General features: G+C 34.7%; 6 protein-coding genes across 7 annotated transcripts; 3 read left to right on the top strand and 3 right to left on the bottom strand.

The window, feature by feature from the left end:
- Window positions 1-4,154: 4,154 nt before the first annotated feature.
- On the top strand, window positions 4,155-9,462 carry LOC133308906 (alpha-mannosidase 2). The gene is made up of 4 exons (XM_061509643.1): window positions 4,155-4,869; window positions 5,424-5,573; window positions 5,932-5,964; window positions 6,140-9,462. Exons 1-4 carry the CDS (start codon window positions 4,327-4,329, stop codon window positions 8,873-8,875), a joined length of 3,462 nt encoding a protein of 1,153 aa, XP_061365627.1. The 5' UTR covers window positions 4,155-4,326; the 3' UTR covers window positions 8,876-9,462.
- An 882-nt stretch (window positions 9,463-10,344) lies between these two features.
- On the bottom strand, window positions 10,345-16,098 carry LOC133308910 (uncharacterized). Its single transcript, XM_061509648.1, has 15 exons — window positions 15,832-16,098; window positions 15,625-15,722; window positions 15,073-15,173; window positions 14,888-14,966; window positions 14,724-14,784; window positions 14,596-14,642; window positions 14,359-14,451; window positions 14,114-14,204; window positions 12,771-12,819; window positions 12,328-12,444; window positions 12,092-12,239; window positions 11,572-11,664; window positions 11,426-11,494; window positions 10,786-10,828; window positions 10,345-10,657 (listed from the first exon to the last, which is right to left on the bottom strand). The coding sequence occupies exons 1-15, from the start codon at window positions 15,884-15,886 to the stop codon at window positions 10,557-10,559; spliced, it is 1,245 nt and encodes a 414-aa protein (XP_061365632.1). The 5' UTR covers window positions 15,887-16,098; the 3' UTR covers window positions 10,345-10,556.
- Window positions 16,099-34,622: 18,524 nt separating this feature from the next.
- Window positions 34,623-35,612, bottom strand: LOC133308900 (uncharacterized mitochondrial protein AtMg00810-like). The gene has a single exon (XM_061509636.1). The coding sequence runs from the start codon at window positions 35,610-35,612 to the stop codon at window positions 34,623-34,625; it is 990 nt and encodes a 329-aa protein (XP_061365620.1).
- Window positions 35,613-36,585: 973 nt separating this feature from the next.
- Window positions 36,586-40,463, top strand: LOC133308909 (protein NRT1/ PTR FAMILY 5.8). 2 transcript variants are annotated; one of them, XM_061509647.1, is made up of 5 exons: window positions 36,613-36,723; window positions 36,807-36,890; window positions 37,107-37,324; window positions 38,927-39,441; window positions 39,534-40,463. In XM_061509647.1, the coding sequence occupies exons 2-5, from the start codon at window positions 36,836-36,838 to the stop codon at window positions 40,369-40,371; spliced, it is 1,626 nt and encodes a 541-aa protein (XP_061365631.1). In that variant the 5' UTR covers window positions 36,613-36,723; window positions 36,807-36,835; the 3' UTR covers window positions 40,372-40,463. The 2 variants fall into 2 exon arrangements, with proteins under 2 accessions (XP_061365630.1, XP_061365631.1); XM_061509646.1 differs by having other exon boundaries at window positions 36,586-36,890.
- A 1,344-nt stretch (window positions 40,464-41,807) lies between these two features.
- Window positions 41,808-45,829, top strand: LOC133308899 (GDSL esterase/lipase At3g27950-like). The gene is made up of 5 exons (XM_061509635.1): window positions 41,808-42,066; window positions 43,169-43,369; window positions 43,749-43,921; window positions 44,150-44,420; window positions 45,594-45,829. Exons 1-5 carry the CDS (start codon window positions 41,808-41,810, stop codon window positions 45,827-45,829), a joined length of 1,140 nt encoding a protein of 379 aa, XP_061365619.1.
- Window positions 45,830-57,567: 11,738 nt separating this feature from the next.
- LOC133308916 (uncharacterized) lies at window positions 57,568-58,682 on the bottom strand. Its single transcript, XM_061509653.1, has 2 exons — window positions 58,030-58,682; window positions 57,568-57,960 (listed from the first exon to the last, which is right to left on the bottom strand). The coding sequence occupies exons 1-2, from the start codon at window positions 58,212-58,214 to the stop codon at window positions 57,576-57,578; spliced, it is 570 nt and encodes a 189-aa protein (XP_061365637.1). The 5' UTR covers window positions 58,215-58,682; the 3' UTR covers window positions 57,568-57,575.
- Between the last annotated feature and the right edge of the window lie 13,407 nt (window positions 58,683-72,089).

Here is a 72,089-nt window from a genome sequence, read left to right as displayed (position 1 = left end):
AATAAACTACATCTATTTTTCTTCCACTTGAGTCACTGTCAAAACCTCTTCTAAAAGCTTCATTGTCACTAGCTCGTAACAGTAAACCAACATTTGCTTCCAAGAGTCCAACCCATGGTTGGATGAGTCGATGTAATTTGAGCACAAACTACATCATTCCATGATATAATACACAACTCATAAAGGGAATGCTCTTAGAGAAAGGTGATCTACAAGATACCTCAAAATGTAAAATGGTAGTAATTACATATAAATATTGCATATGGTGCAAGTTGTTAGTTACAATCTATGAAACACCGACACTTCAAAGACCTTGACGTGTCGTGTTCGACACTTTCTGACACTCTCTGACACTCCAACACGCATTGTAGAAACTCAAAAAATGATTCAAAGGTTGCATTGCGTTGCGTTTTTAGTTCCAACTATTAGATTCGTTGGATTACGATTATAATTTTATTGAGTTTAATATAAATATTTGAGATATCTTATGTTTCTTTGCAAAATTGATGGGTATGATAAGTTTAACTTCATTTTTTGTTAAATTATTGAATATTAAATATAATATACACTACATAAATAAAAAATATTATTTAATATCACAACGTGTCCTAACGTGTCAAAATCTAACATTTTTTAGAATTAACATGTCGAAGTGTAGTATCATTTTGTGTCACGTGTCCCGTGTCGGTATCGGTGCTACGTAGGTTACAATAAAGCAAAATTGCAATACCCCACTATGATGCTTAGTAAGGAGATAATGAAACTATTTATGGAAACTTGTCTTTAACTATTGATCTATCAAAATACTTGTCTCAGCAATGCCTAGTAATGGGCTTATATGTAGAGTACATTGGAGACATTTCTCCTTTCCGACAGTTTCATTGGACCGGGCGGCTATGGTGCTTGCTTCATGAAGCAAAAGTTTTTCACACACTTAGTGGATTGATCCACTAATTCAAAAAACAATGCATAGCCTTAATTCAAAAGGCTTTATGAAGACCTTTTGAATTTTGCCTCTATCTCTTTGTCCTAAGTTGGTGGAGTGTGTTTAAACAACCACCACATTTGAATTTGAAATTCAAATGTCTTTGTTGTTTCATAAAACTTCATCCAATCTTATTGAATAATGCTTCATATTTTACTATTAAATTAAAACTAGAGATAATTCTTAATTCAATTTGATATTAATGGATAATTAGAATTATCCATAACCTTATGGGTTTAGAGTTTCACTCGACCTATTTTACTCATAACCTTATCCAGGACCAATAACTCATTATTGACCCAAATGTGTTATATCATGCCATTAAAAACAATATTGGTGTGTGACTCATCAGACTCAATTAGTTACTGAAATATATAAACTTTGACTAATTAAACTTCTTTTATGAGTCTAATTTATTTAATGATCACATAAGACACTAGCAATGCTCTTGATCTCCAGAAATAATTGAGTTGATCAAGTGATCTATTTTTCTTGATTTGGATACCATGCCAACATTATCCCTCATACCATCGTTCATTTTTAGTCGAGAGCATTTATAGAGTATCATCTATCTTGTGTGATTAAATGAAGCTTTTCATAGAGTTAGGAGTCTTCTTCTATAAAACTCTAAGGCGGATCCATGACTCTTCATGTTTCCTTATTATACACAGATTCCCGAGTTCAATTGAAGTTATTTAAGCCCTATCAATCTTGTGAACGACTTATCCCTTGTAGGGAAATATGAGTCCTTTTAGCATGCTCATATATATTCATGCCTTCAAGTCATACCCAATAATACATTGTTCTCCATATTTCTAGGTGGACAGAGTCATACAGGCAAAGTATAACCTTAAGACATAGTGTTAGATGGCTTCCTCAAGTCAAGGACGATCCGCACTACAGAACGACGAGAGACATTACAAATCCAGTGATACTTTCTACAATGAATCCTTATAGAGTCACTTGACAGGTCAATTCACAGCCATATGTTCTCTAACAGATCCATCCATGACATCATTTAAGGCATCTCTGTACCTGCATTCCATAAGGTCTTTACCATGTATCTTCATACAAGTAGATAATGTCATGCTAGTCTTATTAAGACGACCAATGCTCTTTCTTGGTGACTCAAGACTTGGAACAAGTTTAAGGTAATAAATATATAGTGCACTTGAGTCCTCATGATCATGATCACACCGTAGATCCTCGAGTATGATAGGATTATGCTTCCATATTTAAAGGGAGTGAATTGAGTATTATAAACTTTTTGCAAAAGCCTTATTCTTATATCTAAATTAAAATCTATACAAACTTACATATAAAAAGTTAATCGATACATTCAAACAAATCATAATACACAATCTAATCTAATATAATCTATACTTGCACATATTAGACATTAAAGAAGCAATTAAAGTGCTAAAAATAAATAACGAGAGTTGAGAAAAATACAAATTCAATTTATCCTGATTTAGTCACCACTATTTTATGTCCTACGTCCAGCCTGCAAGTCAATCAATAATTCTTCAGTGTTAGTCAAGCTTAACAAATTCTTGATAAACTGCTACATCCTTAGGTGGTGTTTGGTTGGAAGATTTTTGTAGGATACATGGGGAAGTGAGGGTGGACATTCAATAATACCATGTTTGGTAGCACTTAAAAAAAAGAAATGATGGGGAAATTGTATTGATGGGGAAATTTTTTGTGAGTAATCTTAAACCAAATTCTCTTAAGGCCGTTTGGTACACGGATTTTTTCTGGATTTTCGGAAAACTGAAATTTTAAAAATTTTAAATTTTCACATATTATCGTAAACTGAATGTAAAAATCATATTTTTAAAAATTGAGATTCCCGGACAAATAAAAATTTCTCCTGTACCAAACGCCCCGTAAAGCTTTCGAGTGCTTAGAAACTTACAACCTAATGATAAGTCAACAAAACTTTTTATATTTTAACTTTGAGAAATATAAGAATCACGTTGCAGGAATAACACTGTTCATTCTTACAACAAGGATCCGGCAACATATCTTGAGGATACGTGCCGTATCCTGATTTTGGTTTGATTTTTTTTTTTAAGCGTGGGACCCACATTTGATTTGTGTGTACAAAAAAATAATCTTGTCATGTGACATGACCAAAATCGAACCTTTTAACTTTTCTTTGTATCGTTATATTTTAACTTTTTGATTAGCGTCTTTGGCACTCTAGAAAAATTTCATAATTAATTGGCTCTCCTTTAAACACGTTATTTATACGTTTTGAAAGGCATCAATTCAATTCTCCTATTTTTTTATTATTGTTTTTGGTTTTTTCAGTTAAAGAAATTAACTATCATATATTTATATAAAAAAAATAAAGAATATATTTTCAATTAAAGATTAAGGTAGTCCACCAATGGTTTCTTTTTTATCTAGTTAATTTTTCAGAAATATAGAATGATGACCAAATTTATTCACTTAAAGAACTAAAATAATAATAAAAAAGGAATATTTAATGAAACTTTTTTATGATTTAAGGTTAATGTGGTAAAGATTCCTTTTAAGAACTAATATAACAACACTTTAATTTTTAATATTTATTTTTATATAATGATAATTCTAAAATTGGAACCTATAACCTCATGCAATCTATATAAATATCTTTCCACTGAATCAATCATAATGGCTTAATATAAATCTTTTTAGAGTAAAGTATTTTTTGAGTCCTCAATAAATATCACGGAGTTCAATTTAATCTCTTAAAAAAGTCAACTTGTAATACTTTTAAATTCAAAATAGATTCATATTAATCCTCGTAAGGAACTAATATGAATCATTTTGAACCTTAGAAGGACTATAATCTTGACTAACTGGATTTATTTTAAATTTAAAAGAAACCATAAATCAATTTTTCTTTCTAAAAGATTAAAATTGGCTCTATAATTTTTATTACGGACCCAAAAATACTTTACTCAAAATTTAACAATCCTAATTCTTTGAATGAGAAATTGAGAATCCATAAAAAAACAAACAAACAAAATTGAGAAAAATTGGCTTTAGTACTTTTCCAAAGTCTTTGTTGCAAAGAGAGGTTCCCACTAAAAAAAACATTTGACAATTCCAAAGCCCCAAAGAAATATCATATCCCACACAATGTCCATGATCCATTGTTCTCTTTCCACCTTCAATATCAACCTCAAGACTTGATTTTGAAGACTCCACTTTGTGAACCTCACCAATCCCTATCTGGGTTTTGTTTTTCTTCTCTTTCCTTTACCATAGATCTTCACCATTTCATGTGAGTAACAAAAAGCTCACATTTTTAATCCCAATTTCACAGAGAAAGAGAGAGAAAGCCAAGCATGGCCTTCTCTTCTAGGCGTGGAGGAAACTGGGCACAATCGACCCTTCCATCCTCAAATCCAAAATCAAAGATACCCAGAAAGTCAAGAAAGAGAACATGGCTCAAAGATTTGATCTTTGCGAATTTCTTCACTTTTGGGCTCTTGTTCTCTCTCTTCTTGTTCCTCCTCATTCTTATCCGATTTGGGGTACCAAAACCCATCACTACACACTTCAGGAACCGTTCCTCTCGCTACAGGAAAACCCTCAGCAGAAAACCCTTCTCTGTTGGTGGTAGTGGGAACTACACCATGCTGAGTGCCACTGTTGACATCACCACCAAGATGTTGTATGACAAGGTTGAGTTCTTGGATGTTGATGGTGGGGCTTGGAAGCAAGGTTGGAGTGTCACTTACAGAGGGAATGAGTGGGATAATGAGAAGTTGAAGGTCTATGTGGTGCCCCATTCTCATAATGATCCTGGTTGGAAGCTCACTGTTGAGGAATACTATGATAGGCAATCTCGCCATATACTTGATACCATTGTTGAAACGCTAAGGAAGGTGAAGATTTCTGATCCTTCCCTTTTCTGGGTTTTGGAGGTTTTGTTTTGTTTTGATATTTTTTTTTTGTTCCTTCATGAAATTATGATTAATATTTTATGAGTAAGTTTATTGTTGGTTGATTACAGGCAAATTGTTGGTTAAATAAGTTTGATATTTGGTTAATGGGAAGTGATCTGAAGAGTGTGTGTATCCATTAGTACTGATTGAGTAAATTTATGTTTCTGGGTTGTGACTTGTAAGTGAAAAATGGTAAAGGTTAAGTGGTACAAATTTTTCTTGATTGAACTAGTTAACTTGCTGCTTCAAAGCTGCAAAATTTATATTTGGGCACTGCATATGATATCAAAGGTGGTACACCTTAAGGTAAATATTGTTTTATTAATTTAATAATATTTAAATGTTCATAGGAGACAAAAAAGATTGGCTGAAATGGAGAAAATATTGATTGTAGGCCTGTCAGTTCCATAGACAGCTCTTTCTTTTATTCTTTTTATTCATAAGTTTGAGAGCTATTTGAATTATGATATTGACCGGATAAGTGGGATATGTAGGATTCTCGCCGGAAGTTCATATGGGAAGAGATGTCATACTTAGAGAGATGGTGGAGGGATGCCTCAGATGTCATGAAGGAATCATTCATCAATTTGGTAAACAATGGGCAGTTGGAAATTGTTGGAGGTGGTTGGGTGATGAATGATGAGGTAATGTGATGTTGATCTAATGACTCTTATCTTACAGCAATGGCATTTGTATATATATTCTACAACTCCAGATATAGCTTTTTCCTTTTGAAGTACTTTTAACGATAATTTTCTGGAAGGTTGTTTCTGGGATACTTTTCATCATACTTGTTTTGATACAAGTTTTTTAAATTTAAGGAGCTCCCAATTTTCTCTCCTGTCAATGAAATGCATGCTCTAGAAACATACATGTCTATGGAATTATTATATCTAAATGAGAACCTCATCGAAGCTTTCCTGTTAGTGAAGTTTATTATTGGTGGCCTCTATGCTTTACTTTTGGAATTTTAACTTTTAAATTGTTTCATCCTTCATGCAGGCCAATTCTCATTATTTTTCTATAATTGAACAGGTATGCTGAAAGCTTTGTCTATTTTTTCTGCGTTTGCATTTATTATTATTTTTTTTAAAGGTTTTTTGGGCCTGTATTCTACATTTTCATGCTCTATCAAAATATAATCTTTTTGCTCTAGAGTTTTGTATATTATTTTGTGATGGTGCTTAATCATAGGACAATTATGTATCAGATAGCAGAAGGAAATATGTGGTTGAATGACACCATTGGGTTTGTTCCTAAAAATTCTTGGGCCATTGATCCATTTGGTTACTCATCTACCATGGCATATCTTCTACGTCGCATGGGTTTCGACAACATGCTTATTCAGAGGACCCATTATGAGCTGAAGAAGGAACTTGCTTGGCATAAGAATTTAGAATACATATGGCGTCAAAGCTGGGATGCACAGGAAACCACTGATATATTTGTCCATATGATGCCCTTTTATTCATATGATATACCTCATACATGTGGCCCAGAGCCTGCTGTTTGTTGTCAGTTTGACTTTGCACGCATGCAGGGTTTTGTTTATGAACAATGCCCATGGGGACAATATCCGGTGGAGACAACTCATGAAAATGTTCATGAAAGGGCACTTAAATTATTGGATCAATACAGGAAAAAATCTACTTTGTACCGAACAAATACTCTTCTTGTTCCTCTTGGAGATGATTTTCGCTATATTAATGTTGCTGAAGCAGAGGCCCAATTCAGAAATTACCAAATGCTGTTTGATTATATCAATTCAAACCCCAGTTTGAATACGGAGATGCAGTTTGGTACTTTGGAGGACTACTTTCAAACCCTGCGTGAGGAAGCAGAAAGAATAAATTACTCATCTCCTGGTGAAATAGGATCTGGCCTAGTTGAAGGATTTCCTTCTCTGTCTGGGGACTTTTTTACTTATGCTGATCGGCAACAAGACTACTGGAGTGGTTATTATGTTTCTCGTCCCTTCTTCAAGGCTGTTGATAGGGTATTAGAGCAGACACTTCGTGCCACGGAAATGATGGTGTCTCTATTACTTGGGTGCTGTCGGAGGTCACATTGTGAGAAATTTTCAATGGGGTTTTCCTATAAGTTGACTGCTGCTAGAAGGAACTTAGCTCTTTTTCAGCATCATGATGGGGTAACTGGTACTGCAAAGGATCATGTGGTTATGGACTATGGAACTCGAATGCATACTTCGTTACAGGACCTGCAGATTTTTATGTCCAAGGCAATTGAGGCACTTCTTGGAATCCGCTATGACAAATTAGATCACAGTCCTTCCCAGTTTGAGCCAGCAATAGCAAGATCTAAATATGATGCTCAGCCATTGCATAAAGTGATTAGTATTCGTGAGGGTACTTACCAAACAGTGGTCTTTTTTAATCCTTTGGAGCAAACCAGAGAGGAAGTTGTGATGGTGGTTGTTGACAGTCCTGACATTACTGTTGTTGACTCTAACTGGAGTTGTGTTCAAAGCCAAATTTCTCCTGAGTTGCAGTATCATAATAGCAAGATCTTTACTGGGAGGCATCGACTTTACTGGAAAGTTTCTGTTCATGCAATGGGGTTGGAAACATATTATATTGCCAATGATTTCGTTGGTTGTGAAAAGGCCAGGCCTTCAAAGTTGAAAATTTTCTCTAAATCTAGTTCAGTTGCCTGTCCTACACCATATTCTTGTGTAAAAATAGAAGCTGATGTGGCTGAAATTGAGAATGAGCATCAAAAACTAACTTTTGATGTAAGGCATGGTTTGTTGAAGGAGATAATCTTCAAATATAGTTCCCCAAATGTTATAAATGAGGAAATTGGTATGTACTCTAGTTCGGGTGGGGCGTACTTGTTTAAGCCCAATGGTGATGCCGAGCCTATTATTGAAGAAGGTGGGCAGTTGCTTATCTCAGAGGGAACTTTGATGCAGGAAGCATACTCTTATCCAAGGACAGCTTGGGAGAAAGCTCCCATTTCTCATAGCACTCGCATATATAATGGAGAGAGTACAGTCCAAGGGTTTGTCATTGAAAAGGAATATCATGTTGAGCTTCTTGGCCATGATTTCAATGATAGGGAGTTGATAGTTAGATATAAAACGGATATTGATAACAAAGGGATCTTTTATTCAGATTTAAATGGATTTCAGATGAGCCGAAGAGAAACTTATGATAAGATTCCTCTGCAAGGCAATTACTACCCCATGCCCTCTCTTGCATTCTTACAAGGATCTAATGGTCAGCGGTTTTCTGTCCATTCCCGGCAATCATTGGGTGTGGCAAGCCTTAAAAATGGATGGCTAGAGATAATGCTTGATCGCCGTTTGGTAAGAGATGACGGTCGTGGCCTCGGCCAAGGAGTGATGGATAACCGTGTGATGAATGTTGTCTTCCACATTACAGTGGAAACCAATATTTCTGCCATATCAAATTTGGTTTCCAGCTCTTTACCTTATAGCCCTTCTCTTTTCTCTCACCTTGTTGGTTCTCACTTGAACTATCCGTTACATGCATTCATTTCCAAGAAGCCACAGGAGTTGTCTGCGAAGCCACCACCTAGATCCTTTTCTCCACTTGCTGCTTCCTTGCCATGTGATTTGCACATAGTGAACTTCAAGGTTCCCAAGCCTTTGAAATTTTTGCAGCAACCACCTGAAGGTTCTAGATTTGCTCTGATCTTTCACAGGAGACATTGGGATTCTTCATACTGCCGGAAGGGAAGATCACACTGCACTAATCTGGCTGATGATCCTGTGAATCTGTTCAGCATGTTCAAGGATCTTACAGTCTTGAAGGCTAAAGCAACTTCATTGAACCTTATGCATGAAGACCCTGAAGTAATGGGATTCACAGAGCAGTTTGGAGATCTTGCACAAGAGGGGCATGTTGCCATATCTCCAATGGAAATTCAAGCTTACAAGTTGGAGTTACGGCCACTACAATAGAGTACACTCATTGGTGAATTGTTGCTGCTGATTTAAGCTGAACAAAATGTTTTTACTGCTCCATTAATGGTAGGGATGAATTCATGGACTGTTTTCTTTTCTAAACACTGAGTTTAAGGTGGTGCAGGTAAGAGGATATGTGAGGAAACACGTCCAAACAAAGAGTAGTAACCTTGGTTGAGTTGAGGAAGTGTGTAACACTGGACTTTTGTAGATTGCTGTTATAGAAACATGGATGAGGTTGTAGCATCTGCGGCTCCTTGTTTGTTTACTATGATGCTGCTGTAGCATTTGTTTACGTTTTCCCAGTCATGCAGTTCAAAGACTAGTTTTGCTTTATTGACTTACATGTTATTGTATAACACTTCTCTTAGAGGCTAGTGATACATGTACATATCTAATACCTCTATGATCCTGTGAATCTGTTCAGCCTGTTCAAGGATCTTACAGTCTTGAATTCACAAGTTCTATGCAAGGGATTGTATTCTTCTTTGGATGTTGGCTCAACAATTTGCCAAAATAATACTTATTCTGAACTATGAAAATAAATTTGCAAAGTTGGCATTAAAGTACAAGTTCTAGATACATGTTATTCATGTTAGTGGGATTCTTTTTATTTAATTTTTTCATCTAGGTCTTGCTTTTGATCTCATGTATTTATTTTATAAGAAAAATGTTTGTCCTTTTAAACGTCACATCTTGTGTTATCTTACTTTCACAAAAAAGTAGGATTTACACTTTTTTTTTGGTCCACTCTCTTTTCTCATGATTTATCTCTTTCTCTCATTTAAAATGATATTTACATCCTTGAAAATGACACATGTTTTTTTCCTTATTTTATTTAGGTTCGTTAACTATTAATTCCAACTAGTTTGGAGTCAAAATGATGTCAATATTGATCTAAGTCTTGTTTTATGCATGAAGTAGTTGGCATAAAATTGATGTTAATGTTGATCTAAATTGAGAAACACAACTACTACAGCTTTGGAAAATCTCACTGAGATTTTTTCTTAATTTTTCTAAGCTGAAAATTTTTATAGAATCATTAAATAGTTTTAACTTCAAAAGTAGCTTTTAAGTTAAAAAATAAATAAAATATTTACTTATTAGAATCGAAGCAATGGCGAGACTTATAAGTTCAACCATTTAAACTGATTGGTCAAATTATGTTTCATGAAAATAATTCATATACAATAACATGAAACATTAAAAAAATAGTTTTTTTTTGTTTTTTGTTTTTTTTTTAATTTCACGATTGGTCGGTTTAACTGTTTAAAGTGATGGATTCAACCAAATTTTGATTAGTCCAAAATGATATGATCGTAATTATGCTTAAGAGAGTAAACCATAACAGTGGGTAGAAGTAACAATTGGGTTCACCTAAACAAAATATTAGTTTTGATTTGCATTTTAATAATTGGTCTTATTGGTCCATTTGTGGACATTAAATTAAATACGAAGGATAGAGAAAAAATACATATTGAAATGTCCATATATAAGCCAAAAATTCCAGGCACTTCTTGCATGAGTAGGTATTTAAAGTGAATATTTCCTTGTTCCTGGAACTGAACTTTAATTTATCACACTCCTAGATGAAACAAATTCGAGATAGAAATGAGAAAACCAATGTGCTTCAAGCCTCTCCTTTTGATGAGTAACTAGTAAAACTCACTTCTTAGGATTATAATATGATTTCTTCTTGCACACTGACATTAAGAGTCTTATGGGGAAGAACAATGCTGTTGATCACCACCACCTCATCTTCAACTGTCACAGCTTCTCCTAAATTATTATTACAAGGGGAAAAAACAGGAACTAAGGTCAGTATTGGAAAATGCAATATGACATCAACTTTGAGAACCAGTGATATGAAATAAACAAAAGACAATCAAGTGGGCAGGGATGTGTACCTAGGATGGTTGTGCCAAGCTTTGCATTGTAGTCACCATCAGCCTGAAACATTCAATTCATTATTGGTCAGGCACACTAAGCTTGAGCAGTTAAAACCTATATTGCACCGACACCGACATGGAACACAACTTCAACACGTTAATTTTAAAAAATATTAGATTTCAACACGTTAGGATACATTTTGATATTAAATAATATTTTTAATTTATGCAGTGTATATTATATTTAATATTTAATAATTTAACAAAAAAATGAAACTAAACTTATAATACTCATCAATTTTGACAAGAAACATAATATGTAAATATTAGATATTTTTAAATTGAAAATCTCTTATACACTACAGTGAGATTTATTCGGTATTCATTTTAATTTTTATTATATCAATTTGATAAAACATTGATATATTTTTTCATGATATGTAATGAAATTTCAAATATTATAGATGTCGTAGCGTGTCAGAGTGTCGGGGAGTGTTGGACACGACGACACTTTAGATTTTTTGAAATGTCAGTACAACATAGGTTAAAACCACAAAGGGTTAAACAAGTTTTTCATCGGCAATTAAAATTGAAAATCTTTCTCCATATTTTTGCTTTATCCTCTTTAGCACTGGTTTTAAAAATGCACTGAACTTGCCTGAACCCGTGACCATCTTCCCATTGATGACTTCCATCCAACAATAGAATTTATAACTACAGCATTTTCCTGTCAGGAGGAAAAAAAAAAAAACATTTTGTTTATACATTGAAAATATCACACATCTTAGGCATCCAGTTCCTTACCTTAATTTCAACATCATCCAAGATGATACAACTGATTAACCTGACGCCAGCACTGACACGAACATTTGCTGAGATAGAAACATTTGGACCAATCTGTTCACGAAAGAAAAGAAAAAAATATTTTATATTTCATGCAAAATATTTAGATCCATATAACCATAAATATTGGTTTTCCCTACAACTTTGTTTTAGTTTACTTACAGCTAACATTTATAAATACAATATGCACTGTTCATCCAACCCTCAGGCTGAAAATTTGAATAAAAATCATGCCATCATCATCATTTCTCCATGAAACAGCCCACTTTTAGACTTGTATAATGGCATCAATGCACCCATATAGAACTATTTGGAAATATTGTATAATTCTAGTTAAGCCTTTTAATCTTTATTCAGCATTTCAGCAGGTTACTACCGTTCAGTCTTTAGTATTTTACAGTAGAAAATGTATCAATGAAATATGTCTCTTGTCTAAAAGAGGAAAGGATTTATAATCTTGTATAGGCAAGAATGGAACTACCTTTGCAGATGGATGAACTTTAGCAGATGGGTGGATAAATACATCACCAACAACTTTGGCATTTCTTTTACCATCTCCACTGGCCAAAAGATTGGGTGAAGTATTTCGGAACTGAGCAAGATACAACTCCGAGCATTTCAAAGATATTCTGTTCATGTCAAGTGTATACTATTAGTAAAACCCGATAACAGTCGAACATTAAAGCTTAAGGCAGTTAAGATACTATGAAACCCTACCCTGGAGTTTTAATTTGCTCCCAGAAATCCATTGTCTCATATGTATACAGTTGCTTCTTTCCAGCTAGAGGTGATAATATATCTTGATCCAGTCTTACAAAATCTACAGGAAGAGTCCTGAAGGAAAAATATCTCCATTAATCCTTGGCAATATTGCAGTTTTCAAAGGGAAAAAATCTGCAATGCTGAGGACGACTACATGACACTGTCTGGATTTTCATTGAATCATCAAGTACTCAAGTAGTATAGGAATAAAAAGCAATGGGGGTCAGATATTTAATCTCAAAACGGGAAAATTCAAGTAGTTAGGTGCAGAGACTCTTTCACATTTGACTCATATCTAAACCGATACATTGTTAGGGATGCGTTTCCATGCATGCCATCGAAAAAATAGTCTTGAATTTCGTTTGAATAATTCAAAATGTTAGAGGTATTAAATCAACCTTGTGGCTGATTGGAGTGCTTCAAAGCTGGAGAGACGACGTAGATTAGCTGCAGTGCAGTCAATAAAATCAAGTCAACTTACAATGATGAATATTTTTGTATTCTCTATGTAAAACGGCTAAGGATATGTGGTATATTTTGTAGGTAACTGAGAAGGAACTAGTGAAGTTAAAAGAGCTAGAATTAATATTCTCACTAGGGAATGTGAAAAACAAAATAAACTATGCTGATATAGTGAAAAACCTGAAAGCAAAAGCATGCAAATTTCCTAGTTCTAAGGCATGCACATGTTGTAGATACAACAATACACCAAATCTAATGCAACAGAGTTTTAAAAACAATTATTTGACAGCTTTACTATGCAGAGAACCTTCTTGTCATATTAAAATACGGAGCATCCTGTATTTTCTTCCTTGATTAACAATTAAGGGTTATTTACCTAAGAAAAAAAAAACAATTAAGAGTTCATTATGAAATTAGAGAAGGGCTACGTCCACATGTTTTTTCCAAATAGTATTTGTGTTAATTTCAATCATAACCAGTAATACAATAAATAGCTACATTTGATAAGACATTTGTCTACATGTTTGCTTGGCAAATGCGCTATTTGGGCTAGCCAATATATTTCTTTGGCATAAACGAAACAGATAAGACCACTTAAACCCCAGTGAGCCAAGAGAAATAATTGATTTGGATGCTTGGAATTTCAAAGGTAAATTGTGCATGGCCACCTTATACAAATACCAGTGAGACTCCAAATTTGTTTCGACAGAGATAGAAATTTGTGGAAAAACAGAATGATTAATATATCTGTGTATTAGGGATATTGTCAAATCCCTGATTTATGGGAATCAATCATGATAAATTAGGAATTTAGGATAGTTTCTTTTTCCTCTTAATTAGAATTGATTTAGTTTCCTTATTTCATTCACATGCAGTCTGTATATATGTTGTAACGTATCATTGTTGGAATTCAATTGAATAGAAAGAACCCTTTTTACAATTCTAAAAAGATAAGAAGATAGATAATAAAGGATAAAATAAAATGTAAATATTTGTTAGACCTATGTTCTTGTAAAAGAAAGAACTAAATAAGGAGTAGAAGAGGGGAAAAGCATGCATCATAATTTCGCGTGAGTGTGTGCTTGTTTGTGTGTTTGTGCTCTTGCAGATGAAAGGCAGCACCAAAACAAGAAGGAAACCATACTTGTTTTATGCAATACTTATTGTTTAAAATTCTAAAGGTTGAAGTCAAGTTATATCTTGTGCATCGGGAACCGATTCATTAGACACAACCCTTTTATGATTGACACTTTCTGAATTGTGATGGAAAGAGACCAACCTCTGCCTTCTCGGTTCATAGATACATCTTGGATGGCAGAAAAAATATCAGGTGTGAAAATGTAGACACCGCAATTTATCAAATCACTAACCTGCAGGTTATAAATTGGTTAGTCTTGTCGGGGCATGATCAGACGAAAAAGAAATGTAGCTTATACCAATCAAGCTCCAGCATTGGAATTTATTTTTTCTTGGAAAGAAAATCTTTTTAAAAAATGAAGAGAAAAAACCAAACTTAATACTCACAAATGTCTCAGGTTTCTCAGTATAATGCAGCAATTCATTAGTGGTTGGATCAGCAATCAACTCACCGAACTGGCTAGCAGATTCAGCTGAAACCTACACATGACATTCAGAACACCAGAAGGAGAATGAAAAAAGGGTTTTGCAATGAAACACAAGGATGCATCTACAGAGACATATCACCATCTGTATGTATTTAAATGCACAAGGATATGCATCCAATTTTTTCTATGTACCAACCTTGATAACCAACATTGTCCCCATCCCACCATATCTTTTATGGGCATCTGCAAAAGGAAACAAGAAATATTTCAGTAGCGCCATACTTTTGAAGAACAACAACTATGACTTAATAGCAACATACTTACCAAGCAAGGATGGTAGCGGAAAACTACAGCAAACATCACAATTTAGCAGAAAGATATGCGACTGCAATCAAAATGTACCCTATCCGTTAGAACTTAGACATTATGCATTCTAAATTTAATCCACAATATAATATAAAAGCAGTCATCAGAGCAGTGTTTTTAACTGGGTTGTCTTCCATGATAATATCTCTGAAGTAGTAAAGACCACCTGCTGAACCATGTGGTTTATCCTCCTTCAAGTATCTAGATTGATATTAGTCACACACCATGTCAGATCCAGCATTTAACAGAGCTTACAAGCATAATTATTATTATTTTAATTAAAGCTTCATATTAATGCTGTAGTCACCTTACTGGTAATTTCAGCTCATTTGAAATTGAAGAGACATATAGAGCGAATTCTCGCTCCTCATAGAACCCAAGAAGATATATTTGAGCCAAATTGGGTATCTGTAGAGTTCCAAACTAGTAAGTTAAGTAAAATACTCCACACCTTTTAAGTTATATATCATCCCTTCTCCTCTTCACCAGTTTCTAAGCTGAGATTCAATTTGAATTTTAGACTAATATTTACCACATATCATATATCAGTGACCAATTTTTACACAGACATAAAAAAGAGAGTATGCAAATCAACATTGAAAATGAAAGTTCCTTCTAGTTTTCTCAATTTGGTCAGGAACAAGGTAGTTAAAATCAAAATTTTAAGTAAAATCAAAATCGGAACGAGGATAAAAAATCTTAAAACGTAAAATCGTATAAACATAAGTTTGGAATATTGGTAAAATAGTTTTGATGAAAAAAAATAGTAAAATCGTAAAATTGTAATGATAAATCGAGATTTTAACTACAATAATCAGGAATAGTGTGAAGGGTAGTTGAAGAGAAAAAAGAAGCAAACCTTTTTACAAGCAGAAATAGGATGATGAACCATTGGCTGGCCAGCCAAAGGGAAAAGGGGTTTAGGAGTATTAAAGGAAAGAGGCCGAAATCTGGTTCCTGCAAATTAATAATTGAACAAAGACATATATAACAGATGAAACCCCAAAATCCAAAATGGAAAAAAGACTCAAATTTTGATCAGAAAACAAGTAAAGAATTCAAATACCTTTAGTGGGTCCACCCACCATAATCACAGCAACCACTTTCTCCGAGCTCTCCATGACCAAAGCACAGATCTTTAAGCTCAAAAACCAAAATGCTTGATTGAAAATTATGGGAATTGATACTCAACTCAACTCAGCTTTGCTCAAGTGAAAGTGTGGGTTCCAAGACAGAGAGGTTTGGTTAGCTTTTGGGTATCTTTGTGCGTTATGTTAGTGGCTCTAACTTTACAGTTTCCCACGGTTTGCACTGACAGCCAGATCAGATTCCTAGTATATGCCAATCCCATAAAACGATATAACATCGTATAGTAGTCGGTATTTAAATTTTGTTTCAGTTAAGGTTAAAGAGACAAAGCAGAGAAGGAAAAAAAAATAAGGAAAAGTTGAAAAAACTCGTGTAATATTGCTTTTAATCACTTACAAATTTTGTGATTTTTTTTTAATCACTGTGATTTTTTTCGTTCACAATTCTTTTTAATACTGTTCGAAAATTAACTAAGTGTACGGTTGTAAATATTAGTCATTTATTATTATTTGTTGTATTGGACCAAGTCCATTAGGTCAAGAATTAGGTCTTTTATTCTCTATAAATAGAGACATCTTTGTATCAAATTATTTACACAATTCAATAATATCAGAATACCCTTTTTCAAGTTGGTATCAGAGCTCTCGATTCTGAGGGCTCTGCTTCCGCAATTACCTCCGTTAAAACAGAAACCTTATTTCTCAGCCTCTCGCCGCCACCGAAAAAATTTTCGGTGGACCTTTTGGACCAAGAGGACCTGTTTTCAAATCCTTTTTCCTCTGATCTATCAGCTTACAGACGTGTTATAATCGTTTGACGACCGGATCTCCCCTAAACAACACAAGGCTGCTACTGTTCATCGCGTTTTGGACACTTTTTCGGCGACCTTTCAACTTCGACTGGCCACAGACAGGTTCGCGACCGACGGACGACCTCGCCGCAGAAAATTCAGCTCCGGCGGCCGTCGCACGCGCTCTCACGCGCCGCCACACTCCCGGCGAGTGAGGCCCACTCGCAGACACCTCCACCGGTGCGTGGAGGTGCGTGGCTCACTGTTTCCAGCTCCGACCAAAAGCGTTCTGATCGTCTCTTCATTCTCTTTCTGGATCTGTGCTTTTCTCTCAGATCGGACGTCGTTTGGTATTTTTTTCTGTATTTTTTGGCTTCTTGGAGCTTTTCTTTGACTAGTTTTTTGCAGTATGGCCTCCGACGCTGAAACTGAATCAACCCTTGCAAACACAACTACAAATTCTCCTGCACAATCTGTGGTGACCCCTCTTGGTCACAATGATCTTCCTGCTCTTCATCAGAATTATCGTCTGAATGGAAAGAATTATTTACAATGGTCCCAGGTCGTTCATACCATTCTCAAAGGACGCCGTAAAGTTGCTCATATTGAAGGACCTGTTCCTGCCAAAACAGCTCCAACATTTTTGCTGATTGGATGATGAAGACTCACTTATTATGACGTGGCTATGGAACTCTATGACTTCTGAGGTTAGTCAACACTGCATGTTTTTACCTACTGCTCTTGAGATCTGGAACGTTCTTAAGCAGACCTATTCAATGAAGCAAGATGCTGCCATTTGTTATGATCTGAGGAATCAGATCTTTTCTACCAAGCAAGGTTCTCTCTCTATAACTGAATATTATGGTATTATGAATAAGTCATGGACTGAGCTTGATCAGTATGAGAATTTGAAGATGGAATGTAGCAAGGATGCAGCCACTCTGACCACCTCCATTGAACGTCATAGGATTTATGATTTTCTTTGTGGTCTCAACTCAAAATATGACCCTATTCGAGTTCAAATTCTTGGTAAGGAAAAATTACCGTCTCTTTCTGAAGTTTTTCACATTGTCAGGGGTGAAGAAAGTCGCAGGGCTGTCATGATGGATACCAAACTGTCTGAAGGGTCCATTATGCTCTCATATAAAGTTATTACTCCAATTCCTGCTGATTCTAATCCCACTGATGGGTCTGCTATGATTTCAACAAAAAGGGACGGTTTTTCTCAAAGAAACTCCTTTACAAAATTTTCTGATGGTGCATCTTCTAGACCTAAGAAAGATGATCGCTGGTGTTCTTATTGTAAAAGAACGGGTCATATCAAGGATCTATGCTTTCGCCTCCATGGAAAACAAACGGTCTTAGAAAAGATGGCAAGGATGCGTGGTCAAGCACATTTTACTTCCTCTGAAATAGCTTCTGCACCTAATGAGACCCAACTTGCGTTTCGTCAAGATGAGTTGGAACGGCTCCGAACCATCCTTGATTCTCTGAGTAAGCCATCTGATACTAATGCTTTGGTTATGACTGGTATGAGCTCCAAAACTTATTCTTCTCTTTCTTCATGTACTGATTTTAAACATTCTTGGGTTGTTGATTCTGGTGCTACTGATCATATGGCTTGTTGTGCTGACTACTTTACTTCTTATCATCCTACCATTGAAACTCATACAATAGCCGTAGCTGATGGCTCACATACATCAATTGCGGGTTCTGGTAACATAAACTTACAACAGTCCTTACATCTTAAAGATGCTCTTCATGTTCCTAAACTCTCCACGAATCTTCTTTCTATTCATAAAATTACAAAAGATTTGAATTGTACTGTAACCTTCTTCCCTACCCATTGTGTTTTTCAGGATCTCGCCACGGGGAAGACGATTGGTAGTGCTAAAAAGCAAGGTGAGCTGTACTATCTGGTGTCACAATCTCTCGCAAATAAAGTAACATATCACATCTTGCTGTCTCATGGTCAATCAACTGCTGATTCTTTGATTTGGTTTCATTGTAAGCGCTTGGGACATCCTCCATTTAGTTTACTCAAGTCTTTATTTCCGTCATTGTTTTTGTTTAAGTCTGTTGAGTCTTTTCATTGTGATGTTTGTGAGTTTGCTAAGCATCATCGTGTGACTTTTTCTTCTAGTATTGCTAAGAGTGTTGAACCTTTTGATCTTATTTATTCTGATGTTTGGGGTCCTTCTAAGGTCCCTCATTCTTCTGGAAATAAATGGTTTGTTTCTTTTATTGATGATTGCACTCGTGTAACTTGGGTTTACTTATTGCGTGAAAAGTCTGAGGTACCACAACTGTTTTTTCAATTTTATAAAATGGTTGAAACCCAATTTGGTAAAAAAATCAAGAGACTAAGGACAGATAATGGTACTGAATATGTTAATCAAAGTTTTCCCAATTTATACGAAATAACAGTATGATTCATGAACTTATTTGTGTTGACACCCCTCAACAGAATGGGGTTCCTGAAAGAAAAAATCGTCACCTTCTTGAAGTGGCTCGTGCATTAATATTTCAGACACATGTACCCAAATACTATTGGGGAGATGCTATTCTTACTACAGCATTCTTGATCAACCGTTTACCTACTCGGGTACTTGACCATGTAAGTCCTATTCACTCTATAACTTCTTTTTTTCCTTCTATTCCAACTATGAGTCTTCCTCCACGAGTGTTTGGGTGTGTTGCTTTTGTTCATGTTCATAAACATCATCGCAGTAAGTTGGACCCTAGGGCTATTAAATGTGTCTTCCTTGGTTATGTTCCTGATAAGAAGGGATACAAGTGTTATCACCCTGGTAGTCGAATTTTTTTTGTTTCTATGGATGTTACATTTCAGGAATCTGAGTCCTTTTTCCAAGGTCCTCATCTTCAGGGGGAGAATAATTCACTAGAAAACTCATCACCTTCCTTCTTTGAGTCTGAATCTTCAGTGTCTACTCCTTTACCTGTGTCAGTGTCTCCTCCTCTTGTTCCTGTTCCTTCTATGTCTGATCCTCCTGTGACTGATACATCAAGTACACAAGAGATACGGAAGATTGTGACATCTGAGTTGGTATATCAAAGAAGGAAACAACCCACATTGCCTCACCAGCAACCCCAATCGTCTGAACCACTGGTAAGTCCTGAATCTCATATTTCTGATCATGATGTTAATACTTCTGATGACTTACCCATTACTACTGCTTCTGATGATTTACCCATTGCTCTAAGAAAAGGAAAAAGATCTTGTTCCAAGAAATCTTGTTCCTCCTGTCCCTCTTGTACTCAATACCCTATCTCCCATTTTGTTTTCTCTGCTAATCTTTCTGTGCAGCACAAAAGCTTTGTTTTAGCACTAGATTCTATTTCAATCCCAAAATCAGTACATGAAGCCTTGAAAGATGGGAATTGGGCTTAAGCCATGCAAGAGGAGATGAATGCGTTGGAGAAAAATAAAACATGGGAGGTTATTGATAGACCTAACGAAAAGAAAGCAGTAGGGTGCATATGGGTTTATGCCCTGAAATATAATTCTGATGGAACTCTTGAGAGATACAAGGCTCAATTATTCGCCAAAGGTTACACTCAAACATATGGCATTGATTATGAAGAAACCTTTGCTCCAGTTGCAAAGATGAATACAGTGAGAGTCTTGTTTAGGGTTGGCAAAAACGAGCCAACCCGTCATAAATGAGTCGGGTTGGGTTGGCCTAAACGAGCTGCCAACCCGATTCAACCCGGACCAAAACGAGCCAGCCCCCGAGTCAAACGGGCCAGCTCGCGGGTTGGGTATTTTTTTTTAATTAAAAAAATAATATCAAAACTACAAAACTGCCCCCTTTATCATTTCATCTCAGTCGCCGATGAAGTGCGTTTTTCGATTGTTCTGTCTAATGCAACTCCGTATAAAATTTTCATGGTAAATTTTCAAACTAGCTGCAAATGCTAACTTCTTTGACACATATATTTGGTGCTAATTTATAATATATGCTAATATGAACCAGGAATTAGTGCCCAACAATGTCCTTCCTGATGATTTTGTTCGTAGAATTAAGCACTCTGACTACAGTTCTGTAAGTTAATATACTACTTTTTTCTTAGTTTGTGTTTCTTCTTTAATACCCTCAATCTCTGCTATGTGTAACTAAACTAGAATAATAGGTAAGATTATAACATTTATAGACAACATGCTAATATTTTATTGTCTGCTAATGACGAATGCCTAGAATTCATCAATGGGAAAATAACATGTTCAGGAGGAAACTTCAATTTTTTTGAGTCAACCCGCGAACCAACCCTCGAGCCAACTCATTGGCAATATTTCGAGCTAACCAACCCGCGAGCCAACCCGTTGACATTATTTCGAGCTAACCCGCAAGCTTTTTTTGAGCCAACCCGCGAGCTTTTTCCCGAGCCAACCCGCAAGCTAATTATCGAGCCAACCCGCGAGCCAACCCACGAGCCAACCCTAACCCGACTCGGGTTGGGCTGGGTTGGATTTTCTGGCTCGTTTCTCTTTTCGGGCCAACCTTAACCCGACCCATTTTTTTCGGGTTGAATGCGGGTTAGGTCGGGTCGAGCCGGGTTGACCCGTTTTGCCAACCCTAGTCTTGTTATCCCTTGCTTCCCATTACAATTGGGATATAAATCAATTTGATGTGAAAATGCTTTCCTCAATGGTGAGTTAGAAGAAGAAGTCTACATGGAAATCCCGCCTGGTTTTGATTCTGTGAAGGGAGAAAATAAAGTTTGTAGACTAAAAAATGCCTTGTATAGATTGAAGCAGTCACCTCGTGCCTGGTTTGGAAGGTTTACTAAGGTTATGATGACCTTAGGATATAGACAGAGTCAAGGAGATCACACTCTTTTCTTCAAGCACTCCCAAAGTGGGAAGCTTACTGTGGTCCTTGTATATGTTGATGATATTATTATCACAGGTGATAATTTTGTGGAGAGACAGATTCTACAAACACGACTTTCCTCTGAGTTTGAAGTCAAAGACCTTGGGAAACTGAGATATTTTCTAGGGATAGAAGTAGCTCATTCAAGCAAAGGAATTTTTATCAGCCAGAGAAAATATGTTCTTAATCTTCTCAAAGAAGCAGGAAAGCTCGGGTGTAAACCCTCTAATACTCATATTGAGCAGAATCACAAGATAGGCTATGAAGAGGAAAGTCCTCCAGTTGATAAAGGACAATATCAATGGCTAGTTGGGAAATTGATATATCTGGCTCATACTAGACCAGACTTAGCTTATGCTGTTAGTGTTGTCAGTCAGTTTATGCACGATCCAAAGGAGAAACACATGCAGGCAGTAGAGAGAATTCTTCAATATCTTAAAGCTACTCCTGGTAAATGATTATTATTCCGACGTGATAGCAATCTCTCTTTAGAAGTATACATTGATGCTGATTATGCTGGATCCGTGACTGACCGTCGTTCTACCATTGGTTATTGCATGTTTCTTTGCGGTAACTTGGTGACATGGAGAAGTAAGAAACAAGATGTGGTTGACAGATCAAGAGCATAAGCTGAATTTCGAGCTATGGCTTAAGGCATTTGTGAGTTACTGTGGCTGAAAATTGTACTTGATGATCTCAAAATAAAGTGTGAGGGACCTATGAAGCTGCTATGTGACAATAAGTCCGTTATTTGTATAGCTCATAATCCGGTTCAACATGATCGGACTAAACATATTGAGGTCGACCGCCATTTCATCAAAGAGAAACTTGATAGCAGGTTGATTACCACTCCATACATTCCCACTGTGCGTCAATTAGCTGATCTATTGACAAAGGGACTTCCTTCAGACAGATTTTAAGAACTTACTAACAAGCTGAGAATGATAAATATCTATTCCTCAGCTTGAGGGGGAGTGTTATAAATATTAGTCATTTATTATTATTTGTTGTATTGGGCCAAGCCCATTAGGTCAAGAATTAGGTCTTTTATTCTCTATAAGTAGAGACCTCTTTATATCAGATTATTTACACTATTCAATAATATCAGAATACCCTTATTCAAGTTATACTTATTCTATCTATCTTAGAAGAAGAAACTAAAGTAATAAAGAAAAAAGAAAATAAGATCAAATATTATGAAAACTTATAATGCTTAATAAAAGACTAAAATAAAAAAATGTGTAAATACCCTTTTCGGTCCTCAGCAAATTTCACGATACCCGCTTTAGTCCCTAGCAAATAAAAAGGCTATTCGTGATCCTTAAGAAATTCAAAATAAACCCATTTTAGTCCTTTTGAGGGACTAATGTGGATTTTTTTTAATTTGCGAGGAATCACGATTTTAACTAAATGGGTCAATTTTGAATTTTTTAGGGACCACAAATAGCCTTTTTATTTACTAGGGACTAAAGCGGGCATCGTGAAATTTGCTAAGGACAAAAAGTGATATTTACTCTAAAAATATAGAAAAAAATCAAATGTGATATGTCTATATAAAAAAAATGTGTATAAAAAAATAGAATAAAAACACAAAAATAAAATCAAATATATTAAAAATTACAACAATGACAAAAAATGACTACAATTGAAAAAAAAATAAAAATAGTTCAAATAAAAAAAAATATTGAAGACATAAAATAGAAGAAAAATTTAAGATAAAAAATAAGAATGAAAAGAAATTACAGTTTCATTTTCGTCAATCCAATAATTATAATTTATTGAAATTAATAATTAATTAATAAATATGACCTAATAGATCATAACAGTTGGATTGAAGAAAATCAAGGGTGAAAAAAATAGGTTGTAAAACTCTTTTTTTTTTTTTGTAATGAAGGAAGGGCAAAGCCCCAAAGAAACAACTACAAAATAATAGATATTGTAAAACTTTTAGGTGGTAAGAATAATACTTCTCTTTCTAATATATTTGCTTTTTTTTTTCTATTGTTTTGTCCTTAGTATATTAATTCTTTTTATTTATATATTTTTAATTTTTTTATATCTCTATTTTATTTTCTCTCATTTTTTTAGAAGATGGTGTGATATAAGGCTAAAAGAAAACCCAGGAGAAAAACAGAATAAATAGATCAAAAATTGAAAAAATAAACATAAAAAAAACCAAACATATCTAAATAAAAAAGAATAAAAACGATCAAGGATACAAAAAAAAAGCTAAATATATTAAAAACTCATAACTGATTTCTTTTTATTTTATTTTTTATCTTAATTTTTTCATTTTTTCTTCTAGTTTTTTTGTCTTTAGTATATATATATATATATATATATATATATATATATATATATATATATATATTTATATATATTTTCATTTAGACTATTTTTTTTTTTAATTTAGTCTTTTATGTCATTGAAGTGATTTTTAATATATTTGATCTTATTTTCGCTTCTATTTTTTTTTCTTATTCTATTTTCTTTTTTTTATACATTTATTTCCTTTTTTTATTTTGACACATTTATTTTTTTTACTATTTTTTCTTTTAGACTTTTATGAAGAGTTCTAAGTTTTCATAATAGTGTTATGTTCTTCTTCTAAGAAGGGCAGAATATATATACTTACTTAATTTTTGAACAATGTTAAAGAGAGTGTGGATGAAAAAATCATAGGGGTTAAGTGATTATTAAAAAATATAAGGGTGTAAGTGATTCAAAACAATATCACATGGAAGGTGAACTTTTCCCAAAAAATAATTGCGAGAGAAATATTTGTAAAAGTTTATGATAAGTCAAAATCTATTTTGAATTTGAAAATTGTTGGAATCGACACAATCATATGCACTATCAAAAACGGAAAGAGAGAGAAGAAAAGTGAAGACAACAGTTTATTCTGGTTAACCTATGTCTTGCAACATATACTATATTCGTTACAAGTCATTCAATTTATAAGGAGAATATAAATAAGATTAGAAACATTAGGCAACAGTAGTTATTTATGAGCCCAAACCTAAATTACTAAGAAAAAAAATAAAATAAGTCAGAGGCTTATAATAGTATCATGCCTTTGTTGGCTTTCTTTCTGTGCACCAACAAGAGTTGTCATCTGAATACGAAGTATGAGCCATACCCAATAATAGTTGACATATAAATTTTGATTCAGTTAAGGTTAAGGAGACAAAGCACAGAAAAAAAAATAATTCTGAGAAAAATATTTGTACAAGTTTATGATAAGTCAAGAATCAATTTTGAATTTGAAAATTACATTATCATATTATTTTGTTATAAATTTAGTTGTTAATGGATTAAAAAATGTTTTAGGTGTAGCACTTAAACAAGTTAGGTACTTGAGCAAAATAAGCTTAAAGAATCTACCAAAAAAAGAAAAGAAAAAAAAGCTTAAAGAGAGTGCCACAATAAATTCCGGCCCATGGAACAACCTTTTCGGCAAAATAAATGTAGTAGGTAAAATGGAAATCTCAGCAGTCCATTAATAAAATGGTTTTTTTTGTCAAGCCCAAACCCATGAACTCATGAGTGTTAGCCCATTAAAATGTTAGAAATTTTGGGCCTCACAAAAGGGCCCATCCCTTATAAGCAAGGCCTGTAAGAGACATCCTTCTTTATGGCCTTATAAAATATGTAGCTAAAATCAAATAATGGTAGTTTAATTGGTGCCAGAAAATTGAGCAGATAAAAGACAAGAGCATGTGTTCGATCTTTCACAGTATTATTTTTAATAAAATTTAAAGCTTTAATCTCAGACCAATCCCCAATCGGACAAGTTGCGAAATGATAAACCAATTAGAATATCTAAAAAGAAATTTGCAGCTAAAAAAATGTTGATAAAGCATGTTCCATTTTATTTTCACTTACAAAATATCATCACTTGAAGTTTCGAGGTTGTTATTTTTTGTAAAGTTTTATCTAGCAGGATTTGAAACCTTAACATTACCTATAAAGTTTGTCTTATTGTGGAGTAAGCTTACTTCCAAGTCAAACTATACCCTTATAGTATTAATGTTAATTTTAGTGTGTCAATTTCTAATATTTTCCCACCACTGACCGGCCATGTTAATTTATTGAAATAAATTATAAACTTTTTAGAGGATCTTCAGCAAAATTTAAATTAAAAGACTGACATTATAAACTGTCATGACCATGTTTAGAATCCAGCTATCAAATATCATATAATTCGTGTTGCTTCAAATGTTTTGACACATTTAATTTAAGGGTTCTTCATTTCTGATGTCACTGTTGATGAAAAAACTTGCAGCAAATATATTTACATAAAATACAGAGTCAAATCCTGAAATTAAAAAAACAAACAAAAAATTCTAAGATCCGATATCGAATCTTGATAAAAATAAATGTCACTGCAAATGTTCTGATCGGTAACAACCGAAGAGCTATTAAAGTCTTAATTTAATAGTTGTTATTATTCTTTGGTGCAGCAGAGTAGCCGGTGATACTTGGAAGTGGAAAAAATATCGTGGCCTTTGGAGCACCGAGAACGTAAAAAATAGTACATGGGTTCACTCTTTTTTCAAGAAAAAGGAAATTAAATAACCGTTTCTTTCAAAATCATTTGATGGTTAACGTGGTTCTTTTGGTCCCATTGTTTTTTGAGTCACATTTGAAGGTAGAGAAAATTTTCAAAGAAAGACTTTTGTTAAGTATTTTTTTATGAGTTTAATTTTGATGCAATTTTCATAATTATATTTTAAAATAGTTTAGTATCTTATATAAAATTTTATCTAGTAAAACTTAATTTTAATATAACAACACATGATTAAATGATATTATGAATTTAACACTAAGCATGCATTAAAATTAAACTTTTTTATATTACTTTGAAATTTATTTATAATACTATGACAGAAGTGAAAAAGTGATCATGTTATTTGATCACAACCACTAATTTAAAAATTATACAATTTTTACTCTCTTATCTCGTTATCAATGAGTGATTATGATCAAATAACATGACAACTTTTTCACATTAGAGGATCCACTCCCGAAAGAAACTCATAAGTAGGGGTATAAATGGAGTAAGCCGGCCTACACGGGCCTACAACCTAGCTTATATTAGGCTAGACTTGACCTATTGTAAATAGTAAAATAGAACAGGCCTAGGCTTTTAAAAAAATCTATTTAGAAAACAGGCCATAGATTTTTTTGTACTTGTCGGACCTATAATCTTATAGGCTGGCTGGCCTCTAAGCTTACTGGCCGGTCTATATTATATTATTTATTTAAAATATAATAAATAAAATTACTATTTTAATAATTTTGAATAATAAAATAATATTATTTTAGTTATTCTTTTAATTATTGAATGTTTAATAGGCTTAAACAGGTTAACAGGCCTAGACCAAGATTTTTATTTTTTAAATATAGATCGGGTCAAACTTGTAATTTGGAGCTTACACATGCTAATAGGCCAAACCATACCCAATATTTTTTACACAGATCTGATCTATTTAAGTCAAAGTATAGCCTAGCCTAACCTATTTACCCCCTACTTATAAGTAATAAATATGCATTGCCAAACGACATTTAGCTGTATCTCACTACAATTTGTTTCCCATTTTATATACAAATATAATATAATGCCTTCATGATATATCTCATGTTCAATTTTTAAGAGGATAACCAACAAATCATTTTTTTTCCAAACAAAAAAAACTAAAAATAAAGAAAATATTAGGCAACAAGAATTACTAAATTTTGTCAAATTTTTCTGGTGGTATAGCATTAATAAAACAACAAATAAGGAAAACTGAAATTGAAAGAGGTTGAAACAGATCGCAGAACTTGAACAATTCCAAATAACTTCAGCATTCCTTGGAGATACTTTAGCAACTACCCTTAATCACAACCATCCTTCATCAATGTTAAACAAAGTTTTCTGTTGTGTGCCACAAATTTGATGAGCCTCAATCTTTTACTATGCCGGTAACAAGACAGAGAACTGACATGAGGTTGTGTGGATCTTGATTTTGTGGATTCAAACAGAGCTCATTCTTCCAAGAACTCTCTCTAGAGGTAACAATATTCTCTTTGTTTCAGCTCATAATGATCATCATTACATTTGCTTTAGTTAATTAACATTAGATAATAATTTTACCAACCTTTTTTATTATCAGTGTATGTTTCCACACCTTATTATACATATACTGCCCCAAATGAAGACAATCTGTGTCATAATTTATTTCAATTTTTTTGTTCTTTCTCACTTCTTTTCAGAGCCAATATTTGACATGTAGAAAGATAAAATTATGTGCCTTTTTATTAAGGATTCTTTTTTTATATAATCCATCAATTCATTGATTATTCGACCAGTCCGATTCGAGTCGGGTAGGACTACGTAGCCGATAAAGCTCTCCCTACCTACCAAGTTTTAACAGTGTTACATTTTTAAGATCTTGAACTCAAGATCACCGGTTAAGTTAATACTCATGTAAGATTATTAAAGCAAGGAGAACCCTTAGGCCAAAACTTTAGTGGTCAAGATCACTCACTCAATCAAAGATGGAGAATCAATCCACAGATTCTGATATTCTTGTCCCTTTCAAAAAAATAGATTATTTGAATCAAATTCCCAACTTAAAGACCTCCTTCTAGTGGAAATTAAAGATGGTCTTTCCATGAATCCCCTTTTTGAACATATCTTGATAATGTCAATCACAATTATTTGATAAAAATCTTGCTGGGCATCACTTTCTGCCTTAAAAGCCTTCCCATCACATACTCCATGCATGCTGGTCTACTTTGCCTGATTAGTATGTCATTGCTTTCACTAATCTTTGCACCTTTCATGCTTGGCTTAGTAATTTCATTTTCTCACGAAATACAGTTTATGTTGTACACATGCATCCCATAACATGTAGATAATGGAGTTTCCTTTTTTGAATGTTATTGTTTGTGTGGATAATACTGCTCTTAGAGATTAGATCTACCAGAGAAATAAAGCATTTTCTTGTGCACACAGTATACTTCGAAAAAAATGTTTGGACTATGCAACTTTTTCTTTTGTTTATGGAACACCTTTTCCTTTATGAGAAAAAGAAACAATGGGCTAGTTGCGTAATGTTAATCAGTTGCAGATTCCATGAGACCAGGAGTGGCATGAAAGAAGGAAAGATATGGTAGAAATGCCATTAATTAACACATAATTACAACACACGTATATTGTAGATATACTCAAGATAATTTTCTAAAATAAATTCTAAAATGTGTGTGGTGCAAAACAAGGAGTAAGATATTTGATAAAAGGAGAAATACTTAAAAAAGGTTTTGATGGAAGAGGATATTATTTTTTGGGAAAATAGTTTGTCCTTTTAAATGATCTAAGTTATGTCATTTTATCCATTTATAACTGTGTATTCCGAGAAGTACATAGTTATAATATTAAAGTTATATCTTTTTTTTCTCTCATAAGAAAGTGTCGGCTGAACACACTTGTTTATACTAATAACACCTCTTTAACCAATAGCTAGGATTATGATTTATGCCAACACATTTTTCATCTAAAGGCTATAAGTATTTCTCTTGAATTTTCTATAATCTCTTAATCTAAATATTTATTATGGTAGGTGCTGCTAATCTCGAGAATTCTCCTATAGTAGTTTAGAGTAGATTATTTTAGATTTTGGGTTAAACAACTCCTGAAGATATTTAGATCAAATAACTATAAGTCCAACGAATCAAAATCAAGATTATTATTTAACACATGATAAAACCTTGATAGAACTATTGATATTTTTATCACTGGATGTGGAAATTATATGTTTGATTCATGTAATCGTCTCTTGCAAAAGCTTTTTTGCAGCACTATGGTGTCTTTTTTTTTTTTAATATGTAGTGTAGATAGCTCGTAAGTAATAGACATCTCACTAATAATTTGAATCGGATAATGACAAAAGTATATGATTGGATATGTAGTTTACAATTTGCAACCTTAGTTTCATAAAAAAAAAAAGACTTTAATAAAGTGATACTACCCATATTTATGAATAGGAGTTAACATTGGCCAAGAAAAAACAAATTAATGACACTATTTTCCCCCCCAATTTGCTGAAAGGCAAAGCAAAAGGTTTGAACAAATAGTACGTAAGCGCACTATGCCAACATTGTGTTCCTTGCCTAGGTGTCAACTGAGGAATTTCAACAAAAACAACAGTATCAGTCACGATGCTATGACAGTGAAACTTTGACCCCAGAAATCCAATGAACTATTGCAACTGGGTTTAACGGACGGAGTCCAGCTATGATTTTAAAATGTTAAGTTTGTATTTAAATGTGTCAGTCTGATTAAGTTTGTTATTTATTATAAATATAATTATCGGCATGTAGCATGACTTATTTACAAAAAATAAAAGCTTGTTTAAAAAAAATAAGACAACAAAAATTTATCCAAACAGAATATACAATCAACAACACTAGTAATTCCATAAATATTCATAAATTCAATGTATATCCAAACAACATAATATAAAACAAAATTATTCAAAAAGCCTGTGTAACCAATAAAATGAGATGAAATGAATTGAGGAGAAAAAGAAAACTATTACAAAATAGTATAAAATAATAATAATAATAATATACTAAGCCAGCCTGAGAAGCTCTAAGACCGAGCTTTTGAATTGGAGCCTAAGGCCTTTTTATTTTGCCAACAATCAATTTTAGGCATGTAAGCTCAGACTTTCACGAGCCGAGCCAAAGGTCCCTAGTTAGTTTAGCACCCCTAATTGCAAGTAGTGTTTTAAAACTTCAGTTGGTTATCGACTCAGTTGAGGTATTGGGTTACTGAGTCAGTAATTCAATCGAATTTAACTGGATTCAACTTGATTTTAAAATAATATAAAATAAATATTAAATTATGAACATTATAAGTAATAAATAAAAGTGGTCTGGCCTTTCTATCCTCAAACAAGAGGACTCGCAAAATGTATATATTTTATATAATTTAACATAAAATCGAATCAACACTGGTTGAACTCGGTTTTGGTCCGGTAAAAATTCAGGTCAACCGATTCGAATGAATAACCAATCTGATTCCTATCTCGAACCTGTGAGGACATCGGGTTACCGAAACTTAGGTCGATCCAGGTTTTAAAACATTGATTGCAATTTGCAAGGGATTATTGGGAGGACAAATTCTAGAAAAACACTCACTTTATATTTATTTATTTATATTATTATTATTCTAGACCTACTGAGCTCCATTTAAGGGTCACTTCTCTATATCCCTGAACTAAGACTTTAAATCAATGTTATTAAAATCGGCCCAGTCAATGACCCGGTCGAGGTACTGGGTCACTGGTTCAACCAGTGGATCACTAGTTAAACCGCGTGAGCCGGTGATTATATATAAATCTATAATTTATATTAAAAATTTATAAATATATTCAAATAGCTGAAAAAAATAATATAAATTCTAAATATTTTAATATAAAAAATAATAAATTATACATTATTGTCTAATAAAGGATCAAACAAATACATAATGCTTGTTATATTGGTGTTTCAGGCTCGGTAAACGACATCTCTAACTATCAAATCAAAATTCTCTGCATAGTGCATAATTGAGATAATATTAAGATTGTAGATACATAACTTATGTAAGTCAATAAATAACAGATTACTCAAATATGTCAATTATGATTTTTTTTTGAAAAACTTTTTTTTTGAAAATATTTTTTTTTAAAACCCGGGCTGTGTCACCCGTTAATCGGCCGGGTCACCGGTTTTTTCACCAAAACCGATCGGGTCGCACCGGGTCATACCGAACCTGAAACTTAACTGATCCAATATAATAACCGGACTGGTCAAATAATCAGTTCATCGAGTTCCGATCGACCCGGCCGGTCCGGTGCGATTTAAATCATCATATAGAGGATTTTATTTCCTTGCAACAGGGCACCTCACATATAGGGAAATATTTAATATGCTATAGGACTACTCAATGATTTGGTGCTCCCTCTCACAACACTACTTTTTTCTTTTCTTTTTTACCCTTGCTATTTTTCTTCTTTTCCAATTTTACCGTTCCATTTACACTGAAAGACCACTTAAAAAATGGTGGTCCCGGGCCAGAATAAATTCTCTCCATATAGACATAGAGCGGGTGTGCTTGCCTTGCGCACATAATGGGGTCCATTGGACAAAATGCTTATGGCTCTCTCCTACTCATGATTAGGAAATCTTCCACCTATAAATACCCCCTTCAACTATTAAAGAAACACATTGAATACATTGATTTATGAGCTGTTAATGTCCTTAACACCATTCTCCTTCTCTCAACTCCCACCTAAGACACTTAGGGTGACTTTTACCACATAATTTTGGTTTATACCATGTTTCTTTGAATACTATTATATTGAGATACTTCACTCTATCAAGCAGAACAAATCTAATATCACCATCCAACATTTCACCTATAAATTTGTTCTATGAATATAAAATAAATCTGAACTGTTGAGTTCACAAAGTAAATATAAATGACGTTTATATGAAAATTAATTCAATGAACAATGTTATGACTTATGAACACATTACTTGGCAATTTTAAATAAACACGTAGTCTGTCCCCCCACTGTGTGACTAATTCCCCACTTCAGTTTGTCATAATAATTAAACAAAGTGGTGTCCATCTCATTGAAGCACCAACATTAAAGAGAGAAAGAGGTATGCATGGCGATGTTATCTTCTATCTTTTCATTGGGTAGTTTGGAAAAGTATCGATTTTTTGAATGTACCCATGTACTCATCACATTTTCCCTGTTTATTTATCCTCCCACTTGGTCTTTAGCTTAACATATTTTTACTCCTCAGTGTAATGATGCACATTGAGCATATAGTACACTTCCAATGTGGTTGTGACTAGTCAACTCTCAAACTTTGGTATAGGACAGTGATGATGGAGTCAGCTGGTGTTAAGGCATTAGTAAATTTCAAAAAATTTCTTTAAAAAATATGATACAATTTAATATTGGTTGAATTTTTAAACAATACAGTCTTGACACTTGCTAAATTCTACTTGATTGAGTCTTTTGGTACTGACTGATTTTTTTTTCTAGCTCGGCCACTCATATACTTATTAGGAAAATGATCCGTTTATAATTTTTTTTATAAATTATACTAAGTATGACTAATCATACATTTTTTTGTTGAAGTATGACCGGTCATACTTAGTGTAATTTATAAATAAAAAAGTTTGTAAATATAACTTTCCTCTACTTATTATAAGAAAAAATTAAAGGTTGGATTTGAAAGGCAATTTACTGAAGTTATAAAAATGGCTAATCATAAAGAAGATAACGGACATTATGATAGCACAAAAAGGCAGCCACACCATATCGGAATCTTTTTTATTTTTATTTTTTCAGCTTGATGCTGATGGAGTAGGACATTCATTTTTATACCGAAAATGCTTATTATATATTTACTTTTTGATTCCTCGTATATGCATAGGTCACAAAAAGGTTCAACAATAATAAAATGATAAAAACTGCAAGGGTGTGACATGATGTGTCATTTGTGCACATAGCATTATTCATTTATATACCTCATTACTAGCTAATAGATCGTTCTTATATATATGCACAAAGAAGGAGTAACCTTCCAAAATCCCAATTGGCTACCATTAATTCAAGCTTCTAGTAATTGAAGCACATAGAAACACTGTAACGCCCGGCGGATTTAAGAATTAATGATTTTCTCTATACACTAACATGAGATTTTTCAGCGTATTTTATCCTCACTCGCACACTTCTTGGAAAAACTTCCCAGGAAGTCATCCATAACAAAATTGCTCCAAGTTAAGCATGCTTAACTATGGAGTTCTTCTATTTTGGGCTATCGAAAAGTAGATGCATCTTGTTAGTATAGATAGTACTAATTAATTCTTATAAGCTATCCCCAACTGTACAGTCTCATACCTGCACAGTCTTTGAAATCACTTTATTTCGGTGTCGATTCGATTCATTCATGTATCCCGTTAGAAGTCAAGAGTCGCTCCTTATCTGTGTCCTTTCGCACTCATTCAGTAATTTCATTAAGTAAAAAGTATAAAATCTAGAAATAGAATTAAAATAGAATTAGATTACCTGTCCGATCTATACCTTTTCAACTTTCGTTAGCGCTTGGGATGTTATTGTTGGGAAATTCGTTCCCTCAAACTCCAATGTCAAGCAGGTCCAGGGGAAGCCCGTGGCGGGGAACCACCACCAATGAGCTAAGGCTACACCAACCGTAGCAAGTGGATCCGACACCATGTCTCAACCCAAAACCTTAAGGCATTGGGTTCATGGGTCCTTTCACTTATACACTCTTCACTTAGCTCATTACCAACCAATGTGGGACTCATCACACTTGAATATCTCAACAATCTCCCCCTCAAGTGTGAAACCCACCATTGGTATGCTCCCCCTCAACCGAGTACCCGAAGCGCAAAGTACTCGACCCGCCTCCTAGCCAATCACTAGGCTAGCTCGAGCCCAATCCGGCTCTGATACCACTGTTGGGAAATTCGTTCCCTCAAACTCCAATGTCAAGCGGGTCCAGGGGAAGCCCGTGGCGGGGAACCACCACCAATGAGCTGAGGCTACACCAACCGTAGCAAGTGGATCCGACACCATGTCTCAACCCAAAACCTTAAGGCATTGGGTTCATGGGTCCTTTCACTTATACACTCTTCACTTAGCTCATTACCAACCAATGTGGGACTCATCACACTTGAATATCTCAACAATTAAGAGACAAATTAATATAACTCACAATGTTTGAAGAGGGAATACAATTTCATAAACTGACTCAAACTTAATATAAACTAGAAACTAAAACTGAAAAACATAACATTAAGAGACACATTACACCCAAATAAACTCTAACTTAATGACTCATTATACTACCCAAAACTGACCCATTATGATACCGTTAAGACTCATCAAACAACTTTAGTGCAGCACATGGCCGTTACATCAAACTTAAAAGACCATTGAATTTTCTAACGGACAAAAACAAAGAGACTCTAACATTCCCTCCCTTAAACTGATGTTCTTGAAAAATTCAGTTTACTCCAAATCCTTTGACTTTCTCCATGGAACATATGCCAAGTAATCCCCTGAGCTTTTGAAACGCAACATATTTGAGAGGCTTCGTAAACAAATCAGCAACTTGATCCTCACTTCTACAAAAAATAAGATCAATTATACCAGCCTTTGTAAGATCCCTTAAGAAATGATACTTCACATCTATATGTTTGCTTCTCCCATGTAAAATTGGATTCTTTGACAATTTAATTGCAGAATTATTGTCACAATAAATTAAAGTTGCTCCTTCTTGCTTGAAGTGAAGTTCTTCAAGAATTCTCCTTAGCCAAATGGCTTGGCATGCACAAGCTGTAGCAGCAACAAATTCAGCTTCTGTGCTTGACAAAGTGACAATTGGTTGCTTTTTCGATGCCCAAGAAATAGCACCTGTACCAATCATAAAAACATAACCTGATGTGCTCTTCCTGTCATCTTGATCTCCTGCATAATCACTGTCAGTAAATCCCACTAAATCAGATTTTACACCCTTCTTGTAAAATATCCCGAAAGTTCTTGTTCCTTGCAAGTAGCGAAGGATTCTCTTGGCAGCCAACAAATGTATTTCTGTAGGATTTTCCATATACCTGCTAATTAAACTCACAGAATACATTATGTCTGGTCTTGTTGCAGTGAGATACATCAAACTTCCCACAATTTGTTTGTAGAAGGTGCTGTCAACCTTCTTTCCTCCATGATCTTTATGTAACTTCAAGCCACATTCAACTGGTGTGTGCACAGGATTACAATCCTTCATCTGAAACCTGTCTAGAATATCTTCCACATATTTATTTTGAGAAATAAAAATTCCATCACTTGATTGTGCTACACTTATGCCAAGAAAGTAATGCATCATACCAAGATCAGTCATTTCAAACTCATTCATCATAGACTTCTTAAATTCTTCAAACATAACATCACAATTTCCAGTGAATATAAGATCATCTACATATAAGCAAACAATAAGCATTTTTCCTTCATCACCATTCTTAACAGTGGTATCAGAGCCAAAGGTTTGGCTGGGCCGGGTATTTAGAGATGGTGATATTTCAAGGCCTCCGCAGAAGGCTAGTGTGACTCCAATACTTAAAGAAAAAAGACTTCCGCAGAAGTTGCCCTTAAGGGGGAGCATAATGTTGGGTCTCATACTTGAGGGGAAGATGTTGGAAGTATTCAAGTATGAGTTATAAAGAAGTATCACATCGACTAGACATAGACCAAGTGATGACTATATAAGTGCAAAAAGACCCATAAACCTACAGCCTTAAGGTTTTGGGTTAAAATGTGGTGTCGGCCCACTTATTGTGGTTTATCGCTTGGCCCATGGATGTATCCCTTGCAATGGGTTTTGGGCTCCCCCATACCATTCCCAACAGTTATATGCCCACCAACTTTAGCCTGTTTCGTCCTCAAATCATACCGTTTTGGAAGAGAGGCACGGTACCGCTTTCTTTACATTAAACACATGGAACTCACTTAATTTGTATAGTTCTGCGTATACTTTACATGTAGCTAGTGTACTATATAATTTTTTTTTTCATGTGGAATATTCCAGTCACTTGAATTATATAGCATCGTTATGTGAACACTATCATGTTTCATGGTTTATCATATTAATATGCTATATTCTCCATTGGATTACGTGGATCAGGAAGTGGCATTGGACGTGTCAAGCATGCATAAGTCTCGTGTCAAGCAAGAGTAAACTACGAGATAAGAGAGTGTTTCACAGAATCCACCTGATGCTATACACACACGATTTGTTTGATCCCTTGTGGGACCTCGGTAACGCAATTATAACATCAATTTAAAACTGAAAGTGCGCTTTAACTATTGCACTTATCTTGTGACAAATAATATAATATATATAGTTATGAAACAAAGCAAATAACGTTGTATAGCTATATATGTATAATACAATCTCCAAAGCTATTTATAGCTAAGCCTTGAGGGTTCAAACAGGGAAGAAAAGTGGTGCTGTTGTTTGGTGTTTGGTTTTTGATAGTGGTGGGGATGAATCCACAGTGATTTGTGATTGAAAAGGCCAAAAAAAAGAACATGAGAAAGCAGAACTCACTCTGGTTTATATTCTTGTTTTCCTCTTTCCTGTGGCTCATTTAGTAAACTTCAGAGTGAAGGATTGGTTTGGTTGCTTCATTTTTAGGTGCATTTGGTGTCTCTTTCTTTTGAGTTATGGCCGGTGGACAGAGACTCCAGAAGCTCAACAAGTCATGCATTCTCCTCATAGGTATAAACATGTTTATATATCTCTGCTTTCCCATTTTCAACCATGTTGCACATGAATTTGCTCAAGATTTTAAGCACACGGTTGTTGTAAAAGGGGAGTATCTTAATGTCACTTATGATTTTGTCTCCTATGTGCATCTTAATGACCATCTTTTGAGAACAATTGAAAAGAAAAGAAAAGAATTTTAGTTTTACTTGTTTTGGTGTACTTTGACAGCCATTGCAGGTATAGAGAGGTTTGCATTTAAGGGGGTAGCATCCAATTTGGTAACTTACTTAACTGATGTTGTGAACTTAAGCAATTCATCTGCAGCAAAGATGGTTAACAGTTGGGTTGGATTCACCTCCATAATGCCATTGCTGGTGGCACCTATTGCTGATGCTTATTGGCACAAATATTCCACCATCATGGTGACATCTTTCCTCTATGTTATGGTGAGTCATCCTCCACAAATTTACTTTCCCTCTTTTACATATATATATATATATAAATATATATTTAGAAAATTATATCCCTTACTTTTTACTTGGAGTTTTGTTTACAAATTAAAAATTAGTTATATATTGGAACTTTCCCATACTTCTTTCGGTTCTCTTTCCTCTTAACTTTATTGTCCACTTTGGAATTTAGATAGGACTCATACATGTGGCTTGTAATTTAGCATCCTTACTTTGTGTGTAACATTATTAGGATATCCATTAAGTTTGTTGGAGTCTGAGTCATAAGCACTCTTCTTATTTGAGGATACTGGGGATTGATGTTCTGGAAGATTTAGGATGCACCTCTTAATTAATGAGCATTTCACCTTGTGTGTCAACCATAATGCCACGTGTTTAGCCACCTTTCCAAGTCAGATTCTACACTCTGAGAGCTTTTTCGGTATCACGATAGTACCTACATTTTTTCCAAATTAGTAAACAATCAGGACTTAAAAAGGAAAATATACAAAAATGAATGAATTCAAATAATATGAAAATTTTCTTATTTGGAAAAAAGGAGTATCGAATTCGGTACTAGTATTAAAAGAAGTTCCCTGCACTCCACCAGAATATCCATCCAAATGTTGATTAAAAAAGAAAATTGATAGAAAGGTGGTAGATAATAATATCCATGTCACCATCCCAAAAGCTTCTCAAAAATTGATACACATAAAGAATCTTGTTGTATTCTTCCACAAGTTGGAAATAAATAATTTTCATGCTACCTTCGCAGTAGTGATTCAAAAATTGGTATACATGCAAAAACTTGAGTGCTTAATTAGAAGGTTATCATTGTCTATGTCATCTTAAATTTGTTCTTATCTTTGAAATCGCAACCTCTTTGGCAGAGACCTATTTCTGAATAGAACTGTTATGCCAAAAAAAAATTAAAAATGGACTGATGGTATGCAGCTTCATTGAAGTAATTCAAGTAAAGTTGTCACCAAATCTATACAATACAATTAATAGAAGGCAATGATGCATTTGTATTTATAAAAACTGTTTATTTCTGATTATAGGGAAGCTACCTTGCTGATAAAAATAGTTGTTGCATGATAATGTTCTTCATGTGAAATTATTTTGTGCCTTAACCATTATGTGTGTAAGTTTCTTGCACGGAAATTCATATTCTTTTGTAAGAAGTTGAACAAAAGGATAATATGAAAACCGTCCATGTCTTACTTTACTTTTGAGAAAAAGTATATCTCTTCTCCTTTTCAAATTAATAAATTAAGCACTAAAGCACCCCATGCTAGAAGGAGATCAATATTGATAAAATGTTATTTACCAAGTATAAAGATATGGCACCATGATTGTGATGTCTATATGATCTGAAAAATTCATGTCTATAAGGTAATTTATTCACCAACAAAAAAGAAAAGAATAGGTAAAACCAAATTAGACTGATTTTTGAGCTGTTGATTTCTTCTTATGCATATGATTATCAGTTAACTCTATGCTGTTGGTAACACTTTGTGAGTGCTTCTGTTAGTCAATTTGAATTTTCCTTGTTTTCTTCACAAGTTAACAATATTTTCATTTGTGTTCTCTTCTTAGGGACTAGCAGCATTGACAACAACAGCACTGGCAAGGTCATGGCATCACAGAAACAGAACAATGTCTTCTTCATTTCTCTCTTTGTCTCTCTATTTAATTTCATTAGGCCAAGGTGGATATAACCCATCTCTGCAAGCCTTTGGAGCAGATCAACTTGTTGATGAGGAAGAATTGCCTTGTAGCAAAGATGAAAAAAGTTCCAACAAAAAAACTATATTCTTCCAGTGGTGGTATTTTGGCATTTGTAGTGGAAGTCTATTGGGTGTTACAGTCATGTCCTACATCCAAGATACCTTTGGTTGGGTGTTAGGTTTTGCAATCCCAGCAATTTCAATGGCTCTATCTATTTCAATTTTCTCTTGTGGAAGCCCTATATATTTATACAAACATCATGATGACTGTCAAGATAAGAAGCCCTTCATGGACATATTTCAATCTATAAAAGCATCTGCATTGAAATGCTTCCATTGTAGTATTACCCTACCAAATGTCAAGTCTGAAGTTGTGGAGATGGAGTAAGTTCCACTTTCACATAAAGAAAGTTAAGTTTACTATAGCTTATGCAAAGTACTTACATTAGAATATTTGTTTTTCTTGTGATATACAGGCTTCAAGAGAGACCCCTTTGTCCTGAAAACTTGGAAAGCCTTAAGGATTTGGATAAGAATCCTAAAAGTAGCATGTATCTGCTTGCAACAAATGCCAAGGTTGTGATGCGGCTCTTTCCCATATGGACAATGCTTCTCATGTTTGCAGTGATTTTTCAGCAGCCTGCAACTTTTTTCACAAAACAAGGCATGACAATGAAGAGGAACATTGGAGAAAATTTCAAGATCCCACCAGCCACACTCCAAAGTGCTATAACATTGTCCATAATACTATTGATGCCATTATATGACAAAATTTTTATACCAATTACTAAGGTGATTACACGTCAGGACAAAGGTATAAATGTAATGCAAAGGATGGGAATTGGAATGGTTCTCTCAATCATAGCAATGGTTATTGCAGCTCTAGTTGAAATGAGAAGGCTTGAGATTGGTAGGCAAATGAGAACTTCAGGATCACAGTCAGAAACAGTGCCTCTAAGCATTTTCTGGTTGCTACCACAGTACATTCTTCTTGGCATTTCAGACATTTTCACAGTTGTTGGTATGCAAGAGTTCTTCTATGGTGAAGTTCCCACAAAAATGAGAACAATGGGAATTGCCTTGTATACAAGTGTTTTTGGGGTTGGAAGTTTTTTGAGTGCACTTTTGATTACACTAGTTGAAGTGTACACAAATTCAAAAGGAATACCAAGTTGGTTCTCTGATGATATGGCTGAAGCACACTTGGACCATTACTATTGGCTTCTAGCCTGGTTAAGTGTAGTGTGCTTGATATTGTATGCACTTTTATGTAAATATTATCACTGTAGCAGTGATTCAGATAGTGAAAAATGAGCTTTTTGTTTTTTTTTTTTACCTTCACTTTCCTCTCTGTTATTTTGTCTTGACTTCTGCCTTTCCTTTAGGCTGAAGATTGTTGAACTACTTGACCTGATCTTGAATAATAGTATTTATATGATGTATATATTTTTATTTTTCCTAAGAGTGAAAAACTTAATATATAAAAGTAAAAAAACTGACAAGATATTTTTGACAAAATGATATAAAATAATGGATGTTTTAATATATAATAATGGGAAAAGTGTGTGTCATTTTAAAGGATGTAAAGTTGTGTAATTTTAAGTTAGAGAAAGAAATAGATCACGAGGGAGAGAGAGTGGACAAAAAAAAATAAAGGTGTGGGTAGGGGTGTAAATAGGCTAGGCTAGACTTTGGCTTAAATAGGCCAAGCCTATGTAAAAAATATTAGGTATGGCATGACCTATTAGCTTGTGTAGACCCCAAATTACAAGTTTAGCCAGACCTGTATTTAAAAAATAAAAGCCTAGCCTAATAAACATTCAACAATTAAATAGGCGTAGGCCTGCTAACCTGTTTAAGCCTATTAAACATTCAACAATTAAAAAAATAACTAAAATAATATTATTTTATTATTCAAAATTATTAAAATAATAATTTTATTTATTATATTTTAAATAAATAATATGATATAGGCAGATATGTAGACTTATAGACCCGACATGTACAAAAAAGTTTATGGCCTATTTTCTAAATATGTTTTTTAAAAGCCTAGGCCGATTCTATTTTACTATTTATAATAGGCCAAGCCTGACTTAATATAGGCAAACCGTAGGGCCCTGTAGGCCGGCCTAGCCCATTTACACCCCTAGGTGTGGGTCCCACCTCTTTGTGAGAGTGAAATGACATAAGTTGTGCAATTTTTTTTGCAGCAACCGATTATACTTATGTATTCTCGGAAGTACATAGTTATAATTGTAAAATTGTTTTTTTTCCCTCTCTTCAGAAGTTATCTACTGACATAGAAAGAAAGAAAAAATAATTTTACGATTATAACTATATATTCCCGAGAATACATAGTTATAATCGGTTGCTGCATTTTTTATTTTTATTTTTTGATGTTGTAGCAATATAAAAAGTATATTTCCCTAATACTAATAATAAATTCCAAGAAATATTAACTGAGTAGTTTGTAGAAAGTTATGAGTTAAACTTAAGTACCACATACCAAATAAATAAATGTAACAAACGTAACATACTGGGAACATAAATAGTTAAATAGCAACAAACGTAACATACTGGGAACATAAATAGTTAAATAGCAACAAATGTATCATACTGTGTACATAAATAGCAACAAACGTAACATACTTTATACGTTTTATGAATTTGAAAAGCGAAACAGAAAATGAAAAGAAACAAACAAACAAGCGATCTATGAATAAGCATATTTTGTTGGTGTTGGACTCAACATGGATTTTAAGAGGGTAAGTTTCTTAGTTGGGTGTTTTGTTTTTGGTTTGGTGGGATTATTCACCGAAGTGAAGGGGGGAAATGTTTTGCATAAATCTAAATGCAACTACACAGCAATTTACAACTTTGGGGACTCAAATTCAGACACAGGAACCACGTCTGCAGCATTTACGGAAATTTATCCTCCAAATGGTGAAAACTTTCCTGGGAATTTCCCTAAAAGGAATTGTGATGGCCGTCTTATCATAGATTTCATTGGTAAGAGGAAACCAAGCTATACCCCATATCCTATTTTTCACAATTTTTTTGGTTGATCTAATTATATTATAAGACCAACCACATATATGCATGATTCAACAACATAAGTTGTTGGATATAACTTATACTTTGTGTCGCATTGGGCTCGCGTGTTGTGGGTCTCTGACTTGTTTTATTTTTTTCTTTCTTTTAAGTTTGCATTTGAGCTCATGAATAATTGTTGTTGCTTTGAGAAAATTTTTGGTTTAGCCTCACGAGTAATTGCTGATCCTCGTGAACAACTGCTATTGCTTAATGTTTCTAAGTTTATTTATATTTCCTTCCTAAACTAAGTGCTTTAACGACTGCTGTGAGGAAAATATAATACATGTTGCTAGACGTGGCCACACTAGTGATATGTGGGCTCTTTGAACCATTTGGGATTTTTATCCCTTTAATTTTTTAATTTGTTATTTGATTCACAGTATTTACCAATAGAGACATTGAGTGACGCGAGGGGACCCAGCGTCACTGAGTGCCGCGATCCTCCCCGGTGTCACTCACACACTCTTTTATTATTTTTTTATTTTTTTCAATTGAGTGACGCTTCCTCCCCTGGGGCACTCATAGGATTGTGCCAAGTGGCACTCATAGGATTGTGCCAAGTGGCACAATCTCGTTAATCTTGTTACCGTAAGATTTCGGAAGATCATAGCTTTTGACATCGGGTATCCAAATCAGATGTTTTTTTTTTATTTCACATAATTTTTCGAGATCTACTCAATTACACTTCATTATTGGAAAAAAGAAAAAGAAAAAAATGTGTGAGTGATACAGGGAGGGTCGCGACACTCAGTGACGCTGGGTCCTCCTCGCGTCACTAAATAACCCCCATTGGTAAATACCGTAAATCAAATACCAGTTTGGTAAATTAAAACCTCAAAAAACCCCATTGGGTCAAAGAGCCGTAATATGTGTCTCCATTTTTCTTCTCTTTCTCTTTTTTTATTTTTTATTTTTTTATTTGTGATTGTGTGTGTGTTTGGGTCCCAACATAATGACCTAGCTTTGTTTCTCCATTGAAGTCTCTCATTCATGTGTATTTCAATATGTGCCTATTTAGCTGAAGAATTGGAGTTGCCATACTTGAGTGCCTATTTGGATTCAATTGGGTCAAGTTATAACCATGGAGCAAACTTTGCAATGGGAGGTTCATCCATACGTCAGGGTGGCTTTAATGAAGTCTTCCTTTCACTTCAAATATCTCAATTCAGACAATTCAAGTTCAGGACTATGGCTCTCTATAATCAAAGCTCTAACAACTGTTAGTTATTGTTCCTCTGTTTATGTTCTTTAATGTTATGCCGCATGTTTATATCCTCTAAAATGTTCCTCTTGACATATTCTAATTTCTCATGCATTTGATGCCTTAAACCCGTTAAACCCGACTAGCTAGTGTGAGATGGAGGAAATCCTTGTACGCAACCTTACCTTACATAATTGCAAAGAGACTGTTTCCTGGATTCGAACCCATTACTTTTGATGCCTTATTTAGTTATAAGCCTTATAAGATAATATGATGTATGAAATACATATATATCATCATGTTTATATTAAAAAAAAATGTATCATAACATTTGATATCATCTCATTTCATAAAGAATGATAATGTCTATGGTATATGTACATATATTTTGTTGCAGCAGCAGATGCATGTTTCAAAAGCAGGTTACCGAAGTCCATGGACTTCTCCAAGGCACTTTACACCTTAGACATTGGTCAGAACGATCTAAGTTTTGGTTTCATGAACTCAGATCAACACCCAGTCAGAGCATCAATTCCTGATATATTGACTAAATTCTCCCAAGGAGTGCAAGTAAACATCCAAGCTTTTTCGGTTTCTTCACATTTTAATTTTATTATTGGGAGTGTGATTAATTAAGAATAATGAAATTAAAATTCAAAATATTGAAAATAGGGAAGTGAAAATGAAGATTCTAAATCTAAACATAAGTCTTAATTTTAATTACCTTATCAGTTTTGGTTTCACAACTACAATTCCTTTCATTTTTTTCTCATACAATTGTGTTTGGTTTTGCTTCAGAAACTATACAATGAAGGTGCTAGACTCTTTTGGATACATAATACAGGCCCAATTGGATGTTTTCCACGAACAAACCAGCAACACAAGCCGAATCCTCAAGAATTGGATTCTGCTGGTTGTAGAAAATCGGAGAATGAGATTACTCAGGAGTTTAACAAGCAGCTTAAGGACCTTGTGTTTCAGCTAAGGAAAGAGTTACCTACAGCAAAGTTTACCTATGTTGATGTCTACTCAGCCAAATATGAATTAATAAAAAATGCAAGGAATCAAGGTGACTTTAGCTTTCAATTATTTCACCACCATATGCATGATACATATGCTATATGCTCTTCATATAAGTGCCTCACATTTCTAAACTGAGACAAATATTACCTTAATTTTTCTCTCCATGCACACACATCTCGTACACATGGTGAGAATGCTTGCCTCACATTGAGTAGGGCCTATAAGGACAAAACTTTTATAACTCTCTTTCATAGAATATTGGGAAAAATTCACCAATACTCATGTGGTTTACTTTAGAATCACTTATGCTCATATGTGATAAGAAAAAAACCACAGGAACATACATGATTTTGAAGCAAACCATATGGACATTGGTGGACTTTTTCCTAGAATATTTTCCACTTATATATATCCCTCATTGCCATTATTGAGGAGTTACTTTCTCCACAATTACTTCTTGTTATTCTGGGAAATATAACCTTAAAAACCATTAATTATGCCCCACACATTCCCCTTTGTTCTTAGCCTTCACTTGAGATGCACTGCAATCAATGTTACCGGTTTAATATTTTTTCGCAGCATGTGAGATTTGAACCCAGCACATTGGAATGAAAAGCGCCACTTCAAACCACTAGACTACTATCATCAGTTGAATAAAATAGACCATTTAATATATTTATTATATAATTATTAAGTTAAGAGAATTAATTCAAAAATTGCATCCAATGAGATTCGAACTCCTTCCGTTGAGGATATACAACATAGCAAATACCACTAAACTACATCAGGTTATTGTTTAGATGACACCATTCAAAATATTTATTTTATAATTATGTATAAAATATAATTTATATATATATCCAGTTCATGCGGTTCAACCAATAACCCATCGATTGAACCATTGACTCAGAGACCCGGTACCTCGGCCGGGTCAATGACCGGTCCGATTCTAATAACATTGGTTGCAATAACTCTCATGTTAAGTTTAGGTTTATACCTCTGCCTCATGCTTTCACTAAATCTTTACTACATCAACATATTACGCCTATAAAGGGAAACAAACTCATTTCCACCAAACTAACAAACAGTTTACTACATATAAATTATGATAAAGATCAATGTTTTTAGGCCATAAACTTATGCAATAAATGGTGTAAAGTAAAATCAACTAGCACATATAATTACCCTAACTTGAATTATATGCTTTGTACTGTGACAGGTTTTGTTAATCCAAAGAAATTCTGCTGTGGCACAACCAAAAGTATACGTGTTGATTGTGGAAAAAAGAAAATTAAGAATGGAAAAGAAGAATACAATAAATGTAAAACTCCATGGAAGTACATTAGCTGGGACGGGGTTCACTACTCTGAAGCAGCAAACCGGTGGCTTGCTACGCGCATTCTAAATGGCTCATTCTCTGATCCACCAGTTCCTATAAGCATGGCTTGTAATTAAGGTTAAACGAAATCTTTCACCCTAGTTACATAAAAAGGAGACATTGGAATTAGTGGCGAATCCAAATTTTTTTATTTATACGTGCATAATTAGTGAAAGAGATTCCGAGGCGGTACCTCTGAATTTTTTTAGAGAAAGTTTAAAACGTATTAAAAAAATAAAAGAATATAAACAGAAAAGAAAAGAAAACTTCAACCTAACATAAAAAAATAATAATTAATAATCAACTAAGCTATTAAATTATTTGAGTATAAAGTTAAAATTGAGAGTGCATACCATTGTTATCGCCATCGGAGCTATTTTTAGAGTAAAATATTTTTTGGGTACTCAACAAATATTACGGGATCCAATTTAATCCCTTGGAAAAAAAGTCAACTCATTATCCCTTTAAAAGTCAAAATAGACCCATATTAGTCCTTTTGAGGGACTAACGTAAATATTCTTTGAATTTCAGAGGGTCTATGATTACAACTAACTGTGCCTATTTTGGAATTCAGAAAGACCACAAAGACTTTTTTTAAGGGATTAAATTGAGTCCCATGATTTTTGTCGAGGACTCAAAATTACTTTACATTTTCCCCCTAAAAATTTGTGTGCTCATTTGCACACAGTTGGACAAGTGCAGGTCCACCCCTGATTGGAGTTCCAAACAAGGCTTGTAATTTGCAATTTCAAAATACAATTTCAAAAGATTTGTTGTGGTGAAAAGAAATATCAATTAATAGTTAAATAAAAAACAAATATCATGCGGATACCACCAAAGTACAATATCAACAGCTTAATAAGTGGTCTATGTGTTCTTAATAATCTCAAATTGAACTAATTGAATAATATATATGGGTTCGCTTTTTCTGCAGTTACTGCAGATAAGTTATCTACAGTAAGTTCAATACGACGTCGTTTTGAGGCGGAAGTCATGGTATTTTTGTAATTTTAATTTATTTCAGGGTTATAATAGTCTTTATATTTATAATTTTTTAAGATTTCAATACCAAAACAACGTCGTTTTGGGAATAAATGTAGATAATTTATCTGCATTAATTGCAGAAACAATTTTCCATATATATATATATATAAATTTTTTTGACACAAGCGCTTTGACTTTGTCTCCCGAGATTCACCATAGGTTGGGTTTGAGAGCTGTGCAATGGGTGACTATTCTCACAGCAGAGTCACCATTGACTCTATTTATTGTTGTGGTAAATTAAAATTTGACATTAAATTTTAACGGTTAATTTTCGTCAATCTAATGATTATAATTTATTATGAATTACTAATTAATTAATAAATATGACCCGATAATTATAATCGTCAGATTGAAAAAAATCAACGGTTAGGATTTGATATCAAATTTTTTTAGTTTGACACCGTTGTCAAAAAAATCTTATCCATATATATATATATATATATATATATATATATAGACTTATCGTTTCTCAAGCTGCTTGAGATAATCTTATCTTCATCTACTAAATCATAACCGTACAAAGATAGATAATGGTGATAAAGAAAGAGAGAAAAAGGGAATCATAACCATTCAAAGGTGAATCAATTAATATAAGGAAATAAAAAAATAAAACAACGTAGTTTTGGAATAGCCGGAGAAAAACTTATTTCAAGCTGTTTGAGGAATATTTTTCCCTATATATAAATAAATAAATATATATATATATATATATATATATATATATATATATTTATTTATATATAGGTATTTACTAATCTACATCAATAGGAGATAACATATCTCCTATCACTCTCACACTTATATAGTAGGACCCACATAATTATAAAATAAAAAAACAAAAACAAAAAACAAAAAAATTCATGTCTCTGTACGAAAACACACTACTCTCCTATGGCTGGAGAATAGTTTTTCCCACACACACACACACATATATATATATATATATATATAATCATTTCTCAAGTTGATGGACATCCAGCTAGAATCATAAACCATACATGGGTCATGGGTGGGTAAAAGCATTAAATACGGGAAATAAATGAGAATCAACGATCAAGATTACTAGTTGGACGTCCAGAAACTTGAGAAATGATTTTACCATATATAGTGTGTGTGTGCGAAAAATCTGGTGTCAAGTCACTAGATATAAGATTTTGTCCAATCACTGCATAATAATTATGTACTCCGTTGAATACATAGTTATAATGTTAAAATTATATTATTTTCTCTCTCTTCATAAACTTGTCTGCTGAAAAAAAAGTACAACTTTAATATTATAACTATGAATTTTTTTTTTTTGTAATAATAACTATGAATTTTTCGGAATACATAGTTATAATGCGATGACTGGACAAAACATTTTATCCAGTGACTGGACACCTGATGGACCTATTTATATATATATATATATATATATATATATATATATAAAATTATTTTTGCAGCCGCTTTACGTACAACAACGACATGTGTATGGTTATGATTTCCTACATTTAATGCTTTCATCATTTGTATGGTTATGATTCCTCGCATTTAATGCTTTCAAGCATATATATGGCAGGTATTTGATTGTTGCACGTACAACAGTTGCAGAAATGTAAACCCCATATATATATATATATGTCAGAGAAATATTTCTCCGGCAACTTGAGATAAGTTTATCTCTGGCCACCCCAAAACCACGTCATTTTGTTTATTTATTTTCTTCTATTAATTGATTCATCTTTGAATGATTATGATTCCTTTTTTCTCTCTTCCTTTATCACCATTGATAAATCTTTGTACTATTATGATTTAGTAGCTGGAAATAAAATTATCTTAAGAAGCTTGAGAAACGATAAGCCATATATATTTTTGGAGTTACCCAACCCTAATTATCTCTTTGAGACGATATATATATATATATATATATATATATATATATATATATATATATATATATATATATATATATATATATGGAGATGTTATACTTACCATTAATTTTCTTAACACCTATACTACTAACTTTATTATTATTAGATTAAAATCAAATAAACGGCTCTCATTTGATGTTATTTTACGATCATTAATTATTTTGATCCAACGATAACAAAGTTGGTAGGTATTAAGAGGTTATAAGAAAAAATGCTAGTAACTATGACCTATCCTATATATATATATATATATATATATATATATATATATATATATATATATATATATATGATGACTAGAAATATAATTGTAAAAATACTTCATTTGTTTGGTTTTGTTTATTATTTTCTATTCCGACAAGCTAGACAAACGTGGGTATGAAAATGGTTCATTCTTCCCTCAAACCAAACGGACTTGGCGTCAACAAACGAATACTTGGATATTGATTCTCCAAATCTCTTAGCGCAATAACGTCAACAACATTATCAAACTTTAGACGAATTTATGTTCCGACGTACCAATTACTATTTGTTAAGATCAAAGACAATGTTATTTAATAATTATCGGCGCACAACCATTGTTGTCAAAAACTAGTGTAAAAATTTACGTTTTTACGTTTTTACTAGAGTGGAGCGTGTTAAAACACAAGTAAAAATTATACTTCATATAAACTGGTAAAAATGCCGTCTAAAAATGTAAAAACAGTAAAAACATTACGAAGGTGATATCTGGGCGGGTTATGGTGGCATATTGGAGAGCTCCTACTATGGAGCGATACTGTGTGGGGTCAGGATGTGTGGATCCATCAGTGGAGGCGAGTTTCGTGCTGGAGGCCATGGGAGAAGGAACAGGTTTGCAGTTATCCATTTTTGCTTTCTATATAAGATCTTGTATATAATTGGTTTGATGAAGATGGTATCAACCTGTAGTGGTTTTAGTTGCCTCAATTCCCAGGAAGTAGAGTATTTGACCGAGGTCTTTGAGGGCAAATTTGGTATGAAGAGACTGAATGATGTTTGTAATCACTGTTGAGGATGAACCTGTTATGAGGATATCATCGACATAAACTAGGATGAAGGTGGTACTGGTTTGAGTGATAGATAAGAATAGTGAAGAGTCACATTTGGCAGTAGTGAAGCCAAAAGTGTGTAGGGTGTTACTGAGTTTCTGGAACCAGGCTCTTGGTGTCTGTTTGAGCCCATAGAGGGCCTTTGTTAGGTGATACACCAGGGTTTTGTCTGTTTGGACAAATCCTGGTGGTTGTTGCATGAAGACTTCTTCGTGTAAATCACCGTTTAGAAAGGCGTTGTTGACATCTAGTTGGTGTATGGGCCATCCTTTGGAGAGGGCAACAGAGATGATGATCCGAATGGTGACTGGTTTTACTACAGGATTGAAGGTTTCCTGATAGTCAAAACCCTCTTGTTGGTGAAAACCCTTGGCTACTAATCTAGCCTTATATTTAAGAATCGAACCATCTGGATTGTATTTAGTGCGGAAAATCCATTTGCAACCAATTGGAGTTCTGTCTGGTGGTAGGGGAACAAGTTTCCATGTGTTATAGTGGAGAAGAGCATTGTATTCATCTGTCATAGCTTGGAGCCAATGAGGTTGGGTCATGGCTTGTGTGGCAGTGGTGGGTTCAAGGTTGGTTGTGTAGGGTTTATGTTTGAAAATCCCTGCTTTGGCTCTTGTGATCATGGGATGAGCTGAAATAGTGGTGGGATCAGAATGTGTGGGAGATGTGTTGGGGGATCTGTGTTGGGCTGTGTTTGGTGTAATAGGAAGGGAGGTAAGAGGGGTTGCAATAATAGGTTGAGTGGTATTAATAGGAATGGTGGGTATAGTAGGGGTAGATGATTGAGTAGGTGGGTGAGTTAAGATGGGTGTGGTGTTTTTGCTGTAGGGAAAGTCAACTTCATCAAAGAGGACATGTCTGGCTATGATGAGTTGGTTATTGGGGCTGAGGCATTTGTAGCCTTTATGTTTGGTGCTGTAGCCAATGAAAGTACATTTGGTGGATCTGAATTCAATTTTGTTTTTATTGTAAGGTCATAGGTAAGGGTAGCAGGCACATCCAAAGGTTTTGAGAAAATGGTAGTCAGGTGATTTGTGAAAAAGGGTTTCATAGCGTGATTGATTTTGTAATGTGGGGGTAGGTAGTTGGTTGATGGTGAAAGTTGCAGTGAGAAAAGTATCTTCCCAAAATTGAGTGGGAAGGTGAGAGTGAGCAAGAATAGCTAACCCTGTTTCAACTATATGCCAGTGTTTCCTTTCAGGTTTTCCATTTTGTTGATGGGTATAAGGGCAAGACAGCCTGTGGATGATTCCTTGCTCTTGAAGGTAAGGACCAAACTTGAGATATTCTTTGGCATTGTCTGTCTGTAAGCTTCTGACCTTTGTGTTTATTTGTACTTCTGCCATGGTCTTAAATTGTAAGAAGATGTTGAAAGCCTGTGATTTGTTGGTCATGGGATAGATCCAAGAGTAGTTTGAGTAGGCATCAACAAAGAGGATGTAGTAGCGTGCTCCTGAAGTGCTTGCTGTGGGAGCTGGTCCTCATATATCTGAGAGAATAAGTTCTAAAGGAGAAGGTAGCAGTAACAGGTAAATGTAATTGATGCATTTTGGCCATGCAACATGCTGAACATAGATTGGAATCTGTTTTATTTATAAAATAAATGTTGCATTTTCTAAGTACAAATTTTACAATAGGAAAAGCAGCATGTGCTAGGCATTGGTGCCAAAGATTTAGACTGGTAGTGTGATTACAAGTAATAGTGTTTTGTGTATATAAATTTGCAGGTATAGTAGCTAAATTGGAGATGTTAGCTTGCTTGGACAGATTAATTCCATCAAAGACATAGAGCCCATTTCAATTCTGCCTTGGAGAAGGATCTCCTGAGTAGCCTGTGATTTGATGCAGCAATTGTTAGCATGAAATTCAAAATAGACATCATGGTCATTGGCGAATTGGGACACACTTAATAGATTCTTTGTCAAACCAGGAACATAAAGAAGGTTAGTAAGGGTAAATGATAATGAATTGACATTTGAATGAAGTAGAGAATAACCTGTGTTTTGTATTTTCAGGGTTGAACCATTACCAACTTGCACCGAATCTTGGCCAGAATAAGAAGTATTGTTGAGTAAATTGTTGGAGTCTAGAGTAAAATGATTGGTTGAGCCAGAATCTGGGTACCAATTGGAATCTGTTGTAGAGAAGAAATCAGAGGAGTTGTCTTCATCATGTTGTCTGGGGCCAGGGTATTTAGTGACAGTCATGTTGGCTTGAAGGTTGGAGTTATTGTTGTTGATGCTGTTGGTTTGAGTGAAGGGATTTTGATAATTCTGATTATACCGGTGAAAGCATTCCCATGCTTGATGACCTGGCTTGCCACAGATTTGACATGAAGAACGATTGGTGGTATTGTGACCTCCTGCTCCTTTTGTGAATCTTCCTCTATTGTATCTTCCACCTCTGTTTGAAGGGAAGCTGCCTCTGTTGAAGTTAGAGGGGATGTAAGGTTTGCGAAATTGTATTTGGGCCATATTGGCTTGTAGAGTTGTGGTTTCACGAACTCTGTGTTTCTCAATACGTTGTTCTTAAGCCATGAGGATGGCTTCAATTTCTCCTACTGTATAAGCGTCAGTTCTTGAAGTGATGGAGGTGACGAAGTTGTCATAGTCTTCATTAAGGCCATCCAAGATAGCTTCAATGTGATCTTCGGTGTTTATAGGTGATCCATTTGCTGCTAAAGAATCAATAATCTTTTTGATCTGAAGTAAGTATGTTGATGCTGGTCCTTCTTTTCTGCTGGTTTTCAATTGAGTTTGCAATTGTTTGATACGGGCTCTAGTGTGTGATGTGAAGAACTCTTCTAGTTTTGTCCAAATTTGAAAGGAAGTTTGGAAGCCCACCATTCTTGTGTAGACTGTTTCTGACATAGAAGACAGTAGCCAAGATAATAGCAGTTGATCTTGTTGTATGTCGATGGATCTTGAGGTTTCTTGATCAACAATAATGTCTTTGTCCTTTGATTCTTTTTCTGAAGTTGTTGATGAGTTTTCTTTTGCTGTAGGTTTCGTTGGAAGTTCCCCAGCAATGAAGCGATCAAGATTGTAGCCTCTGATGGTGGCAAGAGCCTGTTGTTTCCAAGGTAAAAAATTGTCTTCATCGAGTTTGAATGAGACTGGATTGGAGAAGGATTGAACAGAGGTTTGAGCGCGTGATTTGTCGATGGATCTTTTAGCTCTTTGATACCATGTGAAATATGAAGAGGGAAATAGAAAATACTCAAAGGAAATTGTAACTGAATAATTCTCTTGTGTATTTAAATGTAAAAATATATTATTTACAATAGACTACAGATCCATATATATATACAGATATCTGATCCTATTCTATGGGCCTATTCTATTCAATGGGCCTATATGGCTATTAGTTAGAATGGGATAGCTGCAGACAACCTTATTTTTTTCTTCTTATATATATATATATATATGTTGGGTTAAGCGGATGTCTTTTGTCTTGACACAAGGTTTGGTGCATTAAAAAAATTATAATTATGTACTATGATCAGTAGTACATAATTATAACATAAAAGATATTTTTTTATCTCTTCGTAAATTTAATTATGTACTAGCGATAGTACATAGGTATAATATTAAAAAAAAATTCTCTTCATTTGTAACTTTTCAGACAATTGTAGGGTGACATAGCAGAGAAAGAAAAACTTTAATATTATAACTATGTACTATCCGTAGTACATAGTTAAATTTCTGAAGAGAGAAAAAAAAATTTATACAAAAAAATATGATTTTAATATAACTACGTACTACCCGTAATATATATTTATAATTTTTTTACCAGATCAAACCTTAGATTCGGTCACATGACAAATTATTTTGCCATATATATATATATATATATGGGAGGAGTATATTTATAAATTTTTTGTTTACAAATTCTTACAAATTATATTATGTACTTTCGGAAATACACTAGGTTACACTATGTATTTCTGACATATTCAAACTCAAGTTCGACTCCTTTATGACAACAAGTTTAAAAAAATTTCCCATAAAATTAAGCTGTCAATGAATCAATGAATCAGAATCAAGCAATTTTCGGAACTGTTCGTGTGACATTTAGGAATTTTTTTTGAAAAAGAGTAATATTTTGATCACTGATCCACTACTTTCGTTAACTTTATACTTCACAAAAATTTTACCCGTTTGGGTAAAGCAAAGGAATATATTCATGTCTATTTCCAAACATTTAAGCATGTTCCTATCAATTCAATAATAGAAAGAAAAGTTAAAGTAACTGATAGCAAGGGCCAGCTTTGCCGACACTAAAATCACTTTTACGTGGGAATGAATTTTCTCATATGATGTGATCATATTATTTAATTATAATTATTTATTGATGATGAGATAAAAAAGAGAAATATGTATAATTTTTTTTTGAATATAAATATGTATAATTTTTAAATGAGTAACTATGATCAAATAACATGATCACTTTTTCACATAAGAGAATCTATTTCCCTTTTATATTCTATTTCTTTATGTAACCTCGAATACATCGGGTAGAGTGCGTATTCCAATGAGGCAAATTGTCATACAAGAAGAAAATTCAATCTTAATCATGTAACAATCAGTAAAAGGTATCCTCTCCAAATGAAGTCCAACTTGATTATTTTCCATATTACTTGATGTGTGTCTCAATCAAACTCAATTCCTTCTTGCAATAATACAATTCACAACCAAACAGCTAATAATTAAATGAAGTATGATATTTATACTATCAATTATTTTTAGAGTAAACACCATTTTTGGTCCCTAACAATATTAGCGAAATCCATTTTAGTCCCTGACAATATAAAAGTACCAAATTGGTCCCTAAAGTTATGAAAAAAGGGTCACGTTAGTCCTTCTGTCAACTCCTCCGTCACGGTCAAACTAACGGTGCCCATGTGGCACGTTATCTGCTGACGCGGACTCCACGGTGGACACGGTGGAAAGCTGGACGACGACGTTTTGAATCAAAAGGATTGCAAAGCTTTTCCAAAAGACCAAATGACGTCGTTTTATTCTTGAGAAATCAAGAGGCACCAACACTGCAAGTAACCGTGGAGACTCGTTTTTTTAACTAAGTTATTGCATATGATTGGAAGACCATTGTTGACCTCCACTGGAAGCTTCGTTGAACGGAGAGGGTTGTCGAAGACGGTGGTTGCAGGGAAGGCAATCGAGCGTGGACTTTGAAGGTTGTCGAAAGGCTGGTCCTGTGGTGGTGAAGGGAAGTTCGAGTGTGCTGGTTTTCTTACATGCAGTAAGGTAAGTGTTTTTTTAAAAAATCTTCAATATTTGTGGTCCCCCATCACCTCATGTTGTCTATTCTTTGTTGGAGAATGGTCCCCCATGTGCGCTCCATTGTGAGTTATCATGGTTAGGGTTTAAAAAAAAAATACCCATTTATGTATGTGGTCCCCTTCACTACCGGTTTGTAAAGTATATTGCCATTTTTTAGTGCATTGTGGTCACCAATTTTTTAGTGCATGCATAATTTGTAAAGATGCAATTTTTTCCACGTTATTGGCTTGTCCCCTCTCGGCAGTGATGAGTTTGATGTATATGGTTATTGCCATTTTTTTAAATTGGTTTGTGGACCCTGATGTTCGCATGAATTTATTGTAATTTACAGCCCTGTGTTGATTTTTTTTCCAGATGGATGAATACATAGTGATAAGGTATCATCATGGGGGTGTGTTGAAGAGAGATGATAAAGGGGTCCTAACCTATGTAAATGGCAAAGTGGTTGACTTACCTGAGATGGATGCTGACTTCGTCAACCTGCGTGACCTTGATACTCTGTTCAAGGGTTATGGGTATGAGACGTGTAAGCAAATGTTGTGGCTCATGCCAAACGCAGCGGATTTATATGTAGGTTTAAGGCCTTTGAATACGGACGCTGATATTGTGGAGATGGTCAAGGCTGCATTGAGTAATGGCAATCTCATAGAAATTTATTTTTAAGATTGCATTGCAACCCCTGTCTATGTTTCACCAGAAGAAGTTATTGCACATGCACATGAGGGTGGGAGTGGTGGAGAGGAGGATGAGGGTGGCAGTGGTGATGGGTTGGAGGATGAAGGTGGCAGTGGTGATGGGTTTTCTACTAATTCAGAAGATAGTGTGGAGGATGAGGCATATAAACCTCCTCCACCTATGTATGATACAGAAACAGAGAGTGAAGAGGAGTGCAAGGGGAAGGGTAAAGCTGTCGAAAAAAAAAGAAGCAAAAAAGGAAGAAAAAAAGCAGGTTGAAGAGTTGGCAGGGGAAAATACAATGGAAGAGGATGAGAAGTCAATGTCGTTCGAGGAGGGTGGGTATGGGTATAACTCTGAAGAGTTGAACACGCCTCCTTCAAGTGGTGCTGAAGAGGATGAAAAGGTTGTCAATCCAAAATTTAATGTGCATGAGGAGTTTGGTCATGTGCACTTAGAGGTAGGAATGGAGTTTGTGAGTCTTCAATTATTTAAAAATGTTGTCAAAGACTACAGTATTGATCTAGGAAGACAATTCAAGTGGCTGAAGAATGACAAAGTGAGGGCCCGAGCAAAGTGTAGTAATGATGAATGTGATTGGACGATTTACTGTTCGTGGAACAACAAAATGAAAGCTTTCCAAATCAAGACTTTTAATAACATACACACTTGCCAAGATTGTATTTATAGATATAATGTAATCATTTAGACGCATGACCAAGATTGTATTTATAGGCCTCACTTGGAATTTCTATCAGTTGGCTTTTATTTGTAATGCACTACTGGTTTCTAGTTCTAAGAAGACAATTATGTGTTACTGGTTATATTCTGGACATGCATGTTATGTGGCAGGGTTGATGAATGTGATAATTTCATGTCCATTTTATGTTTTTATCATTTAGCTGCCATATTTTCTGGTTACTGGTTTGTGCAGGTTTGTGCTGGCCATATTTTCTGGTTACTGGTTGATGAATGTTGCAGGTTGCCCAAGATTGCAGCTATTATGTGGCAGGGTTGATGCATGTCATAAGTTCATGTCCATTTTATATTTTTTAACTGAGTTAGCTTGTTGTTGGTCATTTAGCTGCCATATTTGCATTCTGGTGCAGGTTTGTGCTGTGTTACTGATGAAACAGATCATGTCCAATTTTCTGAATGCAGGGACCAATTAGGACCCCGACAATCATTGTCAGGGACCAATTTGGACCCCTACATACTGCATTTCTGATGTCATGCACTTCTATTTTGTTGATCTGGACTGCATTCAAAAGCATATAAGTCAGGGACAACAAGTGTATCTGATGTAATGCACTTCTGTTTTTTAAAATGAGTGCTGCATTTTGTTGATTTGGACATCAACAACTCATGTCCTAATATTCTGAAATCAGGGACCAATAAGTGCCCAGTGTACTTTGTCAGGGACCAAAACGACCCTCAAGTAACATTGCCAGGGACCTAAATGGTCCTCGTGTTTTGCAATCAGTAACAAAATATGCATAACAATATGCAACTTCTGTATCAGCAATGTCATGAGTTATGTGTCTATATCAGTAGCAATCTATATCTGTTTGTGATACAATGTAGCAATCTTTTATCCTTCAATCGATGCCTAACTATGCAATAGTCCATACTAAAAGAAGCTTAGCATCCAGTACAACATTTGACCAAGGCACAAATATATAATGCCATAATATATTAAGGAATACATTCAAGGCTTTTTTATAATAGGCCATATGACAATACACACAAACAGATTTGAACTAACACATAATTTGTATAACAACAGGAAGGAGTACTCATTACAATTCACTGAAGGAAAAATACATTTGGGTCATTTGTTTTCACTTTTACCACACTAACAACAAACATACAGATCATGATCACACCAACACAAGCACCTAAGACCCTAGCTGACCTATCAACTGTCCTAATTTTTTTGTCCATCCTATCTAACTCCTCCACCATCTTCAGGTATACATCATTCAGTTTTCTTTCCTGTTGATGAAGCTTCATTCCTTGCTCAGTAATCTTCACATCTTGCTCTCTTATCATCATCTCCATATACTTCAACTTGAAGTTCATTTCAGCAACATCCAACTCCACAGTGTGAATTCTTGCTTCTTCCAGTTCCATGAGTTCATTACACATGTCATCTACCCATCTAAAAAAAATCACAATAGGGCTTCTTCTCCTAAAAAAAATAAACACCATGGTTAGCAAGTTTTCCAACTCAATAAAGGGGCAGATTACAAATTCGTACCTTGAAGTTAGGACACTCAAGGAAAGCCCTGTTTGGGTTCCTCTCAGTTTTGGAGGTATAGACAATACTTTGTCTCCCACATTTGCACCTCCAACCAGTGGTCCTTGCCATTGTTCTTCCCCCATTAATTTACTCCCACTTGACCCCCCATGCCAGAAGAAACACTCATCTTCTCCCACGCCCATAAATCTGGTTGATGGCTTAATGTCTTTCGTCGAGTTTCAATCATCAAAGTGCAAACATTCTGGGGGCGTTTTGCTGTTTACAGATTTGCTCATCAATTTGGGGGGTGGAGTTTCCGGTTTAGGGTTCGAATGAAGGTATTTGGGTTTTTTTCAATTTTAGGGTTCATTATTTGGGTTTTATCAATTAATTGGATTCAAGTAAAACGACGTCGTGCTTTCCATGGGTGTCCACTGTCATCGTCCAGCTTTCCACCGTGTCCACCGTGGAGTCCGCGTCAGCAGATAACGTGCCACATGGGCACCGTTAGTTTGACCGTGACGGAGGAGTTGACAGAAGGACTAACGTGACCCTTTTTTCATAACTTTAGGGACCAATTTGGTACTTTTATATTGTCAGGGACTAAAATGGATTTCGCTAATATTGCTAGGGACCAAAAAATGTGTTTACTCTTATTTTTACTACCAATCAATTATTACTTTAATATAATTATGTATTCTGAAAATACATTAAAAGTTATTTTTTTTCTTCAAATTTTTTTTAAAAATTATCAGCTGAAAAATAAGATCCAACAGTAATTAAAATAATAGTAAATTGATAATATGAATATCTAACCTCATAATTAAAATTGTGATAATCATCACCTTACAAAACCTCTCTTAAAGAGATGAATCAATGGAAATTCAAAAAATATATATATAATTTTTTACTGCTTCACCGATTCATCAATTACTTGGATTAATTTAATTTGAGCTGAGCAAAATCATGATGGACCAGAAAACTCTCTTTATCAAAATTTTAATATGTATCCGGAATTTGAACTTGAGATCAATTATTAAGCTGGAATAAACCGGGTTAGTTAATCCTTTATGGGAAATCAAAACAATTGGGAAGGGTTAAATTGGAGAGTAAGTTCCCAAGATTTGAGATAGCACCTAAAAACATTGCGAGCATTTATTTTAATTACATATATTTATATAATGTACCTTCTGCAGAATGCAGATAGTTTGTGATACAAAACCAAGGAATACAAGATAAATCTGAGACACGATTCATGGATCTCTAAAAGCAACACATGAACGTCTTGTAGGAAATAACCAAAGATGATGAAGCATGGCACAAACTACACATACTATTTTCACACACTACTAAGCAGAGAGTAAGGGATGGCTACATCAAATTGGTGGATGAAGTTGATATCTACACATGGTTGAGTTGATTCAAAGAAGAGGATACCACTTTCTACATGGAAAAAAACACTTTGTACCCTTTATTCCTTATTGAAGCAAAAAAAACCATACCAAAACAAAGCAGGTTTGGCTTTTCTTTGAGGAGAAAGACTCACACAGCAGCACACCTAGCCCACCTAAACAACTTCCAACAATGTCTCTTGTTGCTAGTTTTCACATGAGAATGACCAAACTCTGCAGATTCATTTCTGTTCAGCATCTCCCACATCACACGAATATCCTCATATTCACAAGCCCTTATATCATGTTGTAGCTTCACCAGTCCTGCATAATTTCCAAACCCAACCTCTAATTTAAGCACAAGGAAACCACTAACAAAAACAATATTTACTAGTAAATTCTAATATCACTCAAAAAAATAAAAAATGCTTAATCAAATCTTCAGATATAAAAATATGGGGCAAGTTACATTTACAATTTTTTTTTTTTAACTCTTACAACAAGCTCAACTATGTGCTTTCAAAAAATACAAATACCGGAGAGTATATACATAATTGAGGTTGTAAGAATTCTAAATAAAAAAAAAGTTATAAATGTAACCCTTCCCCTGAAAACATTACTAAAATTATTAATAGAGATACTCTGCCACCATTTATTCTCCATCCTAATTCATCCAACCAAACTAAAATTATAATTAGATAAAAAATCATAACATGAGTCTCAAAACCACAAATTAATTGGAAGTTAAAAAAAAAATTTTTCATCAAAAAACAAATTGAATTATAAATTACAAACACTTTTCCCATAATCCAATTTTTTTTTTTTTTTTTTTTTTACATTATTCAGAGATTCATCAATTATTCCACTAGTTCTCAACTTGAACTCGAGATCCTGATTAAGCTGGAAGAAACCCTTACCCATTTGATCCATGTGCTTATTGGTATAAGTATAATCCAAACAGTTTAAAAAGTAGCAGGGGAAGACAGAGGACTTTACCGGTTTTGCGAAACCCTAGGTGGGTGGCGATGCCGACCCAAACCCTTCGGAGAGGGTACATCCGGTTCTGCCACCACTCCATCCGCCGAGAAAATTTAAGCTCCTCCATCTTCCGCCGCGTGAGATAGAATAACACTCACCACGAGTTCAGAATGCTAATTAAACCCACCAACAACAAATTTTTATTATTAAAAAAAATGTGATTCTTTTTTTGTTTTTGTTTTTTTGCCTTAAACTGATTTCAAAATCAGAATCCAAGGATTTTATAAAGAATAGAAGAATTCCAGAAACACAAAAAGAGAAAATTGGTTAGAACAAAAAAAGCAGCAGCGGATAGAGCAACTAACGTACGAAGCCGTGTTTCCTCGGCACCAGGGAGGGACAACGTACGAGGGTCGGTTGCGTTGTGAGGAACGAAACGATGGATCTTTTTCTTCATAAACTGACTGAACCTCCCATGTTTCAACGACCTCCAACCGACAATATCATCATGGCATGCCACGTGTGAACCTCTGGATCCGTTGATGATCTGTGATGTCGCGTTTAGATTGCGACGTTCCCATGTATGTGGAGAGCTACTATTGGTGGTCGCTTCTTTGGTTCGTACAGCCATGTGATTATATTATTCCACGTGGCTCCCACCAGCTAGATATTTATTTTTTTTGAAAAAACATCTATCATTTTAAAAGATATAAGTTTATAACTTTTTAGATCTTAACCGTTGATTTCCGTCTATCAACGGTTATAATCTATTAGGTCAAACTTAATGGGCCAAATTTATTATTAATTAATTAATAATTTTAATCCAATAAATTATAACCGTTGATGAATGAAAATCATCAGTTAGAATCTAAAAGAATATAACTACTTTATATCTTTTAAAACGATAGATGTTATTTTTTTTTTTTTGGTACAAACACCAGCTAGATATTTTATTTACTCATTTGAAGGCCACAGGGCAACCAAACCAAACAATTTGTTCACATTGCTGTCATTAATATATTTGTTATGTTAGCAGTTTTCATCAGTTTTAGTAGAGCCGGCTCAGGTACCCATTCGCTTGAAATATTGGATCATTGATTATATCAATACATCATTAGTTGACTCGGTTGATCCGGTTATAAAAAAATATATATAAACATATGAATTTAATTGTTTTTTATATTTAAAATAAATTAAATAAAGTTAATTAAATAAGTTCAAAAATTATTCCATCACACTTTTACAAGTTATAAATAAATAAAAATGTATGTGATTACTATGTCAATCAAAATTGTAACTCAAAATCTCCATAGCCATTCAAAAAGCTAGATATTGTGAACTCATATTTTTCAAATTCATCTACACTGAAATATCATATGTCAAATTCTCTTAATTTATGGTTTCGCAAATTTCTTTGGAAGCTGAAATTTAATATCATATTGTAAAAGAGTATACTATTAGCAAATAAAATTACAATTTTTTTAAATGAGTTCTATATTTTTTTTGAAAAGATGAAACAATTTTAATTTTTTTAATTTTTTTGTTACTTTATAAAAATACATGATCCAATCGGGTCACCGTTTTAACCAGGTTTATTTGAGTTTGATCAAATCCGATAAATGACCGGTCTGATACTTGAGTCAAATCGGTCTATTAACCAATTCGTGAGATTCCGAGTCGGGCCGGTTTCACAATACTGATTTTCACCAACCAAAAAAAAAAAACAAGGCTTAACAATATTTGTTTGCTTGAGTGGCGGAGCTCCCAACTTGGTATTGTTCATTTCTCAATGTAACTTTTATTTATTTAAATATGTTATGGATCACCGATTATCAAATTAGAGTCAACTTCTTTTAAGTGTTTTTAATCTCTTAATTTTTTAAAAAGAATAAAATTTATAGAAAAGTATTTAAATTAAAAAGGAGATATACATAACTAATTTAGGTAGAATCTAAAAAATATGTTTACAATTATAAAAGAGTTTTACATGATTTTTTTATGGTTAAGATATGGCTAATTAATTCAAAATAACTGAAGTTAAAATTAAAAAAGGAGAGAAATTAAAAATATATTTCATTCTTTAAAAATAAATAAATTAAGAGATTAATATACTCTTAAAAATCTTGGAACAATTGATTTTTTTTTCTGGGTAGAATGATGGTAATGGCTATAACCTTATGCAAATTATGGAACGAGGAATCGAATTTGTGAATTGTAATAATAAAATTGAAGACTTTCATGTTGTCAGAAATTGAAGACTTTGGGCTTTCTGTTGTCTAAAGGACTTGACCATATCCAATTCTAGAGGATCATAAGATGGATTCGCAGGGGAAAAAGTAATATTTCTAAACCCGATCTCATGGGCTGCTAAGAACTCGTAAAAGTTCATGCTCATAAAAAGTGGTAGCCCAAAAATATTTTTGAGGGAATGTGTTTAGGAAGGGACAAGGAAGATTGTAACATAATAGGCTGAGAATTTTTAGTGTTTGTGTTATCCATGATTTGAGATGTTTCTCTCCTACTCAACTCATATAATATCATTACTATCTTTACCCTCTCTCTGAAAGAAACTCGAAGATTTTCCTTTAAGCTGCTGCCAGCGAGCAGGGAGCCTGTCATCGGAGATGACACATGGATTGGCTTTGATACCAAGTGGTCGGGAGCCTCACAATCTTTAAGAATCCATAAATTAGTCTTCCTCTTATTAGAGCATTTCACGGAACCCCTTAGCCTATTAGCTCTTTCATCAGAGACTATCATCCATGAATCCTTAAAGATGAGAGGACCGTAATACTGGATCATCACAGAGTTCGTTTTCTGATACACATGATCCCTTTGCAGGGCAAATGTAGAGCATACTTACTTCCTCATCCATAGATTAGTAACTATAGTAAGAACATTATACTAAGTTTTCGGAGAGAAGAGAAAACTCTTTAGAAACTCATAGGAAAAACACACAAGCTTTTATTTTCTGTAAACTTGATCTGAGGATACAAGCACACACAAGGTTTCCTTTTATAGGCAAGGAACCATAATAACAACAAACATATGAAATTATACCTCACCAAACATAATTATACAAAAAGACAAACAACCTTTCTAAAAGTTGTATTATTAGCACACTATTTAATTCACAACCACACAAGTGTCCTTGTACTTCTAGACATCATCAGTAGTGTCGGTACTAATGGACAAGTTTAGCGCTTTCCTTTCTTCTGCGAGGACCTCACCATACATCTCTTTCCACCAAGGTTTGTTTGTTTTGGCTTTTTCTTCAATTATTTCCATCACGACATCAGCATTTGGATCCATGAGATCATCTTCTATTGGATCAATAATCAGATCAACTTGCATTGGATCTAGGCCTTGAGAAGAGCTTGGGCCTGGGTCATGCGAAGAGCTTGGCTGATCTTCTGGTTCCTCATACCCATTGAGTTCTTGGACATGTTTTAACAGGGCTGTCTTGGAACAGGGATCTAATGGGTAATCATTAAAATATCCCCATAAGTATGCAATATTCTGAGACCAGATAATTCCATTGGGCCTTTTTCAGTAAGGTCTGTGAATGATGAAAATGGCAGTGATTTTTGAAATCTCTTCTTGAGTTTTTCCTTCTTGTTCCTTTGATAGAATGATCTTGTGCAGTTCTTTTCTCCACCATGGTAATGGAGAATACCATTCCAACAAGGTCCATAAAAAGTAATCTGCAGCTTGAGGAGTCATGAGGATCTCATAAGTTCTTTGAATCTTGAGAGCAAGAGGGACTGAATGGTTGACTGTGAGACACCATATACTCCAGAGTGTTTTTTTCGTAATGTCATAACCTACATCACAAAAAACTTGTAAAATGTGCAAGAAAGGAATTTTTGGGTTAAAGACTGAAGGGATGACATTTTTTGTTTTCATGGTTTCATGGGTGTAATAAAAATAAAAGTCTTTAGCAAACTTTTGCATTTGGTAGACGGAGGTAGGTTGGCCTAATTCTGGAGGATGATCTCTTTTATGCTTGGCTGCTATGGGTAAGGGTTCATGCATAAATATCAGAGGAAAAGGGAAAGTGACTATGTTGGAAATGACTTGAACAGGGGCTTTAGGTTTGGAAGGTCTGGATAGGAGGTCAGGAATGATATTGTGACTTCCTTTGATATGTGTGACAGTGAAATTATATCTAGAAAACCAATCTTTTAGTCTGAGGATTTGAGGTTCTGGTGGCATTTTGTTTTTGAATTCCAGAATATTTGGAAAAGAGGAATTATGCATCTGGATTTCAAAATTATGACCACGAAGATGGAAATCAAATTTCTTGATTCCATTTTTGACTACCAGGGCTTCTTTGTAAGTGGTATGATAATGTAGTTCTGCATCTGTGAATTGACCACTTGCATGTCGACAATAATATTTCTTGTTATCATCTTCTTCTATTAGGACAGCTCCCCAAAAATGATCACTGGCATCTGTTTGAAGAATTCTCTTACCAGTACTAGGAATTTTTAAGGCTGGTGGATTCTGAGCAATCTTTTTCAATTCTTTGACTGCTTGGGTTTGTTCTGTACTCCAAGGAGGAGGATTTTTCCTTAGAAGCTTTGACAATACACTGGTGTACTTTGCTGCACGAGGAATGAAATCTCTAACATAATTAACAATTCCTAAGAACTGTTGAATTTATTTCACAGTGAGATTTTCATCAGGATAGTTTGCAAGTCCTTCTGCATTGTGTTGTTGTGGTTGATACATTCCTTTGGAGAAATGCATTCCCAGAAAATCAACTTCAGTCTGGGAAATATGGATCTTTTTCTCGAAAAGCATGATCCCATATTGATTAGCTAGTTCTGCAAACTAGTTGAGCAATTTCCTGTGTTCTTCCATTTTTTTGGAAAAAAGAAGAACATCATCAATATAAATAAGAACTGTATCTAAAATTGGAGCAAAGATTATGGTCATTGCTTTCTGAAAAAGAGAAGGGGCCACTTTGAGACCAAATGGAAGCACTTTTCATTGGTACTGTGCATTCGGAATGCAAAAAGCAGTCTTGTATCTGTCAGCAGGATCTAATCCAAGTTGCCAAAAACCTGATTTCATATCAAACTTGAAAAAGATGTGAGCATCCTTAAAAAGGATAAGAAGAGTGTCAACCTTGGAATAGGAAACTTGTCATCCTGCAAGAAATGATTCAGAGGCTTATAATCAATCACCAATCTTTTCTTGCCTCGGATCTTCTCTGACCTTTTTTCCACAAAAAAGGCTTGACATGCCCATGGAGATTTAGTAGGTTCTATCAAACCTTGCTTTAGGAGTTCTTGGCATTCTTGTCTTGCCAATAGAAGGTCGGAAGGAGACATTCCTGGGTGAGTTGCTTTGGTTGGATTGACATCTTCATTGAGCTTGAAAGGAAGCTGTACAAAAAATTCTTCATTCTTCCACAGAGGATTTGGATGAGGGAATTCTCCATGATTATCTGTGCACAGAGGCTGAAGTTTTCCTTTGATATCTTCAAGTTCAGGAGGAGCTTCAGAAAGAGCATATAATCTCGAGGTTTCTGAATAGGACTTGAAGTCTCTTTTGAATCTCATTCCTTAAGGAGGAGTTTGAAGTTTCTTAGCCTTTGTATAGACATCCATGCCTATCAAAATGTCTTTATTGGGTAAAGGAATCCCAATAATATTTGTCCAGACAGCGCATTCAGGGAAAAATCTTATCCCTATAGGTTGTTTAGAGATCAAATTAGTTCTGTAAACCTTTCCATTAGCTGCTACAAAGTAAGCTGTCTCCTTCTTCCATGCTTCAGGAGGTAAGATCTTAGGATCCATCATTGATCTTGCAACACCAGTATCCATATAGGAAATTACCTTTTTAGGATGACTGAATTTGGATGACAAAATGCGAACTTCTACATTGGGCTTAGGTATTTCTGGACTTAAATAGAACACTTCATTTATGGCAAAAACTGGTACATCACTGTCAGAAGTTTCTGAATCAGAGGAAGAATCCTGTAGTGCAAAGACAGTATATTCGTCTCCAGTACTTTGTTTTGAGTACAAGGATTCTGCATCTCCTTCGTCAAGATTTAAAGCAGTTATCATTTTTACTGCTTTATCTGACTTGTTAGGACAGTTCTTTGCGAAATGACCCTTCTTTTTGCAAATGAAACATTTTTGGCCTTTGTTCTTGCCACGAAACTTCTTCTTCTTGAAGAACCTGTATTGTTTCTGGGACTTTTTGCCTTTGCCTTTCTGCTTCTGATTGTACTTCTTGAAATAGGTCTTTTTCTTTGTTTTGCAATCACAGTTGTTATCTTTGCATTTTATCCCCAGATAAGACTTCTTACAGACTTGAGTATATTTTGACCTTCGATTCATCAGATCAGTCATATACTTATGCTGCTTGCAGAGTTTGTCAACCGCTTCAAGAGTCAGTTGGTGAATCTGACCCATAGTAAAGGCTGTGAAATATTTTCCTTGAGCAATTGCTATCCTGTTTAACTCTGGCTGAATCTCCTTAGGAAGAGAAGCCACATAAGTATTTTTGAGGCTTGGATCATTGTATCCATTCAACAAATAGAATCTCTGCATCATTCTTTTAAAATTCTTTTCTAGATCTTTTATCTTCAAAGAGCAGCACTTAATCTCAAAAAATTATTGCCTATTTTTCTTGTCAATGATGTCACCATCACCAATAAATTCTTGGTGGAGGACTCCTAGCATACCAGAGGAAGTACCTACTTGGTGAAGTTGATCTTATCTGACACTTCCCAAGTTATGATACCATTCCTTGAGAAAACCAACCATTTTAGAGCAAAACTCTTCCATTACTTTGTAAGGGTCAGCATCAGCAGCTAAGAGCTTACTATCAATCCATGCTCCAAATTCTAAAAGTATTTTTCTCCATAGGTTTGGAGAAATATCATCAAGTGTAAACCATGGTCCTGCTGCATTTGATTTCTTAGTATGATTTCTACTAGTAGCATCACCTGTTTCAGACTCAGGGGAATCCTAGTACGACTCAACCCTTGATTCTGCAGTTCTGGCCATCAGTATGCTAGTAATATCAGCATAATTTGCTTCTGAAAGATCAGAAGAATCTAACTCATCAGATTGTTCATCTTCAGAAGTTTCAGGTGTGGACTCAGGAGTAGGTGTGGTTTCAGGAGTTTGATGATCTGGTTTTGGTTCAAGAGTTTCTTTGGAAGCAGTCTCAGAGGAATCAGAACTCTGAGAGGTTGTGGAAGACTCTGTTGTTTCATAGGTTTGGGATTCATCTGTGTTTTGGGGTTCTGTTTGGATTATGGAAAATTGATCTTTGAGTTCTACAGTCTCAAAAGTTCTTTGTGAAGAATTGGGATTATTCATACGGTCTGTAGAGTCTGAGGATAAGGAAGTGGTTGTTTCCATTCTAGTTCTAGATGAATGTTTTCTAGAAGTAGAAGGTTGTTTTCCTCTCTCTCTACTTTCTCTTCTGGTCTTTTGGTTTTGGTCATAAGGCTGGCTGGTTGGAAAAGTCCAAGGTTTTGGAGGATGTGGGTTGCTCCAGAATTTTGATGGTTTTTGGAAAGGAGAATAATAATTTGGCATAGGAGGTGGCAGAAAGGGATTGTAGCTTTCTGTTGGTTCTGGCTTCTGCTGAGATATGATGTTTTGTTCAATAATTCTCTCCAAATCTTGGATTTCTGCTTTTAGTCTCCTTATCTCTCTGTCTCTCATATTGGCTTCTGGAGTAAAGCCTAGCTTTTTGATCTCTTCTTCAATAATGTTTTCTCATCTTCTTTGAGAGATGTTGCAGACGATCCTCAACTGTATCCATTTGATTACAAATCTTTTCAACCTTAGTATCAAGTCTTTTTCAGAATAGTATTCTGGGCTTGAGCATTCTCAGTCTGCCAATTGATAACTTCTTCAGCTTGGCTTAATGGCTTCAACTTTCCATCTGGCTGGACTTCTCCTTGATGAATCACAGGCTTGGTGGTGATTTTTGTGGATGGGTCAGTATGTCTTTCTAAAGGAGAAAAATCATGTTGTGAAAACATCATGCAAGGTATTGGTTCAGGCTGGTGTTTTGGAGACCAGGTTAAAAGGTCAGGGTCATTTGGTGGTTCAGGTGGAAGTAGTCCTTCTTCTCTCAGAATTTCCAAACCTCTTTTGTAAATCCAAAGAGGCTTAGGTTTTTTCTGTGTCTTAAGACCTACCCATGGACCATTATCTGGGTCAGATCTTCTTTCGACAGGAGGAGGTGGTTTGCAACGCCGCCTACGACTCCTTGTATTTTCTTCTTCACCTTGTTCTTCATCTGAAGTATCTCCTGTATGCATCCAACAGTCACTCTCAGGATCACACATATTAGGATCTGTATCCCATATGAAATGACCATAAATGCGATCAGTAAAGATAGGAGATCCATCTGGCATTATCCCATGAACAGGGATCCAATCTTCTGTATAACATGGAGATATCATCATAGACTGGAAAATTGGAAGGGTAAAACTGCTAGCTACTGCATCAGGCTTCTTGAAGATTGTTATGACGGTTCCATCTACAGATCTTCTGAAACTCGCCTCATGTGACTGGATGGGCTTGCTGGCTTTATGAATCTTTTCATAATTAGTCAGCCATTCTAAAGGAATTAATTCTTTCAATTCTTCACGGGATATCTTTCTCATAATCTGGATGATAGAAGGTGTATCTTCTGGGTTTTTGGCTATGACAAACAAAGCGTCACTATGTCTATTAGGCAGTTGAGGAAGATCTACAACATGATCTTGAAGTCTATAGATCATCTAGTGATGAAGAGTTGCTGCATATGCCTCAGATACTTGATCAGCTCCTATAAGCTGTATCTGCACCTTCAACCTTTTTGGCAAGGTTCTGTCCTTCAGACTCTCAGTGTAACTGGCAGACCTTTCCTTCTATGAAGTGAAATGATTAGTCTTATTGCACCAAAATGAAGTGCATTATAGCCTTCTTGTCTACAGTGAGTGATTAACTCCGTAGGAATCTCCAGATCTACATACTGCTCCTGAGAAGTGGCTTATAGGTCACATTGATCCATTCTGGAAGACTGAACGTATTCTTTCATCGTTGGTCTCTTGGTGGAGATCAACTTAGTCATACTTTTAAACACAGATCTCTGTCTTTTGAAATTATTGTAAGGACTGAGCAACGGTGGTACTGTTTCAAGGATTTTTGCATCTTCAGGGACATAGGAGTATTCTATAAGGTTTTCTATTTTTGAAGATATTTTTGAGGGAATATGTTTAGGAAGGGACAAGGAAGATTGTAACATAATAGGCTGGGAATTTTCAGTGTTTGTGTTATCCATGATTTGAGAGGTTCCTCTCCTACTCACTCATATAATATCATTACTATCTTTACCCTCTCTCTGGAAGAAACTCGAAGAGTTTCCTTTAAGCTGCCGCCAACGGGCAAGGAGCCTGTCATCGGAGATGACACATGGATTGGCTCTGATACCAAGTGGTCGAGAGCCTTACAATCCTTAAGAATCCATGAATTAGTCTTCCTCTTATTAGAGAATTTCATGGCACCCTTTAGCCTATTAGCTCTTTCATCAGAGACTACCATCTATGAATCCTTAAAGATGAGAGGACCGTAATACTGGATCATCACAGAGTTCGTTTTCTGATACACAGGATCCCTTTGCAGGGCAAGTGTAGAGCATACTAACTTCCTAATCCAGAGATTAGTAACTATAGTAAGAACATTATACTAAGTTTTCAGAGAGAAGAGAAAACTCTTTAGAAACTTATAACCAAGGGTTGACTGAATATATAATAATATAAACTCTTGATTGACTTGCCAGTTTTCAGAATTTGCGAAGAGAGGAGAAAAATATCTCAATGCTGGATAGAAAACAGAGAAGAGCAGCATGGTAGCTTCTCAAATATCAACTTTGCTCAAAATTGTTTTTGAAGACTAGATATTGGTAGGATTTACTTACCTACTAAGCAGTAATTTACTTATGAAAAGAATTACTTAGTTACTAGGCATTATTTTTTTTTGGTAATCATATGAGGCATAGCCCTACAAACAGACACTAACAACACAGAAAAAATAACAACAACACAAAAGGAAACTACAAAACGGAAAGGAAAAAAAACAAAAGACCAACTAGGGTCTTCAGCGACAGATAGCAGCAGGCATCTCAAGGCCCGAATCTAGCAGGTCAGCAACAAGAAAATTGATGAGCTCACTATGTGGAGATGAGATTGTGATGAGACCAAAGGGATCATCCATTTCCTTCTTTGCAATCCAATCAGCACAGTAGTTGCAAGTCCTTGAAACATGCTTAAACAAAATAGACCAATATTTATTGAGAACGACTCAAATCTCAGCTACCAAAGGGAGCTTTCGAGTTTCATTACCAGAAGTGGTAAGAAGGCTAATAGCTTGAACAGAATCTGATTCCAAAATAATATTCTTCCAACCATATTTCCAAGCAAAATCTAACCCATGTACAATGGCTCAGAGTTCAGCTTGCAATGGGGAGCAGGAGTCAATAAAGGCACAAAAACCACATATCCAAGATCCATTCCAATCTCTCAATAGACCACCACAAGCATCTCTATCATCAGATGCTGCACCATAGACATTTAATTTTAAAACACCTTGAGATAGAGCAGTCCAAACAGGGAAGGAGAGAAGGGGAGAATCTTTTAGAACGTCCTGCTGATTTCTTTTACTACAACAATACCTTATTTCCTCTAATGATTCAGCAAGAACAGAGGAAGGATCATCTGATCTCTTGGCATTCACTTCATGGAGCTCTTTATTTCTCCAAAACCACATGTAGTTGCAAACAATCAAGAACAGGTCTCTCCAGTCCTTAGCATGAGTATTCCTCTAGTTCAAATTAAGAGAAATCCACTCCTTGAAAGAGCTTGAGCTAAAAAAATCGGGCGGTAGAGGGTGGAACATTGGAATGAGCCAAACCTTTGTTGCTTTATAACAGTCTTTGAAGGCATGTAAGCTGGTCTCCACTTTATCTGGACACGAAGGGCAACTATCTGATGAATCACTCCATCTGGCTATATATTCTTTGGTTAGCATTCTTCCATGGAGCATCCTCCATATGAAAAATTTGACCTTTCTTTTCCTTTCCAGTTCCAGATACGGTCCCAACTGCTATAGATAGGATAAGAATTTGAACTAATCAGATTGCTGTAAGCAGACTTGACTATAGACTGACCTGATAACCTGTTTTTCCAGCAAATAAAATCCTCTCATGCTTCCCCATCTGGATGTGGAATTGCTAGTATCTAGTTCACCACACTCACTCAAAGTGGCTGAGAAGGAACTGAACATTCCAACCCTCTCCAGATAGAAATGTGCTATGATTTATCTTGAGATCAGAAACCTCAGCTGTTGGGGAAAAAGTTGCAAGAGATAGAATATTAGAGTGGAGGCCAGCCCAATTATCCTTCCAGAAAACAATCTTCTTCCCATTTCCAATCTGCCATGAGGTGTTACTTATCATGTTACTAGGCAGTATTTTACTTATGAAAAAACACACTTTGGCCATTAGTGTATTCGTTCTATATCACATTAGCCATTTACCTTTACTACATGTCACTTTAATCTTCAAAATTTTAAACATTAGTTCTGAATTATTTATATGATAGATTAACTTTTGTTTTCCCTTGAAGAAGTATTTTAGGGAGTCAATGTGAATGGGTCTCATGGATGAATTTAGAATTGGGACGAG

The sequence above is a fragment of the Gastrolobium bilobum genome, unplaced genomic scaffold, assembly GCF_033153095.1.
Source record: "Gastrolobium bilobum isolate Gb01-03AN ecotype WA unplaced genomic scaffold, APGP_CSIRO_Gbil_v1 utg5203, whole genome shotgun sequence".
Classification (NCBI taxonomy): Eukaryota; Viridiplantae; Streptophyta; class Magnoliopsida; order Fabales; family Fabaceae; genus Gastrolobium; species Gastrolobium bilobum.
Note: the sequence above shows the minus strand (reverse complement) of the source record. Positions and strands in the feature narration are given on the sequence as shown.

Coding starts and splice junctions, on each gene's coding strand:
- LOC133308906 (XM_061509643.1), top strand. CDS start 4,327: ATGGCCTTCTCTTCTAGGCGTGGAGGAAACTGGGCACAATCGACCCTT. Junction 4,870..5,423: donor TTGTTGAAACGCTAAGGAAG/GTGAAGATTTCT, acceptor TGGGATATGTAG/GATTCTCGCCGGAAGTTCAT. Junction 5,965..6,139: donor ATTTTTCTATAATTGAACAG/GTATGCTGAAAG, acceptor ATTATGTATCAG/ATAGCAGAAGGAAATATGTG.
- LOC133308910 (XM_061509648.1), bottom strand. CDS start 15,886: ATGGAGAGCTCGGAGAAAGTGGTTGCTGTGATTATGGTGGGTGGACCC. Junction 12,445..12,770: donor GCACTCCAATCAGCCACAAG/GTTGATTTAATA, acceptor TTTTTCCTTCAG/GACTCTTCCTGTAGATTTTG. Junction 10,658..10,785: donor GCTTGGCACAACCATCCTAG/GTACACATCCCT, acceptor ATAATAATTTAG/GAGAAGCTGTGACAGTTGAA.
- LOC133308900 (XM_061509636.1), bottom strand. CDS start 35,612: ATGCTTATTGTTTGCTTATATGTAGATGATCTTATATTCACTGGAAAT.
- LOC133308909 (XM_061509646.1), top strand. CDS start 36,836: ATGGCCGGTGGACAGAGACTCCAGAAGCTCAACAAGTCATGCATTCTC. Junction 36,891..37,106: donor GTCATGCATTCTCCTCATAG/GTATAAACATGT, acceptor GTACTTTGACAG/CCATTGCAGGTATAGAGAGG. Junction 37,325..38,926: donor CATCTTTCCTCTATGTTATG/GTGAGTCATCCT, acceptor TTCTCTTCTTAG/GGACTAGCAGCATTGACAAC.
- LOC133308899 (XM_061509635.1), top strand. CDS start 41,808: ATGGATTTTAAGAGGGTAAGTTTCTTAGTTGGGTGTTTTGTTTTTGGT. Junction 42,067..43,168: donor TCTTATCATAGATTTCATTG/GTAAGAGGAAAC, acceptor GTGCCTATTTAG/CTGAAGAATTGGAGTTGCCA. Junction 44,421..45,593: donor AAAAAATGCAAGGAATCAAG/GTGACTTTAGCT, acceptor GTACTGTGACAG/GTTTTGTTAATCCAAAGAAA.
- LOC133308916 (XM_061509653.1), bottom strand. CDS start 58,214: ATGGGCGTGGGAGAAGATGAGTGTTTCTTCTGGCATGGGGGGTCAAGT. Junction 57,961..58,029: donor TTGAGTGTCCTAACTTCAAG/GTACGAATTTGT, acceptor TATTTTTTTTAG/GAGAAGAAGCCCTATTGTGA.